Raw genomic sequence first — 72,089 nt, forward strand, 5'->3', positions numbered from 1 at the left:
CCAAACCGGTAATTGAGCAGAGGTTTTAAATCACAGAGGCACTCATAATCAAGGCCTTATTAGGGGACATACCTGGTGAAAGTTATGTTTTAGATATCTCTCTGATTCAATGAGCAATTGATTGTCCTACTTTATTTAATATCTATCAAAGCTCATGAAGTAACCATCGAACAAAGGAAATTCTAGAATTCATATTATTGGTGATTGTTAACGATGCAGAAGAGTATAAATAGAGCTTATTTTCTCTTCACTGGATGACTCCTTTAATATATTAAACAATATTAAGTACAACAGCCAATAAAGCCTCATTGCACAAACCCAGAATGTTCTGCATTACTGCAGATGAGGTTAATTTCTGCGAAGATTTATATAGCAAAATGGACATTCTCTAACATCAAGGAATTTGGTAGCCAGATGGCGAGTGTAAGGTGAAAAATCAGTGTAGTAGTGGGATAAAATAGTTGACAGGGTGATACAGGATGGTTACTGAGTAGATAAACAAAACACAGGATTCATAAAATGTAAGCAAATATATCTGGAGAAAAGCCAGCTTTTCGATGGAAAAATACTGTGAGGCATGAAACTGAAACCTAGCAATAAAATATGGGCCGGTAGAACTTCCTCTCTTGCGTCTAATACTGAAGAGAGATCTTGGAGTTGTGAACAGGCAGATGTTCTAGAGTAGGGCCTCAGATAAAGAATGGTAAGTGATTCAGCTATTCCATGATGAGTGCTTTCTGAGTTGAGAGGGTAGTGGTCGAGTAATTATTTGCATCTTCTCATGGATGAGAAAGCACTTGATTTATATGAGGTTAGGAATAAATCAATCGCTGTTGTCAAATAAAGAGAATGATTTAGCTTCATTGGGTTGACACATCTCAAAAGTTTTTGAAATTCTTTCAGGGAGCCAAGGAGATGGTAAATGATGTGGCTGTGCCTAGTTTGGAAGAGGTTTGACATTTATATTGTTGGAAAACACCTTGGAAAGGGTGTTAAGGATATGAGAGCATCTACTCTTAGGACTCAATTTCTAGCTTGCTGGGTGGCTACTCCAACAGATATCCCACCCACTTTATTGCAAGTGCATCATATCCCACTGCACTTGTGATAAGGCAAACGGATATAAGTCAAGTATGGGATGGAGTACCTGACTGCCTATCTCTAAATCAGGCCCCTACTGGCCACTTCTGGAACAGTATAGGGACATACATAGCCTTATTATCCTGTGTATTCTGAACCAATTTATCAACATGATGCAGTGACAATTTAGAGTTCAATTTCTTGGTAATCGTCAAATCAGGTTCGACATTTCTTTTTGGGATAAAGCCCTGGCAAAACCATTCATTTGTCTCTACTTTCTGACTCCCCAAACCTTAAAACATTCTCAACAAATCTGTGCTAAAACACACTTCATCAACAATTCTATCCATATATTGTAATTTGCATGGAGCTCCACCACATATAAAATATTGCTACTCTGTACATGGGTAACACATGGTACCGATTAGCATGTACTACAAATCAAAATGGAGGGGCAGCCATATTTATTTTAATTGATTTGACTAATCAAATATTCTCCCGGTGGTGTTTCCTCTCAGGGAATGCCGAGCTATAGAGAACGATTGTAACTGAAGGAGTGGTGGAAGGAACACACCAACAGTATTGCAGAACAAGGTGGCAGTCTGTCAAAGCTACTAGTACAGTCAGATCTGTGTGTTTGCATGCAGGCATGACTGCACTGTATGAATGAGTGAACCTGGACAGTTGCAGACTGTGGATCCTTCGACCAGGGTCTTAATGACTTTATATGTGATACTTAAATATTACATCTGCCAAACAGCGGTGTCAGCAAGTGAGAAAAAAACAAGGCGTCCTGTTTTATATAGTGCACACTCAGCCCAAGGGCATTGGAGCTTTACACAAGAACTAGATTATATTGCACAAGGGCAAACTCATTTTTATAAAGTATAGGGAGACTAGCCGATTTGCCCATAAATTACAAGATGTTGAGTTGACTGTGTCATTCGAACTTGGGGCATATTACCAACAACTAGCGATAATTATCGCTATGTTGGCTTAGCGGCAATAATTTTATCGCCGTGTTGCGGCGATTTTTATCGCTTAGGAGCCTTGCTATTATCAAGGTTTATCTCCTAAGCGATAAAAATCGGCCGAAATGCATGAAAAACGCTGTAAAGTCAGCGATATTCATGCATTACCGAGCTAATGCTCTTAGCCATGTTATCCACCTCCCGTTGGATAACATGGCTAAGAACTGCTCAGGGCAGGTGTTAGCTTTTGGAGATATTCGCGCTTAGCGCGAATATCTCCAAAAGTTGGTAATAGGAGATAGCGATGTTAGCGACTGTTTCCAGTAGCTAACTTCTTGGCACGCCCACTTTGCATGTCATTAGTGATAAATTTCTCTGACATGCAAAGCGGGGCCCAAGATGGTCGCTATCTCCTACTAGCTGTCGCTAACTGGTGTTAGCGACAGCTAGGTAATAGGGAGATAATTTTATCTCCGCTTTCTTGACTTTTAAAGCCAAAAAAGCGGAGATAAATCCCTTGATAATATGCCCCTTGGTTTCTCAGTTCCAAAATCAGCACCGCTGGCCATTAGATACTCTTCCGGCACATAGATCTTGTGTATTTTGGGTGGTCTGCCATTGGAGAGTTCGAACCAGGCCACTGTCAACCTGAAGGGCCAACCAATTTATGCTAAATTAGCGCCTAAACATCCCCTTAATTGATAGTCTACTGAGATCAACACACTTACAGCCAGGAAAATTATTTCTGGAGTTAACAACTTCCTTTCACTAGTGTTCCTCTCCCAAGTTGAAGGGCACAGAAGTGTGATTAATTATTTACCACTGCGCCATACAGCTGCATGGTAAGTTTATTCCACAGCGGTCCCTTTTCTGAGTCCGAAATGGATTGGATCAGATCATTCAAAGACCGAAAAAGAGAAACAAAAAGATAACAATATTTTTCTGAAACTTTTGGCTAGCACAAGAGAGTACAGAATTTGGTGTTCCATTAAAAATGCTGGCAAGATGTATCTGAAAGTTAGCTGCTGGTAACTGGTGTGACCTGCAGCCACATTGAGGGCTCATTAATATCTTTCACAGAATGCTAATTTCAGACAAGACTAGGCATTTATAATACAGAAAACAATATTCTTAGCCCTAAAGCTACCAAAAGAGCACTCATACAATTAAATGGAAAAATAAATTTCAGAAAAAACAGGCTGCATTATTGTTTATTTTGGTGTGGACAACTCTGGGCATTCCGTCACACTTAAAATAACCCGAGCTAATCGCTGATTCACAAATCCTGAACATTACACAGCAATTTTCAAATAATGCGCTGTCTTTGTCTGTGAGGTCTTTCAGATCAAACGTTTGCAGCTTAAGCCTCTCGCGCAAGAAAACATTGTCCACACCTTCTTTTAGGAGCAAGAAAGGCCACTTTTATTTTAGGACAGGTGCATCATCAATATCATAAACATATTCATTATTTATTTATTATTTACATAATTCAACTCTACAGTGAGCCTACGAAACCTAAATCCCAAAACCCCGAACAAACTCCTGCCTACTAACCCTAGCCTACCCAACGCTACCCTTCAGGATGGCCAACCCGCTCCAGGCTGCCCACCCCCACTAACAAAAACCCGCCTACAAAAGAACAAAGGCACCCATCCTAACAGTGGCAAACCTACCTAAACTAAAACAGTGCCTAGAGCACCGCAAAAGAACAAACCCAGAAATAAAGAAAGAAAAAGAAAAAGAGGGAGGGTGGGTGGGGCAAAACAACCTCCCTACACGCCTCCCGCCACGCAGTTGCTAATCCCCGCCTGACTTCCCCTTTTCAACCCTCTGCTAATCAGCCCCCCACCTGTTGATGTTCCTCGCGCGAACCTGCCCAGGGAGAGACCGGCTCGCGCCTGGCTCTCCCTGGGTCCCCCCTCGCGCAAGAAAACATTGTCCACACCTTCTTTTAGGAGCAAGAAAGGCCACTTTTATTTTAGGACAGGTGCATCATCAATATCATAAACATATTCATTATTTATTTATTATTTACATAATTCAACTCTACAGTGAGCCTACGAAACCTAAATCCCAAAACCCCGAACAAACTCCTGCCTACTAACCCTAGCCTACCCAACGCTACCCTTCAGGATGGCCAACCCGCTCCAGGCTGCCCACCCCCACTAACAAAAACCCGCCACCCAGGAAAACCTTTAGCGTTTTCCTGCCCCACCTAAAGGAAAGGAAGGAGCACACCACAACTGTACTTGAAGAACCTTGCTAATCAAGTCCCTGAGTTCAAGGAGGTAAAAAGAGAGGCCCAAAGCTGAGAGATGCACACCGTCCTCACAAAATAAATGATGTTCAGATACTTGTAAATGATAATGGTTCAAACTGTATATCCCCCAATGTTGACAAAAAAGGCGCATTGTCCTGTTCACTTTCCGTCTAGCCTTTTCCAGGGCAGAATGGGTCCGTGCCCCACGCCAGTGCAAACGGGGCACAAACTCAGTCCATATGAGCATGGTGCTCTCCCATGTGGTTCGGATGATTTCCAGGTCCTGCTTCATTAATTTTAACAAGGTCAGCCCAGAGAGAGAAACCAAGTCATTCTCTCCCAAATGTAGCACCAGGAGATCCGGAGGGCCCCCCAAACACTGCGAAACCAAAGCAGCCAAGGCGGGAAAAAGCCCACCCCAGCGCATTCCCCCTGTTCCATGCCATGAGACTTCATGTGTCATACTGTTCAGGCCAAGTGATCTCCCACAAAGCTGGCTGGCAGCGGCTAAAGCTGCTCGTTTAATAAAAGAGTGCCCCAGTATCCACACCCTTCTTTTGCATCCGGCGACTGATAGCCAGGGACCTAGGAGAGAAAGAAATGTTAGACCAGCCAAAAATGCACTATTTCCTCACATACTTTTCACAACACTTGGAACGCCAACGACCAATGCGTCGGATCTGGGACCAGTCCCACCCCAGGCGGGCGGCCTCCGTCGCCGCACCAATTCTGAAGGAATGGGTACCAAACTGAACAGGGTCCTTCCCCAAACGCAACAAGACCTTACGTAATACAGCCAACAATTGAGATGCCACTATGGGACTACCATCCGCATGACAAAATATGGACCCCTGTAGAAAATGCGGAGAGGACACAAACCCTTCCCATTCCCCAACCGGGCAACATGCAGAGACCCCACTCCTACCAAGGAACACCCACTTACCCCTCCCCATCTGGTCGGTTTTGGATGCCCGCAGCCAAAGTCGCACTCTGTCACTTTCCAACACCACCTCACCGCTGGTCATGCCTACCCTGCCCCGCAACCCCAGCAACTCTGATGCCCGAAATGCCCCAAAGAACAACCACACAAAACACAAACGAAATTTGGCACACTCAAAAGCATCATGACAACACACCTCCAGTTCCGGCAACATCAACTGGAGCAATTCAAACGTCACGGGCTGCCGGAGCTGCTGACCCCCAGCCCGGAGCCTGGCCAAACCTTTCAACAATTTACGAACCAACACCCCCCCAACCGGATCCCTCCCCCACCAAAGCTGTCCATAAAAAGAAACCCCAGCCAATTTACCCGAAATGGTAGTGGGCGCCAGGCCTTTGTCCGCCAGATGTAAAACAAACTGCAAGATGCATTGTTCATCAGACCAACCAGCCCTGAACGGCCCCATCGAAACCTTGCAAAACTGCAGAAACTCAGACCAGGCTTTCACATAACCCCGCCTGGTGGATTCAGCCACAGAATTTTCCACCAAGTGGTGAACCCTCAATCCCCCAGGTCCCATACGTACTGTGGGATCGGTGTTGGTGCCAGGTCCGCCCCAGGAGCTAACTTGCGGAACTCGGACCACTGAAAGCGAGACAAAGAGTCAGCGATGCAATTAGAAGTACCAGGAACATGCCGCGCTTTAAAGACAATATTCAGTTGCAGACACCGCAGCATGAATGCGCGCAGGAGCCGCAAAACCCGCAAATCGCGAGCCTTTTGGTGATTGACAAGGTGTACTACAGCCAAATTGTCCACGTGAAACAAGACGGAACGATTCTGAAACTCATCCCCCCATAGGTGCAAAGCAACCAGCAGCGGGAAGAGCTCCAGAAACGCAATGCTGCGACCCTGATCCTTCCAGTGCGCCGGCCAGCCGGCCGCGCACCATCGACCTTCCCAAAATATTCCGAATCCGTGAGCCCCTGACGCATCAGTGAACAACTGTACTTGCCACACCATGTCCTCATCCGCAAAAAACAAGGACACGCCATTAAAGTCTTGCAGAAAACGAAGCCAGACAGTCAAATCGGCACGCACAGCGGTGGTAATGCGCACCCTATGATGGGGAAGGCTTGCTCCGGACATGGACAGACCCAGACGTCTGCAGAACGTCCTGCCCGCCCGAACAACCCGGCAAGCAAAATTGAGATAACCCAACAACTTCTGAACAGTTTTCAAAACCACTTTCCGCTCCCCCAACACCAGATGTATGAAAGCAGACATTTCCTTCACTTTAGCCACAGGCAGTCTCGCCACCATAGACAGAGTATCAATTTCGATCCCCAAAAAAGTCAGGGACGTACAGGGACCCTCTGTCTTGTCCGGCGCCAAGGGGACACCCAATTCCTCCGCTAGAGCCTGAAAGATGTTCAAAGCCGACTGACACTGCCCAGAGCAACCCTCCCCAATGAAAAGAAAATCATCAAGGTAATGACAGACCAACGCGTGGCCACTGACAAAAGTGAATCGCCACTGCAGGAAGGTACTGAAGGTTTCAAACAGGGAGCATGACACTGAACAGCCCATGGGCAACACCCGATCCACGTAGAAACTACCATCAAAATGCATTCCTAACAGACTGAAATCCCAAGGATGAATGGGCAATAGCCGGAAAGCCGACTGAATGTCGCTCTTCGCCAGCAAAGCCCCAACACCAGCCGTGCGCACGAGCCGTAAGGCATCGTCCACCGAAGCATAAGTGACAGTTGAGTCAGCTGGATCAATAAAGTCATTGATTGAGGAACCCTCGGGCCAGGACAGGTGATGAATAAGACGAAACTCCCCTTCCGCCTTCTTGGGCACCACGCCCAGGGGTGATACAATCAAGTCAGGCAGGGGACAATGCACAAAAGGACCAGCAATCCTACCAGCCGCAAGCTCTGCATCCAGTTTCTTCCGCACCACATGTGGACTCTCCTTCGCAGACTTCAAATTATCCGACCACCTGCCCACCCTGGGTCCCTGATACCCAATCCGAAACCCAATTTTGAAGCCCCAAGACAAAATCTTAGCTGCCTCAAAATCCGGATAATCCACCAGCCAGAGGTCGAGAACCTCCTGCCTAATAGGAGTAGGGGCCCTTGTAAACAGACTGATGGTGCTGCCCCCTGCCCCCAGAACCCCGTCCCTGATCACCCCATCTCTGGCCGGGAAAACACTGGGTGAGGGCGTGCTTCCCTCCACACTGTGAACACTCATGTTTATACCTGCAAGCGGGTCTGTTACAGGAACCTCTGTTAAAATGCCAGCAAGTGCCAGAAGCGGCTGATTGACCTCTGCCCCAAACCCCCGCCCCAGACTGAGCGGGGCGAGCTGAAAAGGGCCGATAAAACACAGGTTGCCCGCTAGCTGTGTGGGTCGTAGCAGGAGGGTTTGCCGATGCCATCCATTGCAACCATAACTCAGAGTCAACCGCACCCCACGAACGCTCAGGAAAAGCGGCCATGCGCGCCCTAAATTCGTCATCGTAGGACAACCAAGCAAAGCCTCCAAAATAACTGTGAGCCTTGCGGATGACATCTGCATATTTAAACATGTCTATCGCTTTCTCAGGATGACGTTGACAATAAACGCTGGCATAAATGAGAAAGGCCGAAGTCCAATTCTCTATGGACTTCGGAACGCGAGGCCTCCGAGCCAATTCTAATTCCTCCTCTTTCGACCCTTCTTTTGCCTGGACATCCCTGTGGAGAAGACGAAAAACATCTACAAAAGCCCCAGACCAGATCAGATTCTTTGTTTTTTCAGATAAATGGGACCCCAAGGGCATCCCCACCCCAGAATAAGGCAACTTTTTCGGTAGGATACTATCCTCCGTTACCCGAGTGGCATCCACCCCGCCATCCCCCGATATAGAAACTTCTTTTGCAACTTGCACAGTAGAAACATTTGAAATTACGGGCCGCTCAAGCCTCGGTGCCAGAGCGACTCGCTCAACCACAACCCCATCACCCGTACCACAGGATCTTGTACTCTTAACCGGGAGACTCTCCCTAGGTTGCACATTTGAAATTACGGGCCGCTCAAGCCTCGGTGCCAGAGCGACTCGCTCAACCACAACCCCATCACCCATACCAACAGATCTTGTACACTTAACCGGGAGACTCTCCCTAGGTTGCCACACTGACCACCACCCATCCTTACCTCTTGGTAACTGCTCCGACTGCTGGGCGACGGCCCCACGATCCCGCTGAGAAGGTCCAGACCACACTGCCCCTCGTACACCTGCAGGGTCCGCTCTAGACTCCTGCAAAACACGAGAAACAGTGGGTTGCCCCAACCCACCCCCCTGGGCCCGTGCTGCCAAAAGCCCAACATCTTTGTCCCTCAATTCCCCCTCTTCCAACTCATCATCATGAAAACTCCCACCGAAAGCTGCATCAGAAAATTCAACTTGATTACTTCCACTGGGCATAGCCCCATCACCAATACCCCCATCATAAAACTGCCAATCAATGGTCTGAAAGCTTTGTGGACAGAAAACTGTAGAAGAGGTATCCGCTCCAGATAGCCCCCCTGAAAGCCCACCACTGGAAACAGCCGTGGGGACAGTTCCCGGGCCCGTAGAAACTGCCAACAGCCGCCCAGCCGAAGGCGCAGATTGAAAACTGCTGCCGCTCAAGCCAGACGATGAAGGGTGCGCGACAACATGGTCCCTGAAAGCTGAACCGCAATTTTCCCCCAAGGGACGGCCCACCGACGCCAGACCATGGACACCTCCCGACCCAGTCGATTGACCCCCCAAGTGGCCACTTGGCCGCCCCCTGGGGACCGGGAACAAGGCTTGCCCCGGGTACTGGGGCGCCCCCTCGTTGAACAAACCCCTCATACCAGGAGCCGGGGGCGTGGGGATGGCAGCCCGAGGGCCAGGCAAACCGGCTGCCACAGCCGCAGTGGCCGGGGGGGGCAGCAATCTAGAGACAGTGCCCACTGGAACCACAGCAGGGGCAGGAGTGGGGACCACAGGAGGGGTTGGAGCCGGCAATGCAGCAGTGAGTGGCCCAGCACCGGCGTCACCCGTGTGCGGGGAGCCAACATCGCGGGGGGGGGCAGGGCCAGGCCCCAGCATGGCAGGAGAGAGCATAAAACACTGGCCATTAAGCCACAGGAGTGGGGAAACCCCCCCCGGAGAATTGGGCACCGTAACGGCAGGGACTACAGGCATACCGGCAGGGGGAGGGGTCGGCGCGTGCCCAAGGGAGTCCAGGCTCCGCCCCCGCTTTGGTTTAGGGCCCGCCTGCAGCCTCCCCGTCTTCCCCGAGACCAAGCCGCCTGAACGCGGAGCTTGACGGCCCGCAGAACGCCCCCGCCTCCCCCCGGGCGCCCCGCGGGAACCAGCACCAAGTAACTGGAATGCACATACCTGCTGGGGGGCGCCCGGGTCACCCGGCGGGGGCTCCACTGCAGCGACCGGCAAAACGAGCATGTGCCCGTCCGCAGGCGTGGCCGCCTCGCCGTCTTCCTCCTCCTCCGGGCCCGGGGTTAAACAAGCGTCCACGGCCCTGGAAACGCCCTCGGAAGCCTTGCGAGGTGGGCGGGCCAGTCCGACCCACGCCTCCGCTGGGACACCCGGCCGCAGCAGGTCCTCGCGCCCGGCATCGCAGAGGAACCGCACGGCCCTCCTGACCTCCTCCACGTCCTCCATGTGGTCAGAGAAAACCCAGGTACGACAAATACACGCCGCAAAACAACCTCCCTACACGCCTCCCGCCACGCAGTTGCTAATCCCCGCCTGACTTCCCCTTTTCAACCCTCTGCTAATCAGCCCCCCACCTGTTGATGTTCCTCGCGCGAACCTGCCCAGGGAGAGACCGGCTCGCGCCTGGCTCTCCCTGGGTCCCCCCTTGTCAGATAGTCATCATTTGATTTCAGTGCTCAGAAACCTGGCAGCACAAAGGGATCCGTGGGACATTTGAAGTGAAGCCGCGACTCCGAGTTGATTCCCTCTCATTTCTGGCCATGGAGCTTTTTCAGCTATTAGCGCAGGATTATCCGCCTGCAATCTGCCTCATTCTGCATTTCTTCCTTCTGCCTCTCGCCAGAGACTGCAATTAGCTCAGCATGTGTTTTGTGAGTCATGGCGGGCCTGCCACTGGAATACTGATGCGCGTCCCTACTTGTTGTGCCTGCTGGCGCTAATGGACGCCGCGCGACACCATCACTGCTTGAAAAATTGCCTTGTCTGAGCTGTGACGCCTGACGTGACAGCCCTCCGCCGTCTGAACACTCGGCGCACATCACCGCAGAGTCCCGCGTGCTCTCTCCAGAGATGGCTTATTGTGATATCCCTGGTGTGCACAAAGGCACAAACGCCCGGTGGTTCGAGCCTTCTTTTGACACTGTTCCTGTGCCATATACAATCATGCCTTCATCAATTTTGTGACTAGTCGATGGAAGGGTGATTGTTTCTGCTCTTTTTATGTCAAATTGTGTGTATTGGTATTGCGGCTATTTTAAAGCTTTATTTCAAATCTCATGGGAAGATTTACTAAAGGTCGAGGCAACGCATCGCAGCAAAGTTGCTACGCTGAATTGAGCCAATGGGAGAGAACAGAAATGCTGCATATCAACATAGATTTGGCGCATTTCTGCTCTCGTGTAGCGCTCAGCGGTGCAACTAGAGCAAAATTTCACGGGGGGGGGGGGGGGGGGGGGGTAATAAGAATTTTGGTGGGGGCTAATTCTTCCAGGAAAAGGCAGAGTGGAGATGCAGTGGCTCTAGGAAGAGGTTAAAAAACAACAAAGCCTCGTTAACAAATAAACAGTCTTTTAAGGACCTGTGAAGTACTCGGGTGCGGCTGCAATAACACGGATGCCAGACCAGCAAGGCCGGACTGGGAACCACAACCGGCCCGGGGGTTGAGGATGCAGCCGAGCTGTTTGCCAGGGACAGTTATGGACAATTTTGTTACAGAGGCCGATATTGCAGCTATGCTGCAAAAGTGGGCCCAAAACCGCTCCCCACCCTGGCGGCCCACCGGGGAAATGCCGGTGCCCGCTACAGCCAGTCTGGCCCTGCAGACCAGCAGGAGATCAAAAACTGTCTGTGTGTGTGCCAGGGAAGCTGTCTCAGCCTGGTCTGACACATACGTCGGGGGGGCTGAGGCCCTTTGAGCCCTATGAGCGTTGCTCGCCTGATAGTGCTGTCACACTTCTGGCTGCCTAGCTCCAATGCTGCAACCTTTGCGCCATGACACAAAGGTGCCTGTTTTATGGTCAGAATAGTTTTGGTGGAGGCGGGGATGAATTTCTGCACAACAACTATTCTTAGAGGCTTATAGCTCTTTGCATGGGTGCTGCAGAAAGCAGCACAACTGTAAAAAAGAAGTAACAAGGAAACCTAAAGTTATTTCTCCTTGTTACCCAAGCCTTGGGTATGCACACCATTTTGGTGCAAACTCCTGTTTACTGAATTTATGAATTATGGATTTATGTCAAAGTACCTGAGTGGATTAATGGGAACGACAATGCTCCGTCCATGTAATGCGTCCACAACGCAAGATAAAGTCCCACGCATATCTTGATTTGTGTTGCTTCGTAATTTCCAACATCGATTTTACGATGAGGCTGCGCAGATTTAATATCTTTGTAAATTGTGGCCTTTGTCAGTTATCATCCACCTACTCAAAATGTATTTGTATATAATGATGTATTCTTCATGTTTTTGAGAAAAAAGCAAGTAAGGAGGAATGCAAATACATCTCATGATATGGAGGATGGTTGCACCAAATGAAGTCACGGTGAGGAACTTAGTGGAATTTAGAGGCAAGGTGGAGCTCAGTTTGTGGGTGGACAGCATTCTATTGCAACAAGAACTTTGTGCCACTGTACTTGACTTATATTTTTGCGGCAAACCGGTAACCAAGCTAGGCACATTTTGCAGCAATTGGACTTACAAGCAGTTAAGGAGCTTTAAACTGTTTGGCCTTCCAATAAATACAATGAAACAATCATTGGCCAACCTTTCGTAGGAGGATGAACATAAGTAGGGGTCTTTAACTAACACCATGTGCAATCATTCCTGAGGATGGCCAAAACATTGACAAAGATTCCACAACTTCATACATCAACCTACGTGGGGACATATTCAAGGTCCTAACGATTAATTCTATGGACTGGTCCCTAAGCAAGAGTAGATTGGTCACACATCTTTCAAACAATGGTCTGTAAAACATTATGTACATCCTGCATACAGTACAGATGAATGTTCATTGCTTTTGTACCCCTTAAAACAGTCCACATAATCTTGTTTGGAACATAATATAACACTAACCATCTGAACTGGGGGTCTGACAGATATCAAGCCGTAGGCAGACAAAATATTGATTTTTAAATATCGACATACAATAATGACGATGTTTAAATATCGAAGGGACAAAATATAGAAGGTAAGTAATATCGATAGTTTTAATATCGATGGGACAGAATTTCGAAGGTAAGTTATATCGATTTTGTTAATATCGATGTTAGTAATATCAATGTTACTAATATCGATGTTAGTAATATCGATGTTACTAATATCGATTTTTATAGGATTTTTATATATATTATTATGTATTTAATATGTATTTTTTTATGTAATTTAAGTACATTTTGTATTTTAGTACCGTAGCGGGTCGTGGGTTTATAGGGGAATAGGGTGGGACGTAATTAAATTATACTGCATTAATTATTAATTTTAAGGAATTATACATTAATTTTAATTAATTGGTAAATAATTTAAATTAATTGATTAATTGATAATTATGTTCTGTAGCGGGTTATGGGTTTATAGTGGAATAGGGTGGGAAGTCATTTAAATGCAATTAAGTAATAATTTATTTTAATTAATTGTAATTTATTTTAATTAATTGTTTTTGTTAATTACATTATTGGTGATTAATTTGTAATTGGTAATTAATTATTATTAATTGGTATTTATTATCAATTTATTTTTACTTAATTATTCATTGATAATTATGTTTTTAATAATTATGTATATAATTATGTATTAGTATTTGTAAATAGTTTAGATTTATTTAATAATAATTATTTTAAATATTTTCCAGTTCAAAGAAATTTTATTAATAAAAGGAAGGGTGTCAATACAAACTACAAAGCAATAATGAAGAATAAACAATAACAAGCAAACAAAGCAGTACATCAATAACATTATATAAAATGGGCTTGAGGACAGGGCAAATAAAATAACATATCATGAAAATGAGACAATATTAAAATACTAAAGAAAGCAAGAACTTGGAGGGTAATTAGGGAGGTTTTGAGACTTCTTGTTGGTTGGGTTGTAAACGAAATGAGCAACTGGCACATACATCAAGGTACATCGTAACAGGGAGCCATAAATCCATACGTTTCGCTGCCATATGAATAGGAAAGACAAAGGAGGTTTCCAGTCTATGATTATGACAAACGTTGGACCACCATGCTCTAAAAGAAATATTTGAAAGGTCTTTCCAATTAGCTGTAATCTGTTGGAATGCAACTGCTATCAATAAGTCAATGATTTTAACATTAAGTGTAACATTCTCCCAACAAGAAGAAAGACTTCCCAAGAAAACATGAATGAAAAAGAAATTTGAGTGTGAAAAATGTAATTAATTTGGGACCATACTTGTTTCCAAAAATTATGCACAGTCTGACATGAAAATAGCATGTGAAATAAATTTGCATTTGAGGAAGAGCAAGTCCAACAAACATCCGGAATTGTAGAGAATGTTTTGCTCAAGTCATGTGGTGTGAAGAGGAGTCTGTTATATATAAAAAAGAAGGACTGCGTTATATTAGCTGCTCTGGATGATTTACGAATTTAACAGCCGATTTTGGGTAACCATTACTGCCTCTTTGAGCAAAAGGTACTTGTGAATGACAGAAGCAGGTAATTTAAAAGATTGACTGAGTAATGAGAAAGGTATGAAAGTCGATTGTGAGAATAGTTGAGAAATCCAAATGAACCCCTTTTGCCTCCAAGTCCTACAATAGAAAGGTTTATTTTTAATCAATAAATGCTTATTGTGCCAAATGGTGGATTTAAGAAAATCGCCTACTGTAGTAGGAGGAGAGGGGGTGAAAGATAAAAGCAATTTGGAGGTGAATTTATGTATGGGAGTGGATAATGCATGTGGTTTACGTGAGAAGGAAAGATATTCGGCAAAGGAGAAGGGGACAGGAAAAGGCGTTCAACCGTAGCCCGCAAAGGACATTCATCTGCGGGATTCTGAAACCAAAAACATGCTCAATCATTGGACCCAGCACTGTAACGGAAGCCCATAACAACAAATCAACCCCATCCTTAAACAATCAGACATTGGGCAGAGGCTTACTAAATTCTCTTCAGTCCCGACTGGGCCCAGACGCGGGTTGTCCAACAGTAAAAACTCTTCATCCCAATACAAGCCCTAAGGGGGTCAAAAGCAACGCACAGGGTGCCAAAATACTCTTCGCCCCTGAATACATCTCAAAGGGTCGACATGACACCCTTAACAGGTCAAATATAATAAAACTAGCGAACGGAGTGCCGGGCTTTGAGGCGTTTACAACAGAAGACATTGAGTCTATTGAATTCTTGCCACCACGAGGCAATCAACCCTCTGAGGTAACCCTGGTGTCACTTAAATCAGCAACCTGGGCACGAGCATTCACTGAAAATAGTGCAATCTTTCGGGAATGGGGCATTAAAATCTACCCCCATAACCCCCCAGGTTATCCTTTGCAGCTGCTTAACCATCAGGACACCCTGAAAAATGCCGAAACTATAGAACCAAACCTAGGCCTTACTCTATTTTAAGAAACGCCCTGGGGACAACGGAGGGGAACTCAATTCCCTTGAACATAATCTCCAACCTGGGCAAAACGAAAGACTGGGGGTGGCTTCCAGAAGCCCTGTCTTGCAACAAAATGGCTTGACCCCGAGAATCTATTCTTTTAAATTCAAATTGTAAGACCTCGGTCCTCCCGACACCCCGAGCTGTGTTACTTGTAAAGCCCCCAATTTCGGGCCGGGATTCCTCATTTACTTTGTGCTCATGGAACATCAGTGGTTTCCACAATAAAAACACCAATTTGGACACACACTCCTTTATATTTGGGCACACAGTAATAGCACTTCAAGATACTTGGGCCACCCAAAACACCCCAGTTACAGGCTTCATTGAATTATGGAAACCAGCAATTAGAGACCGCCTTTTTGGCCATCCCAAAGGGGGCCTGTCGATCTATGTCTCCGAAAATCTAAAAGGCCCGATTGTGTTTTTAAATTTCGACGAAGACTGGTTACTGGGTGTCAAAATCTATTCGTGGAGTAAACAACGTCCACTCCTGTTGCTTAACATCTACATCAATCCCAGTACCCGCACAAAAAAGAGCCATCTAACTCGTCTAATGAAAATTGTGCGGGTCCTGGCTGCGGATCAACCTCACGCGGACTGTATAATCACAGGGGACTTCAACACCAATCTATTTCAAGGTAATACAGAAGATTGCGAAGGGCTAACCCCATTTTCATTTGCAGAGGTAAAAGAACAGTCTAAACCACCAAACCAAGGCTACTGCGGTCTGGGAGAACTCTGCGTGCTGCAACTCCACAGCGCAGGATTTCTGGTAATAAATGGAAGATCCAAAAATGATGCTCCTCCAAATTGGTCTTGGACGAATGGCCGCAAGCACTCGTATTTAGATTATACCATCTGCAACTCGGCTTTGCTGAAACATCTGGGCAACTTTAGCATCCACCCGCGAACTGAAAGTGATCATCGACCTCAGTCCGTAATCCTTAAAATAAATCCAGAGTTCCACAAATCCGCTCCAAACTCATTCACAGGAATGCACTGTGACAATTTGAAACGCCTAAGATGGAGCGACGACATAATACCCCTCGTCAAGGAGGCAAGCCAGGCTTTTATTTCACACTGTTCTGACCCGGGGTTTTCTTCAGCCACGGCATGGTCGACGCTTTGTGCACAACTGATATCCCTTTTCCCAATCAAACACCACTATCAGATGGACTCGGCTAGTCGCCAGCATTCAATCTCACGAGAAACAAGGGCGCTAAAGACATCTAGGAACAGCGCCCTGCGGTCTCTAATGAAATCTCCGGAAGATGTTGAGCACCTTAAGGCGTATAAATCTGCACAAAAACTGTTCAGGCAGGCAGTACAGAAAGAAAAGCAACTTCAAGAAAATAAATTCTGGTGCAAATTACTATGGGAAAGCAAAAATTGCAACGCAAGAAAATTCTGGGCCCTAATTAATCGTCAAAACTCCAGCAAGCGCAGCCTTGGGTCAGCTAACATTCAAGAAACCAGTTGGTTTACTTTTCTGGGAGAGCACTTTAAGTCCCCAGAAGGAACAGCGCTTACAGACACATGTGCTCTCAGGCTGAAGCAAAGAGGTACAAGCAACAGCTGGAGTGGTTCCACTGGTTGTTTGGACCCATGCACCGATGACCTCCAGATCACCCAAGAAAGAGTCACTACAGCATTGTTGAAAGCAAGATCGGACGGAGCCCCGGTCCCCAATGGCCTTCCACAGAATTTATTTAAATCAAATGTACCATTTTGGTCGGGTCATTTAACCAACCTTTTTAACTTCTCTCTCAGAACCTCATTTATACCGGACTCCTGGCGTGGGGCAATAATCCACCCAATTTATAAATCAGGCTCCCATTCATCCCCAAATAACTATAGACTAATTGCTCTCTTGGACATTGAGGCCAAGCATTACGCCGGCATTCTCCTGAATGAGTTGAGAGCGTGGGTGGACGTGAACAACTTGATCCCAATGACTCAAACAGGCTTCACTGCTAAATCCGGGACCATGACCAACTTATTAACATTGGCCATAATTGTTGACAAAGTTTGCGCCACATCCAGGGCGGTTTTTTGTTGTTTCGTTGATTTTAAAGCCACCTTCGACCGGGTCCCCAGGGCAGCATTATGGGAAAAGTTAAAGAAATGGGGAATCCCACGAAAACTCCTGGAGGCAATTATTCAGTTACACTCAGATACATGGGTTCAGGTGAAGCTGGGGTCCGGCACACATCTCTCCCGGAAAATCATGACAACCAGGGGTGTCAAGCAGGGTTGTGTGTTGGCCCCGCTTCTCTTTAATCTGTTTATAGCTGATTTGCCGACAGCCTTAGAAGAAAGCAACAGTCACCCACCAAAGATGGGTGGAGTTCCCATAAGCAACCTGCTCTACGCTGACGATCTAGTGCTTTTTAGCCTCACACGAGTGGGGTTACAAAGGCTCCTAGCTAAATTATACAATTACACCACTGTAAATCAACTAGAGGTTAACCTAAAGAAAACACAAGTGGTTACCTTCGGTAAAAAAAGAAAATCAGGGGGAGGATGGACGTACAACAACATGAGTATTGCAGTAGGAAGCACATATAAATACCTAGGGGTTAACCTTGATTCAAGGGGCAACCTTGCTAAACAACGTAAGGAGATATCAGTTAAAGCTGTGACCCTACAGGTGACCCTCTCAAAGCTCTAAAAAAAGCTGGCCGGCCCAAGCCTAACACCTTTACTTGAGGTAATGAGAGCAAAAATTGGCCCGACACTGGCATATGGTATTGAGACTTTTAAGGGTAAACTAAACAAGATTTTAAACCAACATGCCACCAAAATTTATAAAAAGGTCCTCCGCTTGCCCAAAAGTGAATCTGCTGCTCAGATTAGGCTAGAACTTGGCTTATTAACTGCTTCAGCGCTACCGCGTTTACCTGCTGTGCGCTGAAGAAGTATAAATGGCTTGTTTGTGACAAAGCCAGCTCGTCATGAGCGCAGGGCAGGTAAAACCCATGACGAGCTGGCTTTGTCATTAGCGTCGAAGGGGTTAAACTACGAAGTCTCTAGCACAGGCACGTTTTTAAATTTTTGCTATAAACTGAGACAAGCAGACGTAGGCTCACTGGAATCACAAGTTTGGCTAGATATCACCGAGAAAAACCCAGGGGGCTCGTATGGTCGCCTTTTTAAAGATTCCATCCAAGAACTCTCTGCGGGCGACCTATGGGACTCAACCCCAGCGTGTCAGTATTTAAAAGCACCGTCAAGAAATGTGTTAGAATGAGTTCTCTCATTACTGATAAAAACCTCCTTGCCAAACGTAGACACGCCTGGGCTATTATGAACTCGTATGGGCGTATAGCTCCCGCATCCTATCTGTCATGCACGTATTCTCTGCACCTAAAACTTAGTTTTATGGCCATCAGACTCGGTGACTGGCAATTTCTAAAAGATCTGCCAGGCTGGCGCCGTATGTCTGATGTACTATGGTGCAGAGGGTGCGGAAGAACGGTTGAAACTATGGAGCATGTGATCTGTCTCTGCCCAGCATTTATGTCACTGCGCAGACTCAAATTGAAAGCGGAGTGGAACAGGCTGGGAATTCGGTCTTGCAGACAAGCAATTATTGCGGCCCTAAGCGCAGAAAACACAGCTTTAAACATAGGCCTCACAACCTATATTCGCCTTGTATATCACCTCCTGTCGACAACAACCTAAATCAAATTGCAAGATTTTTAAACTGTTAAAAACTCTTTTTATCTTTGCATTTTCTTACAACCCGTTGCTATTGAACTGTTGCTGCTATATTTATTTGTATTTTTAATATTTGTAACTATTTACTAACAGTTGTTTGGTTCACAAGTCCATTATTGCCAACTACTGGTACCACAACTTTCTTCCCTATTATAGTTAGTTTAATACTATTTGGATTGGTTACAATGGGGAGTTGTATAATGTCTCTGACCTGTACTAACCCATCGCTGCTTATGTGTTGCTAGTTTTTAAGTTCTCTTTTAAATTGTGTATCGTTGTTGGTCTTTCTTTTAAGGATGTTATTTTATATCCAAATAAAGATGTGTTATACCATCAAAAAAAAATGTAAAGTAAATACTACTAGTGGGCTGCCTTCATTCATTGTTCTACTTGCTAAAGTAGCATTTTCAAACATGTCTCAGGCTTGCCAGTGCATCCTGTAGAACAGATTTGCTCTGCCATTTTGACCTGGCAAAATAAACCTTTTGTGAAGATTAAACCTTCCCTTTTTAATAAATATAAATCACACCTAAGGGAGTCCCTAACAGCTCAAAGGGCAGGGTGCCATGTAGGTAAAAGGTAGGACATGTGGGATTAAGTTTTACATGTCCTGGTAGTGAAACACTCCTAAAGTCCTTATTTACTATTATAACGCCTTTCTATCCCATTCACTAGCACTTACTACAGTGAATAACTTATAACTTTTTTTTAAATTTTATTTTGGAAACAATTTTATTGTTATAAAAATAAACAAGGGCATTTTCAAGGCTTTCATTACAGACATCATGCATAGAAGATTAGAGAGGAACTTATAACTTTTGATTGGGGGCAGATAGAGATAAAATCCTCTTTAATAGTAAAGTATGATTTTAAGTCACACTTCTGAACATGCCACTTTTAGGAAGTTGCCATCTTCTTGTCCTAACAATGTGTGCCTTCTGCATTGTCCTGAGTCACATGACTGTGAATAGCTCTGTTGTTGGAGTTTTTGTATTCCTTTGAATGGGGACACAAAAGTGAAATTGGTGCAGACAGGATGGTCCAACCTGTCAGGACAGCTGGGGTGCGGGGCTTGCCTCCAGCTCACACAAATGAATCTAACATTCGTTTTTTTCACCTCAGATTCATTGGAGCCTTGAGGGGGAAGGGAAGAACATTTCATAACTAGACATCGGGTTAGTATAAGGAATCTCTCTGCTTCAAAGGCTGGAACCAGATATAAATGTTTCCAGAGCAGTTCATCAGTACACTCCTGACGCGTGGACATTACAGAAGAAGGACTACCTTGTTCCCCAGAGGGTTGTCTTTCTGCTTGTGGCCTGCCCTGTTCTGTAGAGGAATGCCGTACTGTCACCAGAGAACTCTCCTACCGCCTGAGGGCTGCTTATCCCGAAGAGGGCTGCCCTGATGCTTGACAACTACCCTGATCTCTGAGAATGTTGTGTAGTTCCTATATATTCCTATACAGAATCTGCGCATTCAGATAACATAAACTGTGGTTTGGTGGCAGATGGGCTCTGAGCACCCCCACCACAAATGTTAGCCTGTTTGCATTAGCTAGCTCACAGTGCCAGTAGAATCTCCTCTTATCGGGGAAAGAATAGTTTCTGGCAACCTTATATCATGACAACCCTGATCCCTCAGAATCGTGGAAACAAAGTATTACCTTTCGCTCAGTCACTTATGCTCACTTATTTGGTCTCAGAGAGTTACACGAAAAAAAACAGTTGGGCGTGTTACAATAAGAATTTATTGCACAGTTGTCCTTCTAGTATAAAATAGATGTGCTGCAACAAACGTTAGACAGTAGCAGATATATATGGTTTGCAGTACAGTTAATATAAAAGGATAGTACAGTTCTACCATCTTCTAATGATCATTAATACATACATGAATATAAAATGCATGATAAAAGAAAGCTCATACTCCTACAATGCCTATCTAAATGTACCTCAGTGCACCCAGCATGTGAGAAGGTGTAAAGCCAAGAATCCCTCTAGGTTTAGTCTAACCCCATTACCTGAAGTGAGAGAGTGTGGGACCCTGTCCTGGTCTTGAGTTGGACACCCGGCATGGGATGTGTCAGACCACTGTCAGCTGGAGCGTCTGCATGCAGGAGCCTCAGTATTTCGGGTCAGTGTGTTGGCTGGAAGTCTCGGTTCCCTCTGGCTAACACTAGTAAGATGTGCTGTATTCATACAGAAAGTATCTAGGGCTCCTTTGTCCCTTGTTTCTTGTGTTAGTTAAGGCTAAAAACTGTGAAGTGCAGGGAAGGTAATGTAGGTGAGGGTGTATGATATTACCCGGGCTTCCTTAGTGACCCCAAGGGTTAGCTGGCGGATCTGTCTCAGCTACAGGGACACAACAAGCTCCTGAGGCCTCCAGGCAACTGCCCATCTAACCTGCTGCACTAGACCTGCAACTAGTTCTCCATAAATTCTGCTGGCCTCTGCTGGAGTGAGTTTCCGATCACCAAAAGGTAACTCCCCAGGTCCTGGACCCTGTGCTGGAATTAGGTGAACTGCTACTGTGAAGAAAGGTAAAATCCTGAAGTTTTGGGCCTGTTTGAACCAAGACTTTGCTGCCCATGATGACCTCCAACAGAAAGCTCCGGTGAGCCCGCCTCTTCATGACTCCCACGATGAACGGAATCTTGAGGTCTACACTTTGTGCTACAGCAAAGACAGCTCGCAGTGACCACAAATGCAGAGCTCCAGCAGTGACAATCATTAACACCTGATTGACTGGATCATTGCACTACAGCGACGACCTTCTGCAATAACTGGCCTGCTCTTTGCGATACAGTAATGACCACCCACAACACTTTCCCTGCTCATCACAGTCTCCTCCACTGTGAACAGAAATCTTCACAACAGACTTTGAGAAGGTAACTTTAACAGCAGGACTATCCTCATCTATGTATCCACCCCCCATTCCACAATGGTTGGCTTGAACGTGTCGCTTTTCCTAGGTCTAACATGACCAGATGGCCATGAGTGGCACTTTGTGCTTTAAGCGCTATAGCTAATTAAAATGTAAAACATGATATCTCTGGTACTTCTGATCTGATTCTTGTTGTGTTGATATCATTTTATTGATTAAACTCTACTCCATATTCGACATTGGTTTGGGGTTTTTATTGTGTGTGTTTCACTTTATTACTGGTTGTGTGTTGAATGAATAGTTTATACTTAGCCTCTAAGCTAAATGTGACTGCTTTTGTGCAAGCTTCCAGAGGGTTAAGCACAGGTTAATTTAGTGACTTTTGTGGTTTACCCTGACAGAGACTGTGGCTGTTGATTGAGCAGGGATCTCACCCTCATCAACCAACAACCCAATTTCTCACACACACCCAACAGCTGAAAGTTTAATGACAAAGCTTTTTCTTATAACTGATTGTGCATTAATCTTAGCTCCATCAAATATGTGCAAACAAATCTCCAATGTTGCCTCTAAGTGGATGAGAGTATATATTCTACGGAATCCGGGTTACAAGGTCCCACATCAGATAGGGAGTACTGGACTCCAGTTGTGAAAACTAGAATCATTCGATGCTTGTGTCCTGGGGTTCCCCAATGGCACACCTCACAACTGGGAACCAACATTTTCTTATCATCAGTTGACTCTCAAGATAGCAAGGTAGAGCAGTCCATGCTTACCGAAGAGAGATGCTATGGGTGAAATCTAAGAATTTTACAACACAACAAACACAATTCATAGATTTGATTTACAGCCAGTACCTTTTCCCATGAAAAAGGGGAGTACTCTATTGCACACACTACTCAATAATAGACACAAATTAACACATATATAGAAAGTGGCAGGTGGAAATGCCTATGATGACTACCTCTAAATGTCCTTACAATCAGCTAGGGGTGCATGCTAAATAAAGGTGCCAACAGTCAGGCAACTACTTAAATGTGCCATAGATATCCTGTGCAGAAGGCATCTTTAGCAGCCTCCACACTACCCAACCATAAACTCTAGAGACACAATACATCCCCTATAAGTCTAGCAAAACATCAGAAGTGCATTTAATAAAAGTCAGAGCTAAGGGTTTTTTCAGGGTGTCACAACCAGAATTAAAGGAAAAATATGAAGATAATCACCACTTAAATCTGCATTGAAATACTTCAGTGACATACCAATATTCAATCATATTTAACATCATATGCAGTGATCTATTGGTAACAATGTACGTCAATAACGTTTTTAATGTTCACATAATGCACGTTCTGTTATTCCACCTTTAAACTGGCTGCAAATTAACCACAGAATATATTATTAAAGGTCCATCCTCCCAAAACACATGTCTTAGCTCCAAGAGTCTTTTATTATAGCTGAAATCTCTCCTGGCATCATGTATTCTGTGATGCAGGAGACTTATGGGAACAAAGCATAATTCAAACAAGCATTGGCAAAGCCAAAAAGGTTTCGCCTATGACTATCTGCCACCGCACACTCCACGACGCCGGAATCCAAGAGAAGGCCCTGGACTGGACCAAATTCTTCTTCTCCGGGAGACCCCAGAGTGCCGCCTCCCCCCCTTCCGCTCCGAAGCCGCTGAGATCATCTGCAGTGTACCCCAAGGCTCATCCCTCAGCCCAAAGCTGTTCAACGTCTACATGGCACCACTTGCCCACGTCCCCCGACCTCAACATTATCTCCTACGCCGACGACACCCAGCTTATCCTCTCGCTCACCAAGGACCGCCACACCGCCAAAACCAACCTCCACGAAGGAATGAAGGCCATCGCCGACTGGATGAGGAACAGCCGTCAGTAGCTGAACTTGGACAAGACGGAGGTCCTCATCCTCAGTTCCACCCCCTCGGCCTGGGACGACTCCTGGTGGCCGATGGCACTAGGAGCACCCCCTACACCCACCGACCACACACGAAACCTGGGGATCATCTTCGACACCACACTCTCCATGACAAAGCAGGTCAACGTCGTCTCCTCCTCCTGCTTCAACGCCCTTTGCTTGCTTCGCAGGATCTTCAAGTGGATCCCCAGCGAAACTAGAAGGACTGTCACCCAGGCCCTCGTCAGCAGCAGACTGGACTACGGCTACGCACTCTACGCAAGAAACCCGGCCAAACTCCTGAAACAACTCCAACACATCCAGAATGCCTCCGCACGCCTGATCCTCGACATCCCCCACCGCAGCCACATCACACCCCACCTGAAAGACCTGCACTGGCTCCCCATCATCAAGAGGATAACCTTCAAGCTCCTCACCCACGCACATAAAGCACTCCACGACACCGGACCAGCAAACCTCAACACCCGATTTCGCCTCTACACCCCCACCCACCAGCTCCGCTCTGCAGACCACGCCCTTGCCACGGTCCCCGCTTCCGAAGAGTGACTGCCGGTTGCAGATCGTTCTCCGACCTCGCCACTAAGACGGGAACACCCTCCCCATCCACCTACGGCAGACCAAAGACCTCCTAACCTTCAGGAGACTCCTCAAGACAAGGCCCTTCGAACAGTAGCTGCTTCCCCCCAGCACCTTGAGACCCTCACGGATATGTAGTGCGCTTTACAAACGCTATGATTGATTGATTGATTGATTGCCTTTGCCGATGTTTTTAGATGTTTGCACATCACCCAACTCCCTGCTGTGCAACAAGACTGAAAGTGAAGTAAATAATAGTGCTTTGATGCTGTCAACACAAGTGATTGGGCCAGGATCACATCATGTTGAGCTGACACCGAGACTAGAACCTCATTTCCAGCTATTGCACTTTTTGTGAGGGGGTTGGAGCGGTGGTGGTGTAATGATGCCCTACTCCATCTGTATGGGAGAAGTGGGCAGTGCCTTGTGAAGGCTGCAGAGGACAAGGGAGTGGGTAAGTGGGACACAGGAGTGAATGAAAAGCTCTGTGACTCGGTCATATTTGACTGTTTGTTTTGGTTATGCTGGCTTCGCTATAGCCTATGCAATACCTGATATGCACATGTATTAGTGAAGTTTTGGGGAAAAAATAGTGAGACCGCATGAAATACAAAGCTACCAGATTTGTTAGTGCTTGTTTTTTAAATAACTTAAACGCAAGACAGTCTTGGGGAGGGGTCTAGACAAGAGTGTTGGAAGAGCAAGGGGAGGAGAGAGAAAGCCTGCAGATGCACTCGTATGAAGTGTGAGATAGCAATTTATTTTTAAAAAGAACCTTTTGAAATGGATAGCAGGTGGAAAGACACTGGCCACTAGCCACTGGTCAGTGTTTGGAAGCTGTACTTGGGCCAAGCTCCACTGCATAGACAGGCAAAGCAGGAAGATGTTTAAAGTGAAAGCAGACGGTGTGCTTACCAATTAGAATCAAGGTAGCAAAATGTACATGGGAGCCAACCAATGGTAAGTACCGATAGGAAATGCGAGGTCTGTAGGCCCCCTTTCAGATTTTCTTTTTCTAATACAAGTGATTTTGCAAGCATTTTTAATATGAAAAGGAGAACATGTTAGATTTTGAAAGACAGAATTTAAACGTTTTCCCCAAAAGTGCATACTGTCCCTCAAAACACCTGGAATCTGGGACGCTATTTGTTCACCTGAGGGTCATTATCTATTTAGAGTCTGAAATACATTGAAGCGACTTGCATCTATACCTAGCCAGCTACAAGCACTTTAACACATGGACTGAAAGCAAGGCATCACTCAGTAAGGTTGAATGTTCTGTGAAGTGTGCTCACATGGCAGGTTTTCCTCTCAATGTCCACCACTTCAGTACTCATTGTGTTCAACAGGTTCATCTACATACGGAGAGCGCATGAAACCACAGACCACTTTCCTGAAAATCCTTGACATTGCAAAACAATTCCAAGCTCTTGACATTATGAAAAGACAGATTGAGACCTAAGGGGTTCATTTTAAGACTTTTTCTTTTCTATTGGACTACAATGTGTTTTTCAGGGTCAGCCAAGGTCCTAAAAGTGAGGGTGAAGCAGTCACAGTGAAGGTCTGGTGAATGCTGCACAAGGCCATGCTAATGCAGTCCATCGTCAATTTCAAAAGCATTTATTCAGGGCAATACATCCAACTTTACCTGTATTATTGAAAGTTAATTGTTTATCCTTAAATATGATTTTTTTTGTCCAAATCAACAAAAAGCCCTTACTTCAAAGAAAGAAAAGAGTCCTTGAAGTTGTGGCCCTAAAATGTTTTATTTGATTTAAAAAATATTTTACAGAGATTGTAGCTATGTGCATCAAAATGTGCGTACTCTGAAAACAAATAATACGTATTCCAAAAATCGAAAGTACCCCCTTTTAATCAGTCCACACTTCAGATCACCACAACTAATGGAGTTCGAGAGCAGCATTGCTATGCAAAATAATAGAGAACTCGAAGTGTGCTTGTGATTCTCAGTTAAAATAGGGAGCTACTTGTTACTGAAACAAAACAAGGCAAACAAATGAAAGACACCGGATTGGAAGGCAAACAAAAACGTTTTACTCATCAATTAAGCCTCCTACAGAAACGCCTGCATTTGGAAAATGCCGGCGCTTCTTGGTGTTCATGCTTTCTATAATTGTTCCAGCCATTGTTGTCCTTTACAATTGTCGCAATCTAATTGAGGGCCGATAAACAGAGGGCTGAACAAACAGGAAGTGCTGGGCCGCTGAATCACACAATGGAGAGAAAGAACACTAGAATGCTGACCTTTCTTTGCAACAAGAGAGCAGCCTCCACGGTAGCACCCGCTGCTTCACGGAACTACATAGAGACCGCAAGAATTCCCTCTGTCGCTTTCTATTCACACAGCAGCCCAGAGATCATTTGGAGATTGCGTACAATAATACGTTTGACAAGAGTTTGTAAGCCTTTGTTGGGTTCGTGCAGGCTTGCTCACATTAACAAAGAAGTTCGGGGGATGAAAAGGATTACTTGGGCCATGGACCACTGGTAAGAAAAAAACACACGAACAACTGGAAATAGTGTGCTACAATCAATAGAAAAGGAGAAAAAGTAAGTGACAAGCACATGAACAAATAAAAAGTAAGGTAGGGATGTAAGCCCCTTTTGAGATTTATATGAAATACAATAGATTTCAGTAGCACAGAGCAAGCGCTGTGTAGGCAAAAAACCTACAAAGGCTAATGTGGGGGGTCTGCCGCTCTTCTGGTAGCCACCACTGTGGTTTCCAATCATTGGTGGTACCCCAACCCTCCTGGTGCATCACTTTTAGCAAATATGACCATTTATCCAGTCAGCATCAGTGCTTTCTGTGGCTCATCCTGTAACATGACATTTTGCTTTTATGTGCCCCTGGTTTCATTTTCCCCATTCCTTGTTACAGCCCACATGCCTGTCTTTCCCATTTTTTGTTTTGGGTACCTGCCACATTCACATTGAAGGCTATAAGGGATCACCCTTAATCTTAACAGTCCATGTTAGTTCAGCGCATGCTTGATAGTGTGCTGGTTGCTGGCAGGGAGGCCAGTATCAGCTTCCTTCACTGACTGCTGGTGGGAGATGTGCCTTTGTGTACTCTCCGTTCCACCTTGACAGAGGCATAGAGATTGGGTGACGCACACAATAAAGCCATCAAAGAACTGGCCCACCCCAACCCTATAGAGAGGATGTGTGATACCACTGCTCTCCCAGATAGTATTTATTGCAGTTTTCTCCTCTCCAAGACACTAGACCTCTTGGGGGAATATGCTGATTTGAGAGTTGGAGGAAACAATGGGCACTCTGGGCATTGGTCCCGTCTTTGAGAATGACTCATGTTACTAGATTAGGATGGTTTTCCTCAGCCTGGTGGCCTGAGTGACTCAACGGACAGCCCTTGCACAAGGGAGCCAAATATAATCAGCTTTGCCTCGCATGGTAAGGCCAAAATGAAACTTGTTTTTGCTGGGGAGTGCCTGATGGGTGCTTCCGCTATTAGAAGTGATCTAATTAGCCCTCCCTTTGTCTATATGTTTAGTACCTTTGCTGGTGCCGATTCTTATGTATTATACCTTCTGCCCATTTAGCTCCTCACCTTGATTTTTGTGGAGTTCTCTTCAGCTCCAGCACACAGTTCTTCTAGCTGGATAGAGTTACACAAAAAACAAGACTTGCTCTTTTTTAGGTCTTGCCTAGGCAGCGCGCATGCGCTGTCTCTCCTAGACATCTAGTGCTAGTGATCTACATGCATGGGGAAACGCCGCCTATTACTTAGTAATTTCTCGCCGCTTGCCATTAGTTAACTTGTAATTTTTTTTTGTTAGCGGGCTTATTATTGGCTCTTCTGCTGACATGTAACTTTTGGTTATTCCGGAAGCAGCACCACCTAACTACAGTCTCATTACGTTCTCATTTAAAATAGTGCGTATTAACATGCACACGCCACCTTACATAAATGTGTCTGCCAGGACACCTCCATTTATGCAGCCAGGACGGCATCCAGTCTCTTGTTTTATTTAGCATTTTACTGTGTGCGATGTTCTTTGGTTGGTTGCGGGGTTCCCTTAAACCTGCAGTGTGCAGGACGTAATGTGGCATAATGGCGCTTGTGTTGTCTCCAGAGGTGCTCTTCCCTGTGACTGGGATGGTTTGGCGGAGAGCTCGGCATACACCAGGCGTGATCCCAAGGGGTGTTCGTGCCAGACACAGATGTGGTCTGCAAAAGATGCTATCGAATTGCAGAGGTGTGGTTTACACTTTAGTAGGGTGCTCCTCATTGACTGCTTGGGAAGTAGTTTGCTACAGAAACGTTGCATGGCTACTGGGATAAACTGCTCTAACAGTAACCCTGGTTATCGTTTTCTAGTTATTTTAGATTATGCTGCGCAGGTGAAAGATCTCTTGCTTTGTGAACAGTTACCGTCAGTGCTATACATGGGCAGGTTCTGTCGGGTACTGACTACCCACACTTTGTTGATTCGACAGGGAGAGTGCCAGCACTTCTCGGTAGCAAGTCAATGCTTGGTGATAGTAAGTAAACTGGAGGCCAGGTTGAGGAGACTACCACAGCTGCTTGAAAAGTAATACAAGACACACTTCCCCGAAAAGTCCTTGAGCTTTTGAAGTTGTTGAAGGCATAAGTGCACAAGAACACTAAATAAACCGAAGAGCTTTTTCATTTTATTTTTTTAGTTGTGTAGGTTTATTTTTTTTAGACAGGAGTGGGGTATACAATTGGTATGGTGACGAAAAATATGTGCAAGTCTGCAGACCCTCCAAACTTCACATTTTTGTACTTGCCATTCTACATTGTTTTTGTTGCATTATGGAATTCGTAGTACAGCTTATCCAATTATAAAACTAGGACCACAAATTCTAGAATGTAAAGAAAATACCTGTCCTAGCTACATCAGTGTATTGTACATAAAAGGACATATTATAATCCCCCCTGCTGCTATGTCCCCGCTTGTGATGTCATTCTGACTTTTCATTTAACTGTTCTTTAAATGCTGGAACTATTGTTTTACATGAGCAGATACTAAATACCAGCACTTATATAATTTGAAAGGGAGAGTGCCAGCACTTTGAAGTGGAATTTTGTATTATTAATATGGGAGTATCAACACATCTGAATAGGAAAAAGGTACTCTCAGCATCTGCACCTTCATTAACACTTCTTTATTTTAAGCACCAACTGTGACTTCCGCACGTGCTATTTTAAAATATTTGTTATTCAGTTTTACCATATACAATATCACGTGTTCATGGCTTTAAGTGTGATGAACAAACGGGGGTAAGTGTCTTTAAGGGAGTAGCTTAAAAACATGTTAGCTAAAAATCTGTGCTTAGTATAGAGTGCCGCCAAACTTGAATTTTGCTGTTTTTGTCATTGCATCCAGATATATGATACAACAAGTAGGGGTGGACGGAATTTATGTAGTCGTGCTTCGCAAAGTTCCGCGAAACGGTAAAAATCGCAGCGAACATGCAGAAATTCGGCAAACGTGCGGAATTGCTTGTTGGCAATGCTTTTTTCCTGTTCGCGATCGCTGTTTGCATGCTCGGGGAGAAACATCTTGCGAACACGCATTTTGAGAACGCGATTAAGCAAATTATTCCCCAAAGCCGCAGCACGCAGAATTTTGGGCAATTTCGCGTTCTCCGCGGAAAGCAAAATTATGCTAATTCCGCGAGCCGAACGGAATTTACCGCCCAGGCCTAACAACAAGTAACATCATACCTACAAGAAGTCAGGACTATTGGCTTTGTCAATGGTTGTTAGTTGCATAAGATAAATAAGCAGCGACTTTAGCTTGTATATAATATTGAAACGCTACCACTTAAAGCCCTGGTGACCCTACGACTTGTTGTTGCTCCAGAGTTTCAAAAAGAGAAGGGAAATCCAGAGAGAAAATGACCCTCTTTAAAGGAATTCCTTTCCCCTACAACTCTCCCCTGGCATGACTCATGCCGTGACTTCTCCAGTTGTGAGAAGTGAGCGGTGTGAGCACGCCCACACCGATGTCCCTGCTGTCACTGCAGTCCGGAAAAAAATGGACCACCTGTGCCAGGGCACAAAACAGAGCATGATAAAGACCTGTTTCAAGGCCACCTTTAAACAAGCATTTGCAATGCAATAGGTCTCATATTTACGCGAGTTTAAGCTATTGGCATTGTAAATGAGAATGCCTTTTAGTTATGTTTTAAAAACGGAAACAAAAAAAAGGCATTGTCATTTGCAATGTCAATAGCTCAAACTCACGTAAATGCGATACCTACTGCATTGCAAATGCTTGTTTAATGGCTCTTTATAGTGTTTTCAGAGTACAAACACTTATTTCAGTCACATTAATAAACAACATCACCGAAGCCCACCACTGATTCTGGTGTAGTTACTATGTGATTGAGAGCACTGCACGCTCCTGGCTGTGGCCCACCGTTACAAATTGGTTAATGCTTGAGGTAAATTGTGTATTACTTGAGGTAAATAACAGTATGGAAGCAAAAAACCACGTTTAGTAATAGAACTGAAACAAACAAAGTGACAAGTGGCTCGCTCCAGTAAAGGTTCTACCTACAACAAGACTATACAACCCTGCACCGCACCCAGTGAGCTAGCTCAATTTATGGTGGTGACCCTGCCATGAATGCCACCTGTGTCAGTGGCATTGTGAGCTTGTAGGAACTATCCATGGAAATACCCTTCACCACTGGCACCATCTATGTGTGACCACATCGAACCTTTCTAGATTAGTTCTGCACCTACCAGCGGGGCCTGCAATGTTGCATTCAAGGTCATCAGATTCCACATCCAATTTAATTATGAATGCATCCCAGACTGTTATCCCTCTATCCTGCCCACCCTGGCGACAGCTATTGTAAATGCTGCTAAGCCACTGCCAACTTTTTCAGGTCTTTTAGTCATTGCATCACCGGTGGAGGCCCTTTTGCCTTCCAAGACATTGAAATATGGAGTTTATATAATTTTAGTGCCAGGCCAACCATGCCGTACTCTAGTGTGTTCTTTTTGGACCCGGACATTCACCCCAAGAGGCAGAGTCTTGAATCAAAGGACAGGTCCCCCTCCCCATTTCAACAATTTCAATAATAATGCTCGCCGCAACGTCGTCATTTTTGGGCATTCCCATATCAAGTGTGCCTCGAGTGTGCCACACCTGAGGCACTGAAAGGACACACGTGGGAACATTTGGCTGATTCACCCTGTATACAAGTAGGTTTAATGCATATAGTTGACCTGTATGAATTTGAACCTGGAGTTGTGAGAGACCTGCTTGGCAGCGGCGTCACTAGGGTTGGTGTCACCCAGTGCGGTAACTCATGGTGTCACCCGTGAGGTCCACACCCCCCTTGTGACGCCACTGCCACTTAGGACAACTGGCACTAAGGCTCTTCATGACCACAAGTAACACTGCCACGGGGAGGTTCAAAATAAACAAATATCATAGTGCGCAGTACCTGTAACAGCCTCTCGAGTCCTCTGGCTGGGCTTCTCAAGGGTTAAACGCCTGGGCCTGGTCTGTGTAGTGTGATAACTCTCCACAATCACTGGTAGTGGTGAGGTATCGCTGCCATGGGAGCTTCAAATGGAATGACGCAGCCTTGTGCAGCACACAAGGAATAAGCAAAAAGCCTTGGATTTTTTATGTTCAGGAAGGTGGGAGGACGCTAATTCTTCCAGCAATAGGCAGAGTGAGATGCTGGGGCTCTAAGAAGGGGTGAAAAATCAAAGCCTCATTAACAACTGATGGTCTTTTAAAGACCTGTGAAGTACTCAGGTGCTGCTGCGATAAGACTCTAGGCCAGCCAGCCTACAGCAGCTCAAAAACTGTGTGCGTTTGCCCAGGAAGCTGTCTCTGCCCGGGCTGACACACATGATGGGGTGGGGGCTGAAACCCTAACAGCCCTATGGGCGTTGCACGCCTGATACACACTCACCAATAGGTATTTGAAACTGTTAGCCTCCCATTTAAGCTCGGTGCGATGAAGCGTAGTCCTCTCCAGAATCCGTTGTTATTTTCCCGTGAGAGTAGGTAAACTTTTACCCAATTCACACTGAGCCCAAAGAATATGCCAAATCTATCCAGTGCTACTATGACCATTTCAAATTACTCTGGGGGGCTGTGGAGGTATACAAGGGTATCCAAAATTAGGAGGTGCAAACAATTAAATTACCATGGGTCTCAGAAGGGGGGATGGTAGTGATATGGCACACCACCCTTGATGCTAGGCACCCGCTTGGAACCTGCATAGTCTCTCTCTTTACCGTACCCCGTTGTTTGCACCTTCTAATAAACTTGGTTCCGCTCCAACGTGAAGGAATCCAGATTCAGTGTTTTTTATACCTTTTTAACACTAGTAAACCCTGGTCAGAGTGGGCCTTAGTACGCCCATACCGCCGGGGTTTACCACTACACTTCATTGGTCCTGACGAAGGCCTGACTAATTGCTCACACATAGGCAGAAACATGTTGACCACACCTCAGGGATAAAACTGGACTTTTAATGTTGGTCCTTTATCCTACACCTTTGTTTTTACTCGTGTCCAATTAGCAAAACTAATAAACTATCTTTTTGACACAATTTGGACATGTTTAACTCATTTATCTCACACTTCACCAATAACTCAACCAGCTCCGCAGTAAACTGGCGTTGCAGCACACTAGGGTGGCATTCGGCCACTCCTGGTGGGGCCCGATGATGAAGCATGTCACCAACTAGGTTGCTGAGTGAGGGCCTTCTGAATAACCAGAATTGGTTTCCCTCACAGGTAATCTCTACCGTGAGTGTTGTTACATGCTTGCTCTTCTTTGACCTTTATTGTTAATACACTCCTCTGTTGATTTCTTGATTTCTCTCGAGGGGAGTAGGAGTGTTTGTTCCGTTCCCTTCCTCTCTTGTTGATACAGGTTAAAATTAAACACAACACACCAGGAAGCCAAAGGTCTAACATGCGTTTAATCCAAAAATAGTGAGCAGCAAAGCAAATAATCAAATCACAATTGTCATTTTATCTGACCGAGATCTTGCTCAGAATGATTAGTTTGAGCATATGATGCTACAATGTATGCAGGTTTGAATGGCTTAAATACATTTCCCCCTCAACTAAAGACTATTAAGGAACAAGCATTGGAAATGCAATAGGTCTCGCAATAGAATAGTTAGACATTTTTCTTTTTGCAAATGGAAGAGTGGCGTTGCGTGGATGAGTGGCGTTGCGTGGATGAGTGGCGTTGCGTGGATGAGTGGCGTGTGTGAGTGGCGTTGCGTGTGTGAGTGGCGTGTGTGAGTGGCGTTGCGTGTGTGAGTGGCGTTGCGTATGTGAGTGGCGTAGCATGTGTGAGTGGCGTTGCGTGTGTGAGTGGCGTTGCGTGTGTGAGTGGCGTTGCGTGTGTGAGTGGCGTTGCGTGTGTGAGTGGCGTTGCGTGGATGAGTGGGGTTGGAATGCAATAAGTATCGCATTAGAAAAGTTGTAGGTATTGGTCTTGTAAATGACATAATTTATTTATTTTTGCGATGTTAAAATTGCTATATTGATGGCTTTGTCATTTACAATGCCAATAGTTATAACGTTTGCAAATGTGACACCTATAGCATTTGGAATGCAACATGTTTAGTATTTACGTGACTTATATGGCAGCTCTGGTCGTTATGCTACATCTCTAGATAGTTTTATCTTCCGCAAATGTGACACCTATTGTAACACAATATGTGTTGTGAGGGTGGGTGAGGGGTTGAGGGTGAGGTGTTGAGGGTGAGGGGTTGAGGGTGAGTGAGGGTGAGGGTGAGTGAGGGTGAGGTGTTGAGGGTGAGGCGTTGAGGGTGAGTGAGGGTGAGGCTGAGGTGTTGAGGGTGAGTGAGGGTGAGGAGTTGAGGGTGAGTGAGGGTGAGGGTGAGTGAGTGTGAGGGGTTGAGGGTGAGTGAGGGTGAGGATGAGCGAGGGTGAGGGGTTGAGGGTGAGTGAGGGTGAGTGAGGGTGAGGCTGAGGGGTTGAGGGTAAGTGAGGGTGAGTGAGGGTGAGGCTGAGGGGTTGAGGGTAAGTGAGGGTGAGTGAGAGTGAGGGTGAGTGAGTGGTTGAGGGTGAACGGTTGAGGGTGAGTGAGGGTGAGGTGTTGAGGGTGAGTGAGGGTGAGTGAGGGGTTGAGGGTGAGGTGTTGAGGGTGAGTGAGGGTGAGGGTGAGGTGTTGAGGGTGAGTGAGGGTGAGGGTTTGAGAGTGAGTGAGGGTGAGGCGTTGAGGGTGAGTGAGGGTGAGTGTGGGTGAGGGTGAGTGAGGGTGGGTGAGGGTGAGTGAGGGTGAGGCTGAGTGAGGGTGAGTGAGGGTGAGGGGTTGAGGGTGAGTGAGGGTGAGGGGTTGAGGGTGAGTGAGGATGAGGGGTTGAGGATGAGGGGTTGAGGGTGAGTGAGGGTGAGGGGTTGAGGCTGAGTGAGGGTGAGGGTGATTGAGGGTAAGGGGTTGAGGCTGAGTGAGGGTGAGGGTGAGGGGTTGAGGGTGAGTGAGGGTGAGGTGTTGAGGGTGAGTGAGGGTGAGGGTGTGGGTGAGGGCGAGTGAGGGTGAGGGTGAGGGGTTGAGGGTGAGTGAGGGTGACTGAGGGTGAGTGAGGGTGAGTGAGTGTGAGTGAGGGTGGGGGTGAGTGAGGGTGAGTGAGTGTGAGTGAGGGTGAGTGAGGGTGAGGTGTTGAGGGTGGTTGAGGGGTTGAGGGTGAGTGAGGGTGAGGGGTTGAGGCTGAGTGAGGGTGAGGGGTTGAGGGTGAGTGATGGTGAGGGTGAGTGAGGGTGAGTGAGGGTGAGTGAGGGTGAGGGTGAGTGAGGGTGAGTGAGGGTGAGGGTGATTGAGGGTGAGTGAGGGTGAGGGTGGGTGAGGGTGAGTGAGGGTGAGTGAGGGTGAGGGTGAGTGAGGGTGAGTGAGGGTGAGTGAGGGTGAGGGGTTGAGGGTGAGTGAGGGTGAGGGTGATTGAGGGTGAGTGAGGGTGAGGGTGAGTGAGGGTGAGGGTGAGTGAGGGTGAGTGAGGGCAAGGGTGAGTGAGGGAGGGTGTGATGCGAAAGCACAACATCTGAATCCCTGAGCTTGTGTTTGAATAGAAGATTGGAATACATTCTGAATGGCGTGCACTGTTAAAGCTTACCAACGGCCGGTGCCATGCTCTGCTAATAAGAATTAAGCTGCAAAAGCGCCTCACTCATGAGCCTGCACACTTCATTTCAAAGCAATATAAAGATGACTTGTTCCCGAGAATGTTTTATGGCTGCCTCGTTGTCGCTCTTGTACTCATCCGACCTTATTAATGTGTCTGGTATTAACAAAATAATTTTCTTTTTGCCGATCTTGCTTTATTGCTTTCCAAATTTAGAAAAAAAAAGAAACGATAACGAGCTGGCAAACAGGAGAACACACTCGTCAAGCCAAGTTGTTTTTATTGCTCATCACAAAGGAATCAAAATCCGCTCCGAGCACTTTCAATGCAGGTTTCCGTGATTGCTCGAGACAGCGTTTGCCCAACAATGTCACAGAGGTCAGCCGAGAAATAAAATATAATACACTTTTTTCAAGAAAGCACAACATCTGAATGCAGTGTCCGCGGTGTAAGAAGAGCCCTGGGGGAGGGAGCGAAAGGGATGCACTTGCAGAACAAAGGCAGACCTTCTGCTAATTGACTGAAAAATTAGCCCGGCCCCCTGTGGGAAGCACGCAGGCCAGCAGCAGATGGAGACACTTCGGACACTGTTGCAAGCCAGGCTCCCCACAACCTGCTGTGAAGCTGCCCGCAATTAAGGGTCACAACACTTTCTTGTTTAACAGAACACAAGCAAGATGAGAAAAATAACAAGCATTGACCGCCAGTACCACTCATTTTTAGCCAGCAGCCCTTTTGTCATCAGACTTTCACCTTGAGCAGGAAAGAGGAAATCATTAAATAGAACAAGGGAGGAGAGAAGGAAAGGTGACAGAGAACTGCTGGAGGAGCAAAGAGGAGAAAAGAAATGCGACACGGTGGGCAGGGGAGGGGGCGGAGCGGGTAAAAAAAAAAAAGACGGAGGGAAAGGCAGATAAGGGGAGGGGGGAGGAGAAATGCGACACGGCGGGCAGGGGAGGGGGCGGAGCGGGGAGAGCGGCATGTGGGTGTGAAGAAGCCGGGGCCTTTAAGGTGTCGGAGGAATGCGGCTGAGGGAACAGACGGCGATTGCGGCTGAGGGAACTGATGTGCACGCGCTTTTAAGCTCAATGCACATGCGCATTGAGCTTAAAAGTCACGGGCACTGCAAGGAATCGCCACGATTCCTTGCTTGTTAGTTAAAGGTTGTTTAAGCCGCAATAGGCTTGCAGGCTCGATGCGCATGCGCATCGACAGGCGAGACCTAATAAAGGAGGGGGAGGGGAAGAATAACTAAAGGATGCATTCCCATGGAGTGTTGAAAGAAAAATAACAAATAGTTACCTACATTCAGCAGTGGAAGGGTACAAAGAATTCAATCAAAAACTATGTAAACAAGAAATGGTTTAGGTGCAGGACAAGAATAAGTATGGCAAGTCATTGAATAAGGAAGGAGCACAGAGCTAAGATAGAAGAGAAATCTAATCAAAAGAACGGGGCTGACACAAATCGCACTGTATTATATTGTAGACAATAGGTCTTCCACAGCCGACCTTTAATGCTGCCTATAAGTGAGACCTACAAGTGAGCAGAGACAGAAAACAGAGGAAAGCAGACTGTTATGGTTAAGCTGTGACTTCATTGACATGCAAGGCTTAGATAACACCTCACAAGATGGATGAAGCCCGTAGTCAGAGAACTTTGTTTGATGCCCAGAAGACAGGAGGGTCGGATTACAATTAGTGACTACAGTGGTCATCATGCTGATGTGAATATACCAAAGTTCCAAGTCAAAGAGACCATGGGCAAGCCATGCATGTATACATTTTGGACTCTTGGTCCTGTAGACAGGCCCTGTATATGCAAACACCACCTAATTAATATAACCACAAAACAGAATCTTGGTTATAAAGGTCAGGCTCTGTAAATCTATGTGTTCCCCATCCCTTCAAACTCTGCTGAAACCTTGTCACATAGTTAGGGTCTATGTAAAACCGGGTCACACCCTGACACATACTTTAATGGTTCTGTAGACAGGCCGTTTTAATTACCCACACCTTACCATCTAGTGTCTTGGTCCCATAACGCTTTCCAGGACTTTTGCCACCACGGTTTTTCGAGCTGCCTCCAGACTTCTTTGATGCCCATCTTGACTGGCACTGGGTGAGGGGTGCCAGAGTTAAGACTCCTGTCACAAATAAAAAGAAGCTGTAGTGAAGAAAGATGCAGAGTCCAAGGTTTCTATCACATTAGTTTAGTTAGTTCCCATCTTATCATCGGTCTAAATGATGCTACACACGATTCCCAGACGCAACATCACATCTCACGCCTTGGTGATGCTGATGAATCTCTGAAAATCTGATATGATAGAGAAAGCACCTAAGCAGGATAGGGGGTTGTGGTGTCCTCAAGAAAAGATGAGGAAATGTGCCCCTAAAGGTTCAAAATAGTATTTCATGTAGCAATCAATTAAAAAGTCTTGGGACTCAAAAGGCTCAAGATTAGAAACAATGAAGGTTTACTAAAAATATTAAAGAATAACAAAAGGCAAACATATAGTCAATCTCAAAATCAGTCAAAATGCATAATAATAGGCAGTTAGCATAAGGCTCATTTGTCAAAGGCTGGCAGCATTTAAATAGATGCAGCAAGAACAAAATCGGGAAAATAGTCTAATTCCAGACTATGCAGCAAATCAATAAGAAATCAGGCTACATCCTTAGAGGCTCAGAAAAAGGGCACACACAGACTCAAACCTTAGCTTTTTATAGACCAATTCATGATAAATACCACACAGTCAGCTTAAGGTGAATAAATGTATCATGTCGATGAATCAAAATAAAGGATTAATACAATGCCACCATCCTAGCACTATCACTCTGACCTAATGTCGTCACACATAACACTACAAATCTGGTTTCATAAACAATGAAAGTCACACGAGTGAATGAATTCACAGTGAATAAGTAATGATGAGACCTTGGAGAGATAAATCAGCAAAAGAACTTTCTCCAAGGCTCTCCAAAAACAAAGTGCCATCTCAAAGCATCAGTGCACATTTTGCTGCAAGCAGTGTTAATGGGAAATGAAAATATGATATAAAAACATAGCTACTCTGAAATCCAATATAACGTTGAGGCTTAATTGAGGCCCAGTTCAGCCTATGCCAAGGAAATTCAGATTGACACACTTTTCCATCCTTTCCTCTGACCAAGAGACCAAACTCCCTCCTTTAATCCCTCGATTCATGCTGAATCAACTGTTCTACAATAGCTCCGAACAAACATGTTTCAGGTATCTCCATATAAAAGTATCAACTGTTTTAACGAGTCACCACAGGTGTTGTTTATATCCACAACCACTTTACATTTTTTTTAATATGCACACTTAGCCAACAGTTCGACACACAATCTCATTCGCACGACATTAAACTGCTTTATTCATTAAAGCAGCCCACTTTAGGCATGTATCAATGACTTTCTTCCACTTCTCCCACAAAGTTAGAAACTCACAATGCAGCTACAACAAAATGGAGACACCGCACGTTCCCAGGTGAGCAGAGAAGAACACAGTGCAAAAGAAAACTAATAACTCTTATACTAACGCAAACACAGAAATAAACAAGCTAGCAACAAAGTAAACAAATCCCGCCGCCCCCCGTCCCTCACTTACCTACCTCCGGCCGCTGGAACACGCTGTGACGCACACCGCAACCACAAGTCGGCCTGGAGCGCGCCTGCAGAGAAGCGGGAGGACAGGAGCGTGACGCGCGTGAACGTGCACGTTGACGTTCCGCGCGTTCACGGACCTGAGTCGGCTCGTGGCCAGCTCTGTGTCGGGCTCGTCACCCTGACACATACTTTAATGGTTCTGTAGACAGGCCGTTTTAATTACCCACACCTTACCATCTAGTGTTTTTTCGAGCTGCCTCCAGACTTCTTTGATGCCCATCTTGACTGGCACTGGGTGAGGGGTGCCAGAGTTAAGACTCCTGTCACAAACAAGCTGAGGATCAACGGGCGCGCACGACGCAGCGTGGGCGTGCACATCAGCTGAAGATCGCCGGAGAAGACACAAGTCTGCCTTCTGCCGTGACTGACCCGATGCGGAGGGAAAGAGCCCGGTGAGTGGGGGGGGGGGGCGGCAGAGAGAGAGAGAGTGTGAGAGTGTGTGTGTGTGTGTGTGTGTGCATGCATGCATGCGTGCGTGCATGTGTCTGTCTGTCTGTGTGTGTGTCTGGCGCATGCCTGCCTGCCTGCCTTTGTGCGCGTTCACAGACCCTGGTCGGCTCGTCCACCTCTCTGTAGTCCCTTGCTAGCTTACTAGGCGACAATAGTTCTCGTTGCCGAGACCTAAAAACGTGACAGAAACGTGTTATTTTCAGCAAAACCTATTCAACGAGCAGGTGATGGAATCTTCCAATTTCTCAAAATAGCACTTCTGGTTGCCAGCATCGAAAGTGAGGCTACACTTTACTAAGAGATACAAGAAAAGTTAGGTACAACCCAAAGCAGTCACCCCTAACCTGGGAGGAGTAAAAGAATACCACTTCGAAGCACTAGTGTGGCTGAAAGACAGGGATATGGAGATTTATACCGAGCAATATCATCTGATTATGAATGAATAAATGTCTATTGTTCAGAATTCCCTTGTGAAAAGGGCAAACTGAAAGCAAAAGTGCGGTTTCTTACTGTCCTACAAAGAACTGTAAATAGGGTGGTTTATGAGGTTTTGCCAATAAGTTATGGCAGACAAACGCTCTTCAACTACGTGTGGGGTTTGAACACTCGAGATAAACCTGCCCCTTTAGTAAATTGACATCTACCACACCTATCAACTGCACTAGAGACAGCATAACATTTTCTTTTTATGACAAGCATTTCGGGTTCTACATTTAAATTGTATTTTATAGCTCTCCAGATAGCAAAAGGAACACAATGTTGTCAGACAGTATGCAGGATGAGGGAATGGCGCTCTTGTCACATGAAACTCATGCAACCAGCTGTTCGCTTGACAATCAGGTGCATATTTTACAATAACTAATGAAGAACACGGTGACTTTGATCAGGCGATTTGTACTACATCAAATTCTCCAGCTTGCCCCTTCTGCTTGTTTTAATTGAATGTACTACTCCATATTTATGACATAAAACTGTACTGCTTGCATCGACGTTTATTTTAAACATGAAATAGACAGCACGGTTGTGCATCATATTAAAGGCCCAATACCACACTTGTTTCACTATAGTTTAATGCGTTTTTTAAAATGCAAGTCAAACTAAAAATAACGTGAATCCAATCTTTTTTTTCATAGAGGGCTAAAACGTGTTTGTTTCACGTAGCTGGTAGCCACTGTGTCACCAGGGCATTGCAATTTCGACAGAATTCTATTGCCACTGCTGGGCTAGCATGAAATGAAAGACCACACTCTCAGAACAGTTTGCACAGTTAGATAAACACAAACCACTGGGATTCTGACATGGGCCCTTTTGCACAGAAGAACCAATATGAACTGATACATTTAAAGCTGTTTAGGCTTGTTTGTCCAGCTGAACACACTTAACTTCAGCTTTTAATGGGTAACAAGAGATGACTCCCCAGAAATTGATGGTCTCTGAGAGGTTTGTTTACACTTCACACGATGGTGATTTTGGGGAGCAGACTCCCCACATCATTGGTATCAGGATGCTGAATCCCTTAAAATGATAGCATGTAAGTGCCTCCATCAAAACATTTACAGTCACAGTTCTCCATGGTCAGCCGCACATACATACATCCACTCACTCACTAATACAGCCATTGACATATCCCCTCATACTCACACACTAATTGAATCACCCATAGAACTACTCAAACACCTACACATTCACCCATACAGTCAATAACACAGCCACTTACTCACCCGAACAGTTACACACACACCGACTTACTTAATCATACAAATAGTAACACGTAGTCACTCACCTATACAGTCACTGACAGAAGCATGAACTCATCCATATAGCTGCTCTCACATTCACACACTCAAGCATACAGTCACTCATATACCCAGTCACTCACCTATACTGCCTTTCATATACCCAGTTACTCACCCATACTCACACAAGCACTCAATCACTAACACAGCCACATAGACACTCACTCACCCATACAGCTACTCACATATGCACTCACCACCCAAGCAGCCGCTGACTCACCCACTCCCTCATCCATACAGGCAGTCACACACCTCTTCACCCATACGCACAGACACCCAGACAACCAATGATAGTCAGACAACCAGTCAACCACCCATATAGCCATTCATGTACCCACTAACACACTCATACATCCACTTAGACATCAACTGACAGACAGATACACACATTGACGCAACCAGTCACTCAACTATAAATTCACTGAGACACCTAATCATTCGCTTATACGGTCAATCATACATCCACCCAGTCATCCATACAGTCACTCATACACCCATTGATTCACCAATACACCTAGAAATATATATTTAACACTCACAAAGGTTTAAAAACACTCACAGTCACTGGATGATGTCATCACTGATGTCAGCAGTGATGTAATTTGAGAAGTCATCAGTGATGTCACTGACCACGTCATGAGTAATGTAATATGTGAGGTTGTAAGCAGTGTGAGTAGTGGGGGGGTGAGTTATAGTGTAACTCAGCTAACTATAACACCTGAATTTCTCTGGTTTTGTATGAGTAAAGTCTGACCCTAACTATAACGTCCCTGTAACCTTTGTTTTTTTGTGAATATATATATATATATATATATTCACTGAAAAAACCATAGGTTATAGACCATATATAGTTAGGAATTAGCATTTACAAAACCTTGAAAATTCACTGAAAAAACCATAGGTTATAGACCATATATAGTTAGGAATTAGCATTTAAAAAACCTTATTTTACTCACACAAAACCATTGAAATTCCATATATAGTTAGTTGCACTAACTATATATCGCGCACCCGCAATCCACTGCTGATCATGTCACATATTACATCATTCATGACATGGTCAGTGACATCACTGATGACATCTCAAATGACATCACTGATGACATCACTGATGACAACATCCAGTGACTGTATGTTTCTGTAAAGTTAAAATATGTCTTACATATTGAAGAATGAGTGGATGTATAAGTGTCTGGATGAAGGATTTAGTAGGTGCGTGACTGACTGTATGAGTGAGTGATTAAATGTGTCTCACTGAATGCATGGGTTAGTGACTAAACTGTCTTAATTTGTGCATCATAATGTCTGTTGTGATGTAAACTGCTGCATGTGTTGATCATTAGCTATACGAGAGGCTATATGTGTTATTGATTGGTTGCCCAAATATTTGTATGGGAGATTGAGTTTGTGTAGGGGTGGCTGGGAGGTGTGTGACTCTGTGCATAGATGTGCGAGCAGTTGATTCACTAGGTGTATGAGTTCAAGAGTGCATGTGGAAACAGCTACATGGGCAGTTGACTGTGTGCATGAGTGTATTGATGAGTGAATGGATATCTCAATGCTACATGTCATAGTAAGTACATATGTAAAACACAGTACATGTGAGAGTTGGCATATATAAATAACTGTGCATGAGAGCCACTGAATGTGTGAGTGGTTGTATGGATCATTGTGAACTTGTATCAGGGATTGTGTAAGAGAGTAAATATGTGTTAGTATATGTTTGAATAAGTAAGGTGTGTATAACTGTATAGTTGAAGAAATGGAGGTGAGATTGTTTATTTGCATGACTGACTAGGTGTGTGAGTAACTCCATGGATGAGTGACAGTGTGTGAGTGTCTGTATACACTGAGTGTATCTAAGGTTATATTAGAGTCTGAAGAGGTTTATCGTATTAGCACAAGAATGATGTCAAATGAGATGTCATCATTGATGTCATCAGTGATGTCATTTGAGATGTCATCAGTGATGTCATCAGTGATGTCACTGACCATGTCATGAATGATGTAATATGTGACATGATCAGCAGTGGATTGCGGGTGCGCGATATATAGTTAGTGCAACTAACTATATATGGAATTTCAATGGTTTTGTGTGAGTAAAATAAGGTTTTTTAAATGCCAATTCCTAACTATATATGGTCTATAACCTATGGTTTTTTCAGTGAATTTTCAATGTTTTGTAAATGCTAATTCCTAACTATATATGGTCTATAACCTATGGTTTTTTCAGTGAATTTCATTGGTTTTTTAACAGCTAATATCTGTAGCTGTAAAATGTATTCTTCTTTAAATCCAAAAATATATTTTATATGTTTATTAATAACTTTTTTTTAAAATATTTGTTTTTCTTCGTTCCCGCTTCGCGAATCGGGAAGCTTCCCGTTAGCTGACCTTGATGCCGCGAAATAGACCGCGAGCCGGTAAACGTTTCTTTACCGCAACTGCCGCGTTAGAAAACAACATCATCACGCCTCCCGTCCGCATGACGTTTCGCGTTGTCGCGTGATACGTCATATGACGTGCTACGTTAGCGAACTGGTACGCTTACCGAGTCGCAAAGCACAGGTTTCTGGAAGCAAACCGGGAGGCCCTGCAAAGCGCGTAACGTAAACACAGCAGGTCATGTGACTTGGTAATAACACTTTTCATTGGTTCATTTCACTTTTGGTTTCCTAATGATGTAAGACTAGGTCATATAATATAAAATGAACACTTTTCATTGGTTGAGAACTATTGTTTTTCCCAAATGATGAAAATCCCTCCTTCTTTCCTCACTCTGACTTTCATCATTGTGAGAGAAAGACCCTTTGTTACCAGTGAGCAATGGCTTCTTTAGTAGCTTCAGCTGGTGCTTCCCCACCACCTCCACCACATCCAAGGAAGAGTGGACCACCTGCTCAAGTTATAATTCAACAAGAAGAGGAAGAAGAGGAACAGGACGACGAGCACGAAGAGAGGCACTTTTTGCCTGAGGAGCCCAGGACGTCTCACCGGAAAGAAAACTTCATTTGGCAATTTTTTAAAATTCCCAAAGGTCAGAAAAAAGTAAATGCAAGATACGTAACTTGCCTTATATGTCAAGATAGACTGTCCAGAGGGACCGACAAAAAATACAGTTTCGGAAACTACACAATGCATCGCCATATGACTAGGTGGCATCCTAACAACTACAGTGCTGCACAGTTTCGTAACGACCTAGATAATCTCCCTATTATGGCCAGAAGATCTGTTGTACCGGAAGTAACTGGACCAGAGGGCAGGGAGATGGTGCCAAATATACAAACAAGATTTCGTGAAGTAAAACAAGTCTGCGTACATTGCAGTGGATTCATTTGCTACGGAGAAAGAAGCATCACTCTGATCAACAGAGCTATTGACTATCATATGCAAGTTTGTACGAAACGCCCCAAATAATAAATTCTTTTTTTTTGTTTTGTTGCTCCTGTTGAGCCCTTTACAATGAATCGTTTTCGTTGCCCCCTCCGAAAAAAAACCAAAAAAAAAATAAAACTGTTCAGAAAAATTCAAAAAAAGTAAAAAAATGTTCAGAAAAATAATAAAAAAAATATAAAACAACAAAAACAATAAAAAAAAAAGTTCTTTTCAGAACTACCTCCCCGTTATTAAAAAATTGGTACAATATTTGGAACTGTGCCAACCTCTATTTCTCTTAGTTCGCTTCCCAGTTCGCTCCCCGGTACGCGAACCGGAAGCGAACCCAAAATTTTTTTTTAAAAAAAAGAACAGTAAGTATAAGGGAAGGAAACAGACAGTTATGTTAAAAGAAAGACAGCTATAGGGGAGTAAACTAGAGATACTATTACCCGTAATCCACTGCTGATGATGTCACATATTACATCATTCATGACATGCTCAATGACATCATCAGCAGAGGATTGCGGGTAACAGTATCCCTAGTTTATTCCCTATAGCTGTGTTTCTTTTAACATAACTGTCTGTTTCCTTCCCTTATACTTACTGTTATTTAAAAAAAAATTTTTTTAGATCAGTCAGAAACAGTGAAAGTAATGAAATATAAAAGACTACGTACAATATAAGCACTGTATGCAACAACTTTGACACTTACAGAAGCCTCACCTTCTCCATGCCTCCTACACAGTTCTACATGTACATCATAAATGCAAACAGAACAGAATTAATTATACATGTTAAATGGTTTATTTTTGCTGTTCTCAGAATGTATCAAATTTCACTAAAACAGTGACTTGAAGGTATTCATCATATAACAGCGGGGAAAAAAAAACACAATCAAAATGATTGTGTTTAAAAAACCCATACAACATAACAAATCAGAATTCAAAACTCCTTAAAGTTAACTTACTTTCCATGACGGCCAAGGATGTCCTATGAACAGCTTACACTCTGTTGTGCTGTTATTACTTTCAACCCGCCACTTTCTGAAAGAAAACCTCCATCGTTTTCAAAAACATGTTACATACAATAAATGACTTCTCGCTCTCTACCACACGTTTCCACAAGGCCAAATCGTGTCTGAGCCATTTATAACTCTTAGAATTCTTTTAAACCAATCCCGTCATGTTGTATTTCCGCAACTTTCACAATGAAAATGTTGAAGATCATTTTCACAATCCTGGACTAGTAATATCTTCCCCTTCTTGCTCAATCATGTTCTACATTTCCTATCACACTGATACTGCTTACTATGAAGCAGACTTACACTACCTTTATGACTAGTACAATTATTTAATTCTCTACATCACTTTTAATCACAAAGCAATGTAAAACAGTAGACAGCATTGCAGACTTACATTCCCTCTACTCCATGTTTTGATTGGCTGCTTCAATTAGCTTATAAAAAGAAACAGTTTTTCTGAACTCATTCAAAGTGCACGTATTTCTCCATGACGTCCAGTGTTATGATAAGAAGTTATGTCTCTATACTACACTTATCCTCAACGCCAAATCGTGTAGGAGCCATTAGAACTTCTTGAAATTCCTCAGAGCACATCCCGAGATTCTTTCCCTAAAATTTTGGTTTTAAAAACACCAGGTAAGAGTTTTTAAGGTCATACGGCAATTTTTTTTTGAAAATTAAAACAGAATCATTGCAGAATGACCAGCCATTTCTACACTTTAAATAAGCTGTATAATGTCCTGATGTTATTGAAGGACCATCATGATATATAATTGCTACAGTTACAAAAGTCCTTCCTGATATTGACAACTGTGAAGCCACAAAATTTTTAATTAAAGTTGTCAATTTTGTTCCATCAGGCCTACATCGTTGGAACATTAAAATGACATACTGGCCATATGTTCGTATAAATAATGTGGACATCATTTCAGATTTACATTGGCTACACTCCATGTTGTGATCAGCTGCTTTTACTAGCTTATTAAAAGAGACTGATTTACTGTCTGGCAAAGTTAAATATATAAATCTTTCTGAGTCTACACTAGTAGTACTTGATACCCTACAGTTCTCGCAGTCATGCTGCCATTGATAAGAAAGCCCAAACAGGTGATCTACATCTACACCTTCATCATGCAATACATCAAGCATATACATTAAAAACTCCTGACAATCTTGCTGACTATTTTGAGAGAATTGTGTTTGGCCTGAACATCTGTCTAACAGATTTCGAATTTCAGACACACTTTCTATGTTTGTTCTATCAGTGCTACATTTCTCTAACACAGAATTTAACAAACTGCAAAATCTTTGATCAGAATTGACCACAATCTCTTCTTTTACATTTTCTAGAGAAAACAAAACATTAACCACTACATTAGCATAGCAGTTGACACCAGAACTGTTTTCAAATTGAAAACCAACAACATCTTCAACAGAATCCTTTTTGTTTCTGCTTATAATTTCAGGTTCATCAACTTTTCGTCTTTTTGCTACAACCTCCCCAGTATTGGTCACATTTCTTCGTTTCCGGCCTACCACACGTTTCTCAAACAAAGGATACTGAGGCAAATGTGGCGCATACTCTCTTCTTAACCTATTGTATTCCTTAACACAATCTAGATCCGCACAAATGTTTGTGACATCACACTCAATCAAGTACAATCCCGATAAAGTTCTAACTCGTGACAATGCCACATATGCCATACCCTCCTTGAACACAGAACTGCCAATATTCACCAATGCACAGTCTACACTTAAACCTTGCGATTTATGGATTGTCACCGCATATGCCAAGCAAACAGGAAACTGCTTACGACGAACATATAAGTCTTTTACAAGCAAAAATCTAGCAGAACAACGACCAATTAGCTGTACTTCCTCAATGCCATCAAATTTAATTTTTAAAAATTCAATTCCATCTCTATTTCTGTATTTCACAAAATCAACAACATTACCCATTGATCCATTTACCAGACCTCTTTCAACATGTAAATTCCTTCTTAAAATTATACGGCAGTTCAAGCACACATTCAGAGTCTTTTCAAAACCCGCAGTTTTAGATATACTCTTCTCTAATGAATCCAATTTTGTTTTCAGATTCTCAGACAAAATAATTGTTGATCCCATATGCTCTACTCTGTCAATAGCTTCCAGTTTCACAATCTCTTGCTTTTCTAAATGCAACATTTTGTTATTGAATTTGGCACATTCTGCAAGAGTTGGCATCAAACATATTCCAGATTTTTTCTCAGTAACTTTCTGAAAAATATTCTCAGGCACAACATCTTCGTCTGGATATAAATTTGTCAGTAATCGTGGATGTAAAGCTTCTTTCCCATGCTCGGTCACTTTTCCAATTTTAACATCTTGTAGAATAGTCTTGTAAACTTCATCCTTTGCCTGACGCATATTTTCATGCAGTTCAGCATAATTGAAGTTTAACCATATATTGACATTGCCAATGCTCCCTAAGCACTTCCTGGTATCTTCATGCGTGAGCATTTTGAACACAGGTTGCCCTTTCACTGGTGTCAGCTGCAGAAGATCTCCGAAAACAATGATGTGTTTGCCACCAAATAACACATCATACTCTGTTTTGAGAACTTCTTGCATTCTCAAATGCACAAAGGCAAGCATGACATTGGAAACCATGCTTACTTCGTCAATGATAAGAAGTTTCATTTTCCTCAAGACTCTTGAAACTTCAAAACAAGCATCTCCAGATAGCTTGTGATATTCTAATTTGTTGTCATGCTCCACTGGCAGCATCAGTAAACGATGTAAAGTAATCCCTTTAATGTTATGTGCTGCCAGTCCAGTTGGAGCGGTGACAACACAAGACAGCAATGACTCTGTCCTTTCCTGCAAATAACATGAAATTGCTTTAATAAGGAAACTTTTTCCAGTTCCCGCTTCTCCACTCACGTACAGTCGGACAGGCTTCAACGACGTACATGAGCACTCTTTCTTGTCATGACTTAATCCATGATCAATTTGCATGGTAATCTCGTCATATATTTTCCTCTGCTCAACGTTGAGTTGTCTTTCCAACTCTTCTAAGTTAACCGCATCCTCCTGAGCATGTGCCATGGCTCTTTCCACTTCATTCATAGCAGTGGCAGCTTCATTTTCGATAAGAGGTCCTCCTAGTGGATCCTGACTCAATGAAGCAGAACTCTGACTGTCCTGAGAACTGTCTCTGGCAATCTCGGCTGCAATCGTTGCTTCCTGCTCAATTTCCACATTCAACATTTCTACATATTTGGGAAAAGCAGAACATTCTATGGTCTCCTTGGCAGCATTGAATGAGTCTTCATAACAAAGGAAATCTCCAAGCAGTTCCTCTTCTGCACGCCAAGGCTTAAAAAGTTGCAAAAGTGCTAAATAGAAAAACTCCTTTTTTTCAGGAGATTCGCCACTCAATTTTCGATGGTTTATCAAGTGGCATTTTCTTTGCTTGACCAGACATCCCTCACTTCCTATTACAGCATACACTCCTTTCTCAGTATCTTCTTTGATGTTCCTCTTGAATATGTAATTTTGCAGAACCTCATACAGACAAACATTCTCGAGGTGACTGCTTCGATTTGGATAATATGTATCCAACATGTTGCTCTTCAAAATGTCGGTACTGTTTGGCTCCTTTTCCGCCAAATACTCAATTTCCCGCACAGGTTTCAGAACTCGATTACGCGTTGCAGCAAGACCAACACTCACCCAAACGATACTCCTGGACTTGGCATAGAGACTTGCTGAAGACAACCGGTCAGAACATTCGTAAGCTCCGATTTCTCGATGCGACAACATCTTCAGACTGAAACTGTACAACTTCTTGCTGAGGCTCTTTTCATGGGAAATGTCCTCCCACATATCCTTCAATTCTGTCTTCTCTTTTTTGGTGATGTAAGATGTCACATACCGAGCCACAGCCATACAGTTATCAGCCACAAACTGTATATCCATGTTAGCATTCCACATGGACAAAATCACCGGGTTGTAGTCGTTGATGTACTTAGACTCTTCATTCCTCTTCAAATTGTATGTCAGTCATAAGCTTTTATTCGATATGCAAGATATCTTGTAAGCACATTTAAATACAAGCATTACAGTTTCAAAAATAGAAAAACATTGCGTACAAGAAGCCAGTATAAAACTCATTTAAGAGGGATAAAAGGGCATAAAGTGCCCGTTAATAAATTAGCTAAAAAAATGAATTAAACAGCTACTGACAATCTCTTACAACGAATAAGCCAAAACTGCTTTAAAAATTTAGCTATTCCACACACTATAGGGGGAGAAGTGTCTGTGGTTAGGATACGCAAGGCTACTAGGTGGTTACGTGTGCCCATATTTCGACATAGAGGTTTCAGCCAAGAGCTCCTAGGCCTTGCATAATCCGGGCATTCGAATAAGACGTGGGCAATGGACTCAACCCTGCTCGGGCAACATGCACAATTAGGGGAAGTGCGGCCCACTGATGACCATTTCGATACCACAGCACCTACAGGGAGGGATCCAACTCTAAATTTGAAATAAAGTGCTCGATCAAAGGGGATAGTAATCATGTCCAGGAAGGGTTCAAAGGCAACAATGTCTTTAATTTGTAAAAAGGCAACCGTGGATTTGCAGTGGTTGGAGTTTGTACTTAAGCGCTCCGAAATCCATTTCCAATAATGTGTCTTAACCACTTCTTTTGGAGGGGCTGAACGTGATGGCCAACAATCTCCAAGACCGATCTTCTCCAGGAGGTTCTTAGTTTCACTTAACCATCTTATCTTTGGCCAACCCCCCAGGCTCATTATATCCCCCAGGGCATCAGCATAAGACTTTAATTCTTCGGCCCTCCATATTCGTGTCCATAATAGGAGCGGCCGGAGCTGGGCCTGGTCTTTGATATTTTTACAGCCCGTGTCCAACCACACTGGTACAGATGGAGTGCTCAGTGGAACGGAGATAATGGATTTCAGTAGCTTACTCTCCGCTGTCACTAGGGAGTCCATTCGGCAGTGGCCCCACAGTTCGGCCCCATAGTTCGGCCCCATACAAGGCCGATGACACAACTTTGGCCTTGTAGATGTCGATTACTGGGGTAAGAGATCTCCTAGGTGAGGCCCTGAACTCCCTCATAAGGGCTCCTCCAACTCTCCTATGGTTAAGGACCATTTTTTCAATGTGGTTTGCCCAGGACAACCTATCCGTAATTCGAATGCCGAGGTAGTCGAATTCGGCTACTTTTTCTAAAGGGATCGAATTAAGTGACGGTGGGCGGCCTAGTTTCTTAGGAGGGTTTAGGACTAAATATTTTGTTTTATCCACATTTATTGTTAACCCTTTTGCTGTACAAAACTCCTGAAATCGTGTTAGCAATTTCTGTAGGCCTTGTGGGGTCTTTGAAATCAGGAGCGTGTCGTCCGCAAAGAGTAGGGTGGGGATGCGAACTCCTCCGAGGCAGGGGGCGTCGGCTGGTTCTTGCTGAAGATGTTTGACCACCCCGTTCACATATAGCGAGAAGAGGGTGGGAGCCAAGACACAGCCCTGTCTTACGCCCCTAGACACTGGTATCTTCTCGGTGAGCTCTCCGTTCTTACCCCAGCGGACTTGTGCATAGGTATGGGTATGAAGGCTAATGAGAAGGGACAAGATATAAGGGGGTAGTCCCATCTCATAGAGTACCCTCCAAAGCTCTTCCCGGGGAACCAGGTCAAAGGCAGTCTTCAGGTCTATAAAGGCCAAGTAAAGACTACCCTTGCCTAGCTCCACCACCTTCCACCCCAATAGTGCCAGCCTAAACACCTGCTCTATTGTCCCCATGCCTGTCCGAAAACCTGCCTGAAAGTCTGATAGGATTTTATTCTCCTCCACCCAATGAAGAATCCTACCAAGGATAGCTTTCCCAGCTATCTTTTGGGTGGAGTCTATCAGACTTATAGGGCGGTAGTTCCCCGGTGTTTCCCTACACCCTTTTTTGTAAATCGGGACCACCACTGCCCCTTTCCAGGAATCTGGCACTGCCCCTCCCGCCATAATATCATTCAGGAGAGCCGCTATAACCCTAGCCCACTCCGTTGGGAATGCCCTCATAAGGTCCCCCGGTAGGCCATCAGGGCCTGCTGCCTTACGCGGTGCTACCCAACCTATAACCCCCTCAATCTCTAGGGGAGTGAAGAGGTCATAGGCAAGGGGTTCAATTTCACGTGTAAGGTCCATCCCCGAGATCAGTTCCCCATCTGGAGGGAGATATAAATTCCCAAAGTGTTTTACCCAGTTTTGGGGCGGGATGTTACAGGGTCTCATTGCTGCATCGGGTTTATTCCGTGTGCTAATGAGATTCCAAAAGGCCCTTGAGTCCCTGATCTTGCTAGCCTGGAGGAGGTCATCCCAAAATTTTGCTTCCCATTCCATCCTGGCAAGTTTAATAGATTTATTATAAGCCTTCCTAGCTTCCTGAATCACGCCTCGGGATTTAAGTTTAACCGCCTCTACTAGCCTTGCCTTGAGGACCCTACAGGTTTGGGTATACCAACCTTCGACTCGTTTTTTTGATTTTTTATTGCCCGACTGATTTGGATACATGGTAAACACATTGGTTAGGGCTTCTACCAGGGAGACAAAAAGCCCACTAGCTCCACCCTCCCCTTCTAGGGAGGTTCCAAGGGTTGTTACTGCTTGGATTAAAAGGGATTGAATTTCCCCTACCTTTGCCTCGGATAAGACCAGTTTCGCCCATTTTATTCGTCTGCCACAAGGGGAGACTTCGGACTCATCCGGGGATGGGGCTACCAGGTTAATATTAACCCTATTTGAAGTGCACCACCACTGGACCATACTTAGAGAGAGTGAATTGTGGTCACTTTCAATCGAAGGGACCACCTGCATGTCCCTTACATAAGGCCATAAACATACGTCTATTAGAAAGTAATCTAATCTAGAGGAGTGTCCTGGCCTATTGTAGGTGTGGGCCCCCCCCCTATCCGAGGGTGTCCTCCCATTTGCTGCCCTCAAGTTAAATTCGAGGCACAGTGAGTATAACTGGAGCGTGACTGCTGTCCAGCTTCTAATCGGTGGGATTTCTAGTGCCGGGATCCCCTTCCTGGTATCCTCCTCATCTTGGTCGAGGGAGACATCCGAGCCCAAGGGCTCGAACGTACAGTTCATATCACCTGCGACCAATGTGCATGTTTTATGAGGGGTGTTATTTAACAAAGTCTCGAGGAGTGATATTACAGGAGACTTCCTGCCACCCTTTGTTCCCCGGGCGTAAACATTGTAAACATTTAAGACAGTTCTTCCCCTTTGATCTAATAGGGTGATGTTTTGTATGTCCGGGGAGCCTGTGGGGAACTCCACTACTCTACAGTCTAGGGATGCTGCGACCCAGATGAGGAGGCCGCCCGATGGTCGCCCTCTCCCTGATGGCGAGACTTGTGCTGAGGTAAAGTAGGAAGAGAAACCCACCCTATGGGCCGGGGCCGAGCTCCATGTCTCTTGAAAGAGGCACAAGGAGTACTCATCAACCCAAGCATTAAAATCTGGTAGAGCCAGTTTTCTTGCAATCCCAGCCACATTCCAGCTGAAAACCTTAAAGACTAGGTCCGTCCCAGCTGGAGTGCAGTTGGGCACTACAAAGCCTCTATCTAGGGGCCTCCTCTCCAGCATCTGGGGGGAAGAAGAACCCTGTGGGGAAGCTACAGAGGTTCCTATTTCATTAGTGTGGTTTACTTGGGTAAGTGGTACTCCTGCGGGCTCTACTCTGCTCCCAGTTTCCAGTCACTGAGGGCCTAATGCCCACAGTTGGTTCTCCCTAGTGCCCCCCGAGACCCCAGCCCAGTTTTGACCAGTCAAAGGGGAACCAAAACTTCCCTCAGTTGGGCTAGCATTTTGCCTGGGGTAAAAGTAAGAAAGGTCTACCACCTTTATCCCCGGGATCCCCATACTTTTAATCGGAGTACAGATCGTTGGGACTACTCTTGAGTCTTGGAAGTTTATGATAATACAATCCCCCTCCTGTGTTTTTCTCCCCAGCCCTACCCAGCCCACTCTGCGGACACTTAGAATAATGCCGTCCACACTCAGCGGAATTGGCTTATTCGCCTTCAGCCAGTGGATACACTTATTTTTAAGTGATTGGTGATTTTCCACCTGGCCATCCTTTAAAGGGGGCACGTTGAGCATGACAGCAACGAAAGGTTGGCAGTCTGGTGGGAGATTAACAGGGGGGATCCGTCGTACTGGTATGCTGGGGACCATTGGGGGTGTAGGGGGGGCTGTAGAATGGGATACAGACTTGGGGGCTTTCCCTGTAGATAGCCCGTGTGATATGGTACGTGCCCCTGGTTTTTGGGAAACTTCCGTTTTACCACTAACTGGCTGTGGCTGTTTTTGTATGGGGGGGTTAGATTTATTTATGGCAGGTTCTAAGTGTAGTGAAGGTCCCTTAAGTTTTGGCCCTGAGTTGGGACGGGGAGGAGATTTAAGAGCTGAAATTAATGGGTTTTTGTCGACAACTTTATTTGGGCCAGTGAATGGTTTAGGGTCTCTCTGAGATGATGGTTCATTCCCCTTAGCGCCCAAATCCCTGATTTCGGTCACTCTGGTTATTTGTTTAAAAGTTGTTTTAAGTGAGTACAACCCATCGAGGGTTGATTGCTCTAATTTATCTATCCTCTCTCCTAAACCCTTGACTTGCGATAGTAATGGTTTCAAGAGGCTGTATACCTTCTCAAGAATGTTTTCCAATGAAGCCAAATCAGAGAGCTTAGGGGCCTTAGCAGTGATAACGTCTGGATGTAGCCCTATGGGAGAGATCTGAGCATCCCTGTCTGTATCAATTACATTCACTATGGGCGTATCCCTTTTGGTTGACATACTCATTCCTAAACGACTTCTTGCTCTTTGGTAAAGAGCGGCCTGACTCACTAGCCTACCCTTTTTACGTTTTCTTGGCTTTTTGCTGAATGGTCTAGTCTCCTGCCTAGTCTCGGGCATTTGAGAGTTGGGGGACGCCCTAACTGATCCCCCTTCTGATATAACTATGGTGGGCGCGAGAGGATTTGAGGACTCTAGATCGCTAATTGCCTCGCTTTGAGCATTTGGTGATAGTGGTATGGGCAACATGCTTGGGTCATCATCTTCCGTTGTTGCTATAGGGAGAAGCACGACCAGATTTTCCAGCCTATCTATGTTATGCTCTACGCCAGCCAACTGAGAGGGGTCTGCAGGAACACCTGGGACACTGGGTGTGGGAACAGATTGGGGCCGAGTACAGGCCGGTGTAAGCGACTGAGCGGCAACCCCTAGAGATGAACGTCTTGAGGGGAGGTATACCTCAGATAAACGTCGCTCAGAAATGGCAATTTCCTTTTCAATCACCGCCGCCACCCTGGTGATGAACCGGTCCATAGTTCCTATAACAGGGCTTGCGGCATTTGACCCCTTGTCAGCTTCGCTCCTAAGAGGCTTACCAGAGCGAGTAGACATGGTTACTGGAAACAAAACGGACGACACACCTGGTTAATGTACTCACTGTTGGCAGTTGGTAAGGGACGTGGCCCAGCCCAGCCTCTGTCAGCCCCGGACTGCCACAGACTGCCCGCCCTTTGCTCGGGCTTCGCTCGGCGTCCCGCTCGCGTCCCGCGGAGCGCTTGACAGCGCGTTGAAAAAGAGAGTGTTGCAGGCGGGGGGCGTGGCTGGTGGTGGGCGCGTCCACTCGCGCAGCTGTGAGAGCAGGGACTCCTGGATCTTCGAGTCCCTGCTACAGCGCCAACGCCGGTTTGGTGTTGCTCCCGGCGCCTTCAGGAGCCCAGCGCCTCCAATTTGCTCACACCCTCCTTGGTCCGCGAAGCGGCACCCGCGAAGCGGGTGCGGCGAGGGGCAGCGGCGTGCAGGAACACAGAAAGCAGTCCCTGGGTCAGCAAGACGTGTAGATGGCTCCCCAACACAGCGCTAGTCAATTTCTGCTCCCAGGTAGGATCAAATTGTATGTGTTTTTAGGTGATTTCTTCATCACATTATGTCGCAGCGAAGACATCAAACTGTTCACTCTTCCTTTAGAAATCACCGGTCGTGGAAAGCCGAAACGACATTTGGTGTAGAACTTGTCTTTGTTCCAGAATTTACGACGACAGTACTTTCCACATCGATGGCTTTGGAAACGTAGAACTTTTTCTCTTAGGCTTTTTTTCTCGTTTGCGTTTGGAACAGCACACGTAGAATACTGTTCTATGAAACTCATCACTGAGTCTTCTGCATCCGTTCCAAATTTAGGTGCATCCTTGATCCACAGCAACATATGTATATGAGGAGCACCTCTTGCTTGGTACTCCTTCCTCCAGAAGAAATCCAACACCTCTCCAAGAGGTGGATTCTTCTTATTCATGATGAAAGACATCATACCTTCAAATCTATGATTGAAGTACCTACATACATTGACTGGATCCAAAGAGCACAGTTCTCCGGGTGTCTTGAATTCGATGTTTTCTACATTAGCATTTGCCTCTCGTAGAAATTCAAGTAAGTCTTCCCAGCCATACTCAGCACAGCTCAAAGTGAGGAACCATGTGGGAGTTCCTAAGTTCCTCAGCATACATTTTAAATCACCATGACGACGGTACCAGTACTCATTAGTACCACGCTGACACGCCATGAGATTAATCAGGTGAGAATCCAAAATACTGTCTTGGACATTGACTTTATCCATAAAGTCACTTGCCGAGATGTTTTGCATGTGTATACCACTTTTCAAGATGTGGTTCACTGCATATGACAGTCCAGACAGATCGCTTTCAAACAGGAGATGAAACAAATAAGGAATGCATTGTCGAAACCTAGGATCTCCTGCATACAATCGCAAAGTCCGGTATTCAGAAGCAGGAATTTGATGAGGTCGCTCATCATATCTTCCTCCCTGACCTGTTGGAAAAAGCTGTGGGAAACACCGAGCTTCCAAACTTTCCTCCCAAACACTAATGGGACTCCCTTTCGCTTGTTTCATTTGAAACAACTCAATAGCATTCCCCATGACTTCCTTGGAATGCAAAGGATTAACACTATAATGTTCATATATTTCTTCACTAGTACAGGGTTCTACTTTCTCAATTTGACCAGCACACAAATCGCTATCCTCTTCCTCACTTACTTCCTCTTCTGCAACATATACATTTTTATAGTATTTATTATATTTTTTCAAATACAATGTTGCCCTTTTGACTTTCCTAACATCTACTAAATCTTGCCATATTTTCTTATTCTTTGTCGGAACCCCATTAACTAAGATAACAAGAGGTTCCTCTTCCACTTTTTCTACTCCAATTGTGTTAATGTTTTTCTTCAAATCTAGAGGCAAATAAACAACTCTTCCCTTTAATCCTCTCTGTAAATCTGATGGAGGCAATTTCCCTGTCTTTGGCTCCATTCTTACAATAGCCTGAAAGGGATGGATACTTTGAATCAAAATAGATTCATAAGTATTTAAATCCTTCAATTCAGAAGGAATCTCAACCAATTCCAGATTATTATGAACTGCTCTAGCAGGCATCTGGTTTTGATTTAATTTGTTACAACAATAAGTACACACACGTTGATCCAATCCCAAATCAAAACAATTTTCTACCATCAAGTATGTTGTAAAATCCTTCCATTCACTATTATTTTCCCTTTCACTTTTTGCATATAAATCCACTAACTTAGTCTGATTCTTATAATAAGTGCGTCGACAACACACACAAGTGAAATTTGGCCTCTCACTTGATTTCACCTCAAACGTCGCAATTTCCCTCTGGAAATTATCTGTATTGGAAACCTGTACACTATCTTCCACATTACTCTCTTCTTCTTGGTCAATTTCAACATTCTCCTCTTTACTTCCAAAGTAACAAAACTCAATTTCTTCACATATAACCTTCACATCTATTTCAGAACCATGCAAAAGAGCAGCGCATAATTGTTTAAGCATAATTGCTGGACTCTTAGCATAATACAACATTCTAACTAATTTCCTCACTTTATTATGATGCACTGCTAGCATCCTGAAATGATGAAAAACACTCTGGCATACTCTCCTGGAAAGACAAGCCAGTGAATGACCATGCAAACCTATCACTTCTCTCACTCTGCAAGGATCTAATTCTTGCAACAACTTCATTTTCTGCTTCAAACTTTTCTTATTAAATGACCGTATAAAATCACAAAGCAAATTGATGGAATCCTGTCGTACACTGCAAATACTACTACACTTCCAGGTGTACACAGGACCCTTAGGACGTCTCCCTAAAACCTCATTACCTAACACCTCTTCTATCTCTGTTGTCACAAGTTTTTCTTTTTCAACTGGACAACCACCTTTCACTTCATAACCTCGACCACTGGTGTCAACTGCATGCACCAAATCATTATCCTGGAAATGACTCTCCTCATTAAAAAATGCCTCAGAGCTTGAACTATGCATCCATTCTCCAGAAAAAACTTCACAAAAATTACTACGATTAACTATTCTCTTCCATCTACTATTTCTTTTGAAATCATAAATTGCCTTGTTTAGCTTCCTAATTCTATTGATTGTCAAAATAAATAACTTACGTTTAATTTCAAATGCCTGATCAATAACTTTCTCAACTATTTTTTTTCTCTTATAAAAAACCACTTTCTGTTTACCTTTCTTAATATTTTTTAACAAATTGCCAATTATCCTGTTGCGGAACATTCATTTACGAATGTCCCTAAACTGTTGTTTCCTTCTACTTTCATGCATAGAGTTATCTCTTACTCTAGCAGTAACATTTCTCATTGGCCTTTCCTTACCGTTTGAATTGCTTCTCCTTTTCTGGACTGAAACATTTTCTGTAGTAATATTTTTTTTACTAGATATATTTCTTATGAATGTTTTTGTACTCTTACCCGGTGCTTTCTTGGTGACTTGACAAATCTTTTTGTTAGAGGACTGCTGCTTTTTTTCATTCACCTGCTGTCTTTGACGTTTTGCAGCCTTTCTCACTCTTTCTTTGCTTGGCATCCTAAAATCTTGAAATAATCTGCAGTTGAATCTGTGGTAAAATATAATAAAAAATGTTATTAACCACTATTACCCAACAGTAAATTAATAACAGTCATCAAAAACTTAACACACTACTTAACATTTTTACATAGAAGAATTTTTTGTACATGGCAAATTTAGAATACAGAAATAGCAGAAAAGAAATGGAATTTATATTCATTTTACCTGTCCTGTTTTATATATGAATCTGATCTAATTTTATGACCATATTTTAATATTTTATTGAAGACACTACACATAACCTGTTTTTGAAGGTGTCTTTATTTTTAAATTAAACGGTTTACATATTTACTTTTTATTTATTATAAATTTAAAAAATAAATGTTTATAGTTCCATAGGCTCAAGCAAGTCAGCTTCCCATCCTATGTCATACAATTCTGACAAATCTGCATCCTCATCACGTTCTTCTTCATCCTCAGGATTGAAATCATCCAAGGGATCAACATCCACTGATGTTTCAATTACGAGTTCAATGATGATGTCGAAATCAACTGATTGCTGATTGTCGCTCATGTTGATGTTGTCTTTATCTTTAAAGAAAGATAACAACAATGAGATGTTGCACAGTAAGAGACAAATCTCGAGGATTATAATAGTAAAATTGTTTAACAAGAGTAACATTTTGCAGCTATTATTTAACCATGTCCAACGATGCTGAGGAGCAGAGGAGGTGAAGCCTATCTCCAATTTTTCACTGAACAGGACTCATCTCTTCTTAACCTTGGATAAACCTCACCGACTCTGTGTCCCCTGCACATAATTAAATGTAAAGGGGCAGATTTATATTAACTAGCACATCCCCAGGGATGCACCAGTTAACATGCACCGCTGCTCTGCCACCCACGGTGTGCCGCATTTACAATCAGATAGGACAAAGCTACATCAAAACCCTGCGCCTGCTTGAAGCAGGCATAGATCTTGACGCAGGTAGGCTGAAAGCTAAAGCAACAACTAAGTGTCGTGTGCAGGAGTTGCAAATAAAGAAAAATGGTGTTTAAACCAGTAATGAGCCCATGCTAACTTAACACAGAGTAAAGATATCCAGGATCTACATCAGTTTGGGGTTCACGAACCTGGCAGGTACAAGGCACTGAGGCTTTGCACCGTGCATGTCTCATCCCAAATCATATGTTGTTTGTGAATGAAACAATTTCCCAGACCAAATGCTTTGGATTGGCTACTTCTAAAAAATTAAACACCCCTACTATCCCGGAGTTACAGGAATTTGATGCTTGGAGTAATTTTACTCGTTGTCCATTAAAGATTTACAGGCCCTACTCCGTAATTCTTCCTTTAACATTTCCAGTATAAATCCAAAAGGTTGACTGCTTTGGCAACGTGCCTTATCCACGGTTTAATAACGCTGCCTTTTGCTTTATATAAGTTTTCAAATTGTATGAAATATATACCAATAGGTCGTTATTAACCTTTAGGTAGTGGTTTTCTTCATGAGGTCTGGTCGCTTCCATACACATACAGATTTTCAAAGATGATCAAGAAGTTTATCTGAATGGAGAGGAATGCACTGAGACGCCAGATCATTCACTAATGTGTAGGCACATACAGTTACACGGTTCATGCAACAAACACCGACCCAATATGGCTTGCGTGTTGCAAGGCACGCCAGTTCCTGCTATCATCCCCACGTTCAAGTTGTTTGAAAATGGTAGTTATTTGATGCTCAATAATGAAGATTGTTCTGGGTTAATTAAAAGTATTCCTTTTATCGTAACAGTAAGTGAACGGGTTATTTGCTGCAGAAATGTTCTATTTCCTCCCACACATGAACATAGGGAGTTTTCAATCTGGCCACAAATACCAACCTTGGGAGCACATTTCAACGGCATGGCAAGAATAAGAGCTCTTTTGTCTCAGAGAGAGGTGGCCTTGACTTCGGCCCGTGAAACTTTCGTGCTTCACATAGCGAACACCCGTACAGAGGTGCAGACCCTTTTAAATACAGATTCGCCTTTCCATTTCAGCAAGATGGTTCGGACTATCTCTAACGCGTCCTCTACAAAGGGCCTGGCGCACTTTTTTAAAGTTGTTACCAGTGGTCTCGTGACTTCATTTGAGAAAATCTTTGGAATCATCCCTGCTTTCTTTCATTCTATTTTTTCCACTGTGCTTGGTGGATTCCCATTTTTACTTGCATTACCAGCGGACGCTCTTGTGCTATTTTACATTTTTAAATATGGATGTCCCTCCTGTGCAAGCTCCCGCCCTGCAGCTGCTCACGCTGTTCCGCAATCGCATGCTTGAATATTATGGCACAATGCCGTTGGCGATATTAAGCACGGCTCATGGATTATCTTTTCGATTCTCCTACTTCACCTGTGTCCAGCCTGTATTTCACTGCCTGACCTGTGATTTCGATTGGGCCATTGATTTGTGTCTCTGCGGACCGGTTTCTCCTGACGTCGACTTTAATCAGCTGATGAGTCCTATCATTACTCACGAGTTGGTTTGTCCTGGCGAAAGGATTATGGCTGTGGCATTGATCCATGGACTAATTGGTCCCTGGAATTTACTGGCGGCAACACAGTCTTTCTTGGAACAGAGCTTTCTTGAAAACCCACCGAGCTGTCCTCTGATGGTGATAGAGGATCCGGTGCTGGGAGAGCACATATGTTCTTTTCCGCTTTTAAATTGGATGGCTGAACTCTTTTCGGATGAAGACGGTGACTTCCTATTAGAGGCTGTTGTAGCTTATTTTGCATACACAGTTATGTCATAGACCTTTTTCATGTTTGATATGCTGAGTACTAGCATTTCATTGACAATTCATTGACTTATCTGTCAAGTTTTTATTATTTAGCTTGCCTATTGGCTTAAGCCTCGATAAAGTAGTTGGCTGTTTTATTTTTCTTTAGCATTAAATTTTCCTAGTTTTTAATGTTTTACCTTGCGGACCGTCCACATATAAAGTTGCTATCTGCTCTCATGAGATGGCACTTCTATTATCTTATTCAGTTCGTTTCCGGATCATGGGGAGGTGTCATGTAGATCCTATATATCTTTACACCGTGTTAAGTTAGCATGGACTCATTACCGGTTTAAACGCCATTTTTCCTTTTTTGCAACTTCTGCACACAACACTTAGTTGTTGCTTTAGCTTTCAACCTAATAGTTCATCGTGATTTACATGAGAATAATATGTTATTGCTCTACTATCTGCTTTACTTGTTAAACTATATCTCTACAGCGAGTGCTGAAGTTTCAAGAACAACACGATACAGAATTGTTATGAGGTCTGATCTCCACGACTTCATACTCATAACATAAGTGCAGCTTCTGCCAATTCTGGGCATGAGGCGGGTTTTATATTGCTTTGCCAAACACACATACACAACACTTGATGCGGTTCACATGAAGAGAGAGCTGGTGTATGCTGATGTGATTCCTTCAAATCTAAGACACTAAAGTATGGGCACGCCCTAAACCAACACAAAGAGACCTTCTTAGCAAATAATATAATATGTGTATTAGGGAGGGTGAGATATAAGCAGCCGCGGGCCGTGGAGGGAGTTACGGTGGGGCAGGGAGGCGGGGAGGTGGAGGGGCAGGGTGGAGCCCTCTCCACCCTGCCCCTCCCCCTCCCCGCCTCCCTGCCCCACCGTAACTCCCTCCACGGCCCGCGGCTGCTTATAAGTGTTGCTAACTCTTATTCATTTACAGCATGTTAACATACTGTCACCATTCGCTTTTTATGTACTAGTAACTATGCTGGTAATTTTGCTACTGATAATATGTGTACTTGTATTATCTAAGATACTACGCCTGAGAAGACGGCATTAGTAAATAAACATTTCAAATACACATGTGTTCTTCTTAACTCCATGTTCTGGTTTCTAAGAAATATATAACGACCGACTGTTCATGAGTTCCACGTATCCTGAGGTACTATAAGTTCATATTCTGGATTGTCTAAACATTGAGAGTTTGTTATATCCAATGTGACACTGTACCTAGCTTGCTAAGGGGTTTTTGATTACTAAGGTGAGTTTTGGGGCACCCTAATTCGCAGAGGTTCCAATCCTCTGTCCACAGTTCTGTGTGAGAACAGAAACCCTGCGACAGGGGCACCCCTGAGCCTTGCTGGAGCTTCATCACACTTGCGAAACAACTCCAGCAATGCGCCACCTTTACGGCACAGATACGTCACGCATCTGTGCTGTTTTTGCCCCATGATGCGCCGCATTGTAAATGCAGCACACCATAGGTGACGGAACAGCGGCACAGAATGACTAACACATCCCTGGTGATGCGCCAGTCATCATAAATCTATCCCTATGCTTCTTATCTTGTTAGACATGAACCGCCATATGTATCATCAAAGTTTTTTGCATTTCCTAAATAGCGAACTTTAAGGAATAAATAGCGATTCTTTACCATTCCTAGTTTGCGATGAGCTATTTGCTAATTACAAATTACCCATTCATTTCCATGCAGCAGGAGGCCCATAGGAATGAAGGTGCAATTTGCGATTAGCAATTACCTCATCGCAAATTACGAATTTTTCCGAGGGTGCAGGAGTGTCTCAAGAACACCCTGCTGCACCCCTGAAAAAGAAATTTGGGGGCATATGGCGCACATAAATTTTGAAAACATTCCTTTACCTCAAAAACGATTTTCAACTCATAATTTGAAAACACTGCACATGGGGAAATGACTTAAAATGTCCTTAAGACACATAAAAGCGTTTTTTGATTGCCTTTGCAGCATGTTTCAGTCACCTTTAACATACCTATGTAACGCAAACATTCAAAATCTAAATTTGCCATGCACAGGTGGGAGCATATTTACAAGCAATTTGCTCCACAGACAAACTTCTTACATTGAAATGGGAAAAATAACATCAGAGACTCTCAATTACCTTATAAAGAAGCAGACACCATTATGTCCTTCTCATCAATATTAAAACCATTGCTTTTTCTCAAAAACGATTTACAAGTCATAATTTGAAAACACTCCACAGCTCCTATGCACATAAAAACCCTGTCAGTACTAATACTTCACATTTTCTCCAATTACAATTTCTCAAAGAAACAAAATCTATTTGTAAAACACTTGAGACAAAGCAACATTTGAAAAACACAACTTTCTTCATAATTTTCTCCTTAAAGCACACTATTTTCTATCTAAATTAAAGAAATCTTTTCTCACCTTAGCAAATACTTTGAGTTTCAAAACAGTCTCAGAAACACACCAATTTGTCTTCAGCAGAGCAAAAGGTATGCACTCCAGAGTCTGCAGCTATCAAAAGCACAGAAATGCTGTAATTCCTCACACATATCTCTCATGTCACCCAATCAAAACTCTTCCCCCCTCTGCCCCCTCTCTGCTTTTTCTGCATAGCAACCACCTCTTGCAAGACCTCTGGTGTTTCCAAGTTCACACAACAAAGTTGCAATTGAACTCTGAACTCTCAGTGCACCTGCATATCCAGTGCAATCTTTCATTTAATGATTTTTTCTTCGCCACTCAAAATACATCTTTCAACGAACTCATCCATGCACCCTAACTTTCTGTTTTCAGCAATCAAAATCCACCAATCACTCTTACTGCTTCATTAACACAGAAACTCCTCAGTTTTTTTCATTTTACACTCTCATTTTTTCAACTGCCATTTCATTGCCACACTTCATCTGACTGCAGGAGAACCTTCTCTCGCCATGTTTTCTGTCTGGATTGTTGGACATAGTTACATCTATTGGGCTCAGAGGTACGCTGAAAACAGGAATTTACCTAACCTCAATTTACAAGATGTGGAAATTAAGTGGTTTGGCCACAGAGGATTAAAATGTCACCAATTGATACCATTGGTGAAAACCTTTATGCATTTGCCAAAACCTGACCTATTAATTGTGCACTGTGGAGGTAATGATTTGGGCACTTTGACTGGGGTAGGTCTGGAAATGCTTTTAAAGGACACCTTTGAGCAATTGATGGCACTTTTTCCTCAGACTGCCTTGGTATATTCAAATATATGCCAAAGACAAAAATGGAGGTGGTCGAACCAATTTTGTCCACAAATTGAGAAATCGAGGAAGCATGTAAACAAATCTGTTTCAGCTTACATGAGAGACCATGGAATGGGCTCCCTGTACAACAATAACTTGCGTTACTACATGCAAGATATCTACAGAGGAGATGGAGTTCACTTCTCAGATGAGGGCAACAGAATTTTCACTCTGAATTTAAGACTGTGCATTGGTACCTACTTATAAGTACCTAAATGTACCATAAACCCAAAAGCTCTTCTCAGAGCTACCCTACATCTGATCACTCACAATTATTATTTTACTCTAACTTTTTTCACTAATTTTCAAGAAAGTACGCTCCCCAGAACGCTTCCCGGTTCGCGAACCGGGCGCACTCCACGCAAAAAAACTAAAAAAACGGTATATTTTTTTTTTGCCCTGCAAGACCCTTTTAAAGCCTCCACATCAAACCTAGGGGGTCAGGGACGATCTACTATGCCCCCTTATGGTCATTTGCCCCTTCGCTTTGGCCTCCTCTTGTCTCTCGATCCTACCGAGAGACAATATGGCGGCCGCTACGGACTGTTTGGAATGTTTACAGACGCCGAAGAACCAATCAGCTTCGCAAACCTCCGTAACGCGAAAAGTACGCGAAGCGGAGCGCTGTTACAGATATATATCTTTTTTTGAACGTTAATTTCTCAAAATCCACTGGAGCACATATATTGAGACCTAGCAAAGGCACATCGGGCTACCAGTCCCTACAATTTTGCCAAGTTTCGTGCAAATCCATTCAGCCGTTCGATTATTATTATTATTTTTTTTTTTTGCCCCGCGGGGCCCTTTTAAAACCTCCACATCAAACCTAGGGGGTCAGCGAGAATCTACTATGCCCCCTTATGGTCATTTGCCCCTTCGCTTTGGCCTCCTCTTGTCTCTCGATCCTACCGAGAGACAAGATGGCGGCCGCTACGGACTGTTTGGAATGTTGACAGACGCCGGAGAACCAATCAGCTTCGCTTCACAAAGCTCCGTTGCGCGAAAAGTACGCGAACTGGAGCGCTGCCCGGTCCGCTGTTACAGATATATATCTTTTTTTAAACGTTAATTTCTCAAAACCCACTGGAGCACATATATTGAGACCTACAAAAGGCACATCGGGCTACCAGTCCCTACAATTTTGCCAAGTTTCGTGCAAATCCATTCAGCCGTTCGGGCTAAAAGTGAGGCCAACCGCCCTATGGAAAACTCAATGTTAAAAACACGTTTTGGGACCCCCCTTTTTTCTCGACCCCCCCTGGACGAACCCCCCCCCCAATTTTCAGGGGCTGCTCAGAAACAAAATGTGCCATTTTCCTGAAAATTTCAGCCAATTCCGTCCACAAACGCCAAAGTTATTAGACATAGAATTTTCAAAAAACCCATAGAGAAAAAATCCTAACTATATATACCTACTGGCGTTTGTGGACGGAATTGGCTGAAATTTTCAGGAAAATGGCACATTTTGTTTCTGAGCAGCCCCTGAAAATTGGGGGGGGTTCGTCCAGGGGGGGCCGAGAAAAAAGGGGGGTCCCAAAACGTGTTTTTAACATTGAGTTTTCCATAGGGCGGTTGGCCTCACTTTTAGCCCGAACGGCTGAATGGATTTGCACGAAACTTGGCAAAATTGTAGGGACTGGTAGCCCGATGTGCCTTTTGTAGGTCTCAATATATGTGCTCCAGTGGATTTTGAGAAATTAACGTTTAAAAAAAGATATATATCTGTAAGCGCGGACCAGGCAGCGCTCTGGTTCGCGGACTTTTCGCGCAACGGAGCTTTGTGAAGCGAAGCTGATTGGTTCTCCGGCGTCTGTCAACATTCCAAACAGTCCGTAGCGGCCGCCATCTTGTCTCTCGGTAGGATCGAGAGACAAGAGGAGGTCAAAACAAAGGGGGAAATAACTATAAGGGGGCATAGTAGATCCTCGCTGACCCCCTAGGTTTGATGTGGAGGTTTTAAAAGGGCCCCGCGGGGCAAAAAAAAAAAATAAAAATAATAATTGAACGGCTGAATGGATTTGCACGAAACTTGGCAAAATATTAGGGACTGGTAGCCCGATGTGCCTTTGCTAGGTCTCAATATATGTGCTCCAGTGGATTTTGAGAAATTAACGTTCAAAAAAAGATATATATCTGTAACAGCGCTCCGCTTCGCGTAACGGAGGTTTGCGAAGCTGATTGGTCATTCTGTCACTGGGCTATAGTTGGGCTACATCTGGCTGATATTTGGGCTACATTTGTTTTTTTGTGTGTCTGGCGGCCATCTTTGGGCTACATTGGGCTACATTGGGCTTCATTGGGCTACATTCGGCTAATTAGCAAATAGCTCATCGCAAACTAGGAATGGTAAAGAATCGCTATTTATTCCTTAAAGTTCGCTATTTAGGAAATGCAAAAAACTTTGATGATACATATGGCGGTTCATCTCTAACAAGATAAGAAGCATAGGGATACATTTATGATGACTGGCGCATCACCAGGGATGTGTTAGTCATTCTGTGCCGCTGTTCCGTCACCTATGGTGTGCTGCATTTACAATGCGGCGCATCATGGGGCAAAAACAGCACAGATGCGTGATGTATCTGTGCCGTAAAGGTGGCGCATTGCTGGAGTTGTATCGCAAGTGTGATGAAGCTCCAGCAAGGGTCGGGGGTGCCCCTGTCGCAGGGTTTCTGTTCTCACACAGAACTGTGGACAGAGGATTGGAACCTCGGCGAATGCATTGCTGGAGTTGTATCGCAAGTGTGATGAAGCTCCAGCAAGGGTCGGGGGTGCCCCTGTCGCAGGGTTTCTGTTCTCACACAGAACTGTGGACAGAGGATTGGAACCTCGGCGAATTAGGGTGTCCCAAAACTCACGTTAGTAATCAAAAACTATTTAGCAAGCTAGGTACAGTGTCACATTGGATATAACAAACTCTCAATGTTCAGACAATCCAGAATATGAACTTATAGTACCTCAGGATACGTGGAACTCATGAACAGTCGGTCGTTATAGATTTCTTAGAAACCAGAACATGGAGTTAAGAAGAACAGATGTGTATTTGAAATGTTTATTTACTAATGCCGTCTTCTCAGGCGTAGTACCTTAGATAATAAAAGTACACATATTATCAGTAGCAAAATTACCAGCATAGTTACTAGTACATAAAAAGTGAATGGTGATAGTATGTTAACATGCTGTAAATGAATAAGAGTTAGCAACACTTATAAGCAGCCGCGGGCCGTGGAGGGAGTTACGGTGAGGCAGGGAGGCGGGGAGGGGGAGAAGCAGGGTGGAGAATACAAGTACACATATTATCAGTAGCAAAATTACCAGCATAGTTACTAGTACATAAAAAGCGAATGGTGACAGTATGTTAACATGCTGTAAATGAATAAGAGTTAGCAACACTTATAAGCAGCCGCGGGCCGTGGAGGGAGTTACGGTGGGGCAGGGAGGCGGGGAGGGGGAGGGGCAAGGTAGAGAGGGCTCCACCCTGCTTCTCCCCCTCCCCGCCTCCCTGCCCCATCGTAACTCCCTCCACGGCCCGCGGCTGCTTATATCTCACCCTCCCTAATACACATATTATATTATTTGCTAAGAAGGTCTCTTTGTGTTGGTTTAGGGCGTGCCCATACTTTAGTGTCTTAGATTTGAAGGAATCACATCAGCATACACCAGCTCTCTCTTCATGTGAACCGCATCAACTGTTGTGTATGTGTGTTCGGCAAAGCAATATAAAACCCGCCTCATGCCCAGAATTGGCAGAAGTTGCACTTATGTTATGAGTATGAAGTCGTGGAGATCAGACCTCATAACAATTCTGTATCGTGTTGTTCTTGAAACTTTAGCACTCGCTGTACAGATATAGTTTAACAAGTAAAGCAGATAGTAGACCAATAACATATTATTCTCATGTAAACCACGATGAACTACTAGGTGGAAAGCTAAAGCAACAACTAAGTGTCGTGTGCAGAAGTTGCAAAAAAGGAAAAATGGCGTTTAAACCGGTAATGAGCCCATGCTAACTTAACACGGTGTAAAGATATCCAGGACCTAGATGACACCTCCTCATGATCCGGAAACGAACTGAATAAGATAATAGAAGTGCCATCTCATGAGAGCAGATTGCAAGTTTATATGTGGACGGTCCGCAAGGTAAAGCATTAAAAACTAGGAAAATTCAATGCTAAAGAAAAATAAAACAGCCAAGTACTTTATCGAGTCTTAAGCCAATAGGCAAGGTAAATAATAAAAACTTGACAAATAAGTCAATGAATTGTCAATGAAATGCTAGTACTCAGCATATCAAACATGAAAAAGGTCTATGACATAACTGTGTATGCAAAATAAGCTGCAACAGCCTCCAATAGGAAGTCACCGTCTTCATCCGAAAACAGTTCAGCCATCCAATTTAAAAGCGGAAAAGAACATACGTGCTCTCCCAGCACCGGATCCTCTATCACCATCAGAGGACAGCTCGGTGGGTTTTCAAGAAAGCTCTGTTCCAAGAAAGACTGTGCTGCCGCCAGTAAATTCCAGGGACCAAGTAGTCCATGCATCAATGCCACAGCCATAATCCTTTCGCCAGGACAAACCAACTCGTGAGTAATGATAGGAGTCATCAGCTGATTAAAGTCGACGTCAGGAGAAACCGGTCCGCAGAGACACAAATCAATGGCCCAATCGAAATCACAGGTCAGGCAGTGAAATACAGGCTGGACACAGGTGAAGTAGGAGAACCGAAAAGATAATCCATATGCCGTGCTTAATATCGCCAACGGCATTGTGCCATAATATTCTAGCATGCGATTGCGGAACAGTGTCAGCAGCTGCAGGGTCGGAGGTTGCATAGGAGGGACATCCATATTTAAAAATGTAAAAAAGCACAAGAGCGTCCGCTGGTAATGCAAGTAAAAATGCCAATCCACGAACCAGAGTGTAGAAAATACAATGAAAGGGAGCAGGGATGACTCCAAAGATTTTCTCAAATGAAGTCACGAGACCACTGGTAACAACTTTAAAAAAGTGTGCCAGGGATTTTGTGGAGGATGCGTTAAAGATAGTCGGAAACATGTTGCTGAAATTGAAAGGCAAACCTGTGTACGGGTGTTCGCTATGTGAAGTACGAAAGTTTCACGGGCCGAACTCAAGGCCACCTCTCTCTGAGACAAAAGAGCTCTTATTCTTGCCATGCCGTTGAAACGTGTCCCAAGGTTGGTATTTGTGGCCAGATTGAAAACTCCCTATGTTCATGTGTGGGAGGAAATAGAACATTTCTGCAGCAAATAACCCGTTCACTTACTGTTACGATAAAAGGAATACTTTTAATTAACTCAGAACAATCTTCATTATTGAGCATCAAATAACTACCATTTTCCAACAACTTGAACGTGGGGATGATAGCAGGAACTGGCGTGCCTTGCAACACGCAAGCCATATTTGGTCGGTGTTTGTTGCATGAATCGTGTAACTGTATGTGCCTACACATTAGTGAATGATCTGGCGTCTCAGTGCATTCCTCTCCATTCAGATAAACTTCTTGATCATCTTTGAAACATCTGTATGTGTATGGAAGCGACCAGACCTCATGAACAAAAGCACTACCTAAAGGTTCATAACGACCGATTGGTATATATTTCATACAATTTGAAAACTTATATAAAGCAAAAGGAAGCGTTATTAAACCGTGGATAAGGCATGTTGCCAAAAAACCCGCAATCCTCTGCTGATGATGTCACTGAGCATGTCATGAATGATGTAATATGTGACATCATCAGCAGTGGATTATGGGTAATGGTATCTCTAGTTTACTCCCCTATAGCTGTCTTTCTTTTAACATAAGTGTGTGTTTCCTTCCCTTATACTTACTGTTTTTGGTTCGCTTCCAGTTCGCGTACCAGCGAGCGAACTAGGAAGCGAACTAAGAGAAATAGAGGTTGGCACAGTTCCAAATATTGTACCAATTTTTTAATAACGGGGAGGTAGTTCTGAAAAGAACTTTTTTTTTTATTTTTCTGAACATTTTTTTACTGTTTTTGAATTTTTCGGAACAGTTTTATATTTTTTGGGGTTTTTCTTGGAGGGGGCAATGGAAACGATTCATTGTAAAGGGCTCAACAGGAGCAACAAAACAAAAAAAAGAAGTATTTATTATTTTGGGCGTTTCGGACAAACTTGCATATGATAGTCAATAGCTCTGTTGATCAGAGTGATGCTTTTTTCTCCGTAGGAAATGAATCCATCGCAAAATGCGCAGGTGTGTTTTACATCACCAAATCTCATTTGTATATTTGGCACCATCTCCCTGCCCTCTGGTCCCGTTACTTCCGGTACAACAGATCTTCTGGCCATAATAGGGAGATTATCTAGGTCGTTCCGAAACTGTGCAGCACTGTAGTTGTTAGGATGCCACCTAGTCATATGGCGATGCATTGTGTAGTTTCCGAAACTGTATTTTTTGTCGGTCCCTCTGGACAGTCTATCTTGACATATAAGGCAAGTTACGTATCTTGCATTTACTTTTTTCTGACCTTTGGGAATTTTAAAAAATTGCCAAATGAAGTTTTCTTTCCGGTGAGACGTCTTGGGCTGCTCAGGCAAAAACTGCCTCTCTTCGTGCTCGTCCTCCTGTTCCTCTTCTTCTTCTTCTTGTTGAATTACAACTTGAGCAGGTGGTCCACTCTTCCTTGGATGTGGTGGAGGTGGTGGGGAAGCACCAGCTGAAGCTACTAAAGAAGCCATTGCTCAGTGATCACAAAGGGTCTTTCTCTCACAATGATGAAAGTCAGAGTGAGGAAAGAAGGAGGGATTTTCATCATTTGGGAAAAACAAGAGTTCTCAACCAATCAAAAGTGTTCATTTTAGATTATATGACCTAGTCTTACATCATTAGGAAACCAAAAGTGAAATGAACCAATGAAAAGTGTTATTACCAAGTCACATGACTTGCTGTGTTTACGTTAAGCGCTTTGCAGGGCCTCCCGGTTTGCTTCCAGAAACCTGCGCTTTGCGACTCGCTTCGCGTACCAGTTCGCTAACGTAGCACGTCATATGACGTATCACGCGACAACGTGAAACGTCATGCGGACGGGAGGCGTCACGATGTTGTTTTCTAACGCGGCACTTGCGGTAAAGAAACGTTTACCGGCTCGCGGTCTATTTCGCGGCATCAAGGTCAGCTAACGGGAAGCTTCCCGATTCGCGAAGCGGGAACGAAGAAAAAAAAATATTTAAAAAAAAAATTATTCATAAACATATAAAATATATTTTTGGATTTAAAGAAGAATACATTT

The 72,089-nt window shown here is 44.1% G+C and overlaps 1 protein-coding gene across 1 annotated transcript; it reads right to left on the reverse strand.

Moving 5' to 3' along the window:
* Nucleotides 1–3,910: 3,910 nt before the first annotated feature.
* Nucleotides 3,911–55,217, reverse strand: LOC144822668 (uncharacterized). The gene is made up of 4 exons (XM_078680441.1): nt 54,456–55,217; nt 37,427–37,572; nt 5,838–7,376; nt 3,911–4,896 (listed from the first exon to the last, which is right to left on the reverse strand). The coding sequence occupies exons 1-4, from the start codon at nt 55,215–55,217 to the stop codon at nt 4,833–4,835; spliced, it is 2,511 nt and encodes an 836-aa protein (XP_078536567.1). The 3' UTR covers nt 3,911–4,832.
* Nucleotides 55,218–72,089: the final 16,872 nt, after the last annotated feature.

This window comes from Lissotriton helveticus, chromosome 3_1 (assembly GCF_964261635.1).
Source record: "Lissotriton helveticus chromosome 3_1, aLisHel1.1, whole genome shotgun sequence".
In the NCBI taxonomy this organism is placed as follows: Eukaryota; Metazoa; Chordata; class Amphibia; order Caudata; family Salamandridae; genus Lissotriton; species Lissotriton helveticus.

What these genes read in the sequence shown, in the direction of transcription:
- LOC144822668 (XM_078680441.1), bottom strand. Translation starts at nt 55,217, where the DNA reads ATGTCTACTCGCTCTGGTAAGCCTCTTAGGAGCGAAGCTGACAAGGGG. An exon ending in TGGAAAACATTCTTGAGAAG is followed by an intron (nt 37,573 to 54,455) that starts GTATACAGCCTC and finishes TCTTCACTACAG; the next exon opens with CTTCTTTTTATTTGTGACAG. An exon ending in GCACCAACACCGATCCCACA is followed by an intron (nt 4,897 to 5,837) that starts GTACGTATGGGA and finishes TTTCTCTCCTAG; the next exon opens with GTCCCTGGCTATCAGTCGCC.